Raw genomic sequence first — 72,089 nt, 5'->3', positions numbered from 1 at the left:
AAGACCTCCAATCCTACCTCAACGACTGCTGAAGGATCCTAAAATCCTATATAATTAACACCTAAACAACTAATTAACCTAAACCTAATTTCAATCAGCCGACACCCACCCCTCAGCTCCCACCCCCCCTCGTTTTTCTCATCAGCAGCTCAAGGAAACCTTCGGCTGCACCATTCTTTGCAAAGGAATAATCCTCTCGGGTCTCCCTCCGCTTGTTTTGGTCGTCGATCAACATCAGGCATGCCTTGTAACATCATTTGTGCATCATCACGTTAATATCACTGTTATAGATGTATTCTTGCATGCCAAACTTTCGATCCAGCCTTGTGCTTGTGTAATATTTCGGGTTGCATGTGTTCTTGCTTTTCCATTTATGCTACTACGTTTTGTTTATTCTGTGGTGCAAGGGCTGCGAGTTCTAGTCGCTAAGGGGCTGAGAAAGGTGACGAGATGGTGTTTTGGGGATAGGATTGGCGATTGTTTGCTGTGGGTTGAAGGACGAAGAGCGTGTGAGTCTAGGTGGCTTGTTTGGGATGTGTATATAGGTATTTTTAAATATAGCAAGTACATGATTTTAATGTAAGAAGATCGAAGTTGTTCATATAATTATGTCATTTCATTATATTACGTGCATGAAAACAGAAAATGATATTTTATCCCATGCATATTTTTACTCAGATTTTACTCGTTACCTGCGATATATGCATGCTGAGTCTTTAGGCTCACTAGACTTGATTGTTGTAGGTACTGATGAGGTCAGGGCCGAGGGCGGGGACCAGTGAGCCAGCTTGGGTCGGCAGTAGTGGCACCCGAGGACCTCAGTGCAGCAGTGTTTATTTTATTCCGCAAACAATATTTTTATCAGTCGTTGGATATTTTTAAATTGTGATTTTTGGCAACTTTATTTGCTTCCGCTGCGATATTTTAAATTTTGACTTTGTTTATCAGTTTAATTATGAACGAGACAATTTCAGTTATTTTTAAAAGAAAATTTTTAATTTTCCGTAAATTTTCAAGCAAGTATTTTCAGGCCTTCACAGTTGTTGCTTCACATCAATTTGTGTGCAGATTTAAGACGGTATCATAAGAATTTTTCCTCATCTGATTGAACATGAGTTAATCTTTGTAAGGCCCACGAATTATGGAATTGATAAACCAAGATTATCAATCTTCATTAACGGGAGACTCGGACGATATGAGAATGCATGACATGCAATGAAGGAAGAAAAGACATGAGAAAATAGGGTTGGCAAAACCGCACCCGCTCCCAGAACAGGAGTGCACCCGCGGTCATTAAAAATGGAATTTTGAAAGGTGAGGCCGAAGCATCACCGCACCCGCGGTGCCGACACCGCACCCGTGGTACAGAACAGAGCGCACCCGCGGTCGTGCATTTTAGGAAATGATAAGCATGCCGAAGCATGAGCGCACCTGCGGTGCATGATACGACCGCACCCGCGGTCATGCGTGTTGCATGAAAAATGATGCCACGTTTCCAGATTTGCATGCAGTATATATATAGATGATTGACACGTAAAATCCCTCAGAAATTCAGAAAGAGGCGAGGCTTTTGAGAGAAAAATCCTTATGCCTTTTAGAGTTACGATTGTGAGGAATCCGTTCGTCAGAATTCAAATCTGACTTTAGTTCTGAGTTCCTCTCGACACGAGCTACACAAGGACGTAAGTTTTGTTACGTTTTAAGATGTTTTGAAAATATGATGTTGCTAGAATCGCATACGAATCAGATATGGTGTTGCTACTACCGTAGATATTATAGAATTGAAGATAGATTAAAGAACAGACTGTTTCTGTAATTGTTATGATTTTCGAAAGATATTGACTGAGATTTTGATATCAGAATTGTATATTATTGATTTTGAATATACCGATATTGAGATTATGAGTGCTGGTATTATAATTGGGATGTTCAGATTGACGGGGTTATTCAGATTGTATTGTTATGCCGTCAAAACATTAGTATTGATTTAGATTGATCAGATATGATATTGATTGATATTCATTGTTATATTGTTGACTTGGATCAGATTGTATACCGAGTTGAGTATTGATCAGAACAGATTCTGAACTGAGATATATACTGATATTGTATTTATGTGATTTGTCATTATTAGATTGATATGGACAGATTCGACTTCGAGACATCGTCTTCGTTAGACAGGGACGACAAAGGTATAATTCATGTTATATTTGGGAAGACATAACTCAAATCAGATCTCATTTGAGTTTCCCAAGAAAATCACATACTTGATTATTGTTTATCTTTTGATATGATTATGATTTGTTTATAGACTTATATTCAAATCTTTTGAAATGAACATGCTTTGTTTATAGATTTTATTCATTGCATTTGAGATAGGAAAATTTGACAGATAGTCAGACTTCTAGACGTTCGGTGTATGGTTACATAGGAGCAGACACCCTCCTATTGTAGATTATTCGATACAGATATGCCCGAAGTCTAGGAATAAGACGTACGTCACCCCGATTGGGAGGGTAGGTGACAGACAGTGACGTCTTATTCATCCTGGGATCCCTAGAGTTATAGTTGAGTCGAGTCTAGACATGGTTTGACTAGAACTGCATGCGTTTATGGATGTGGTTTCATAGACTATGAAACCCGTTGTTATTGCTTTCAGTCATGATAGCATGTTTTTATGATTTGATTTTAGTTGCATGTTTATCAGATTCGAGTTGCATGCTTATTTGATTTGATTTCATAGATTATGAAACCTATTGCTTTTAGTTTTATTCATGATAGAATAATTCATGATTTACTTTGTGTATATGCATGTTTACCATGTTTTATACTGGGATTTATTCTCACCGGAGTTATCCGGCTGTTGTCTTGTTTTGTATGTGTGCATGACAACAGGTGGGGCTGGATCGGGGTCAAGAGGATAGAAAAATTTTTAGACCCTGTTTATCAGAACTGATAATTAAATCCCAACAGAAGATTAAGAAACAGATCAGCGTCCGGGTCCCCACAATCTTTCTTTCAATTTCAATCACGGAGGCCTCATTACATATGGTTTCAATGACCATTTGTATCTTCATCTGTCATAGACTCTTGGTTTTTCTAGTGTTTCAAATTCCTTCACACCATTTGGATCCTCATCCATTAGATCCTCCTGGCATCAGAAACCAAATTATATCAAATGTGCCAATTGCTACGTACATCCTTGTACACACGATGGATACGTGCTGTAGACTAATTGGTTACCCACTAGGCACAACTTCACAAGAAGTTTCCACAAGGAAAATTTTCTAAACAAAATCTGAAGAATTTTAAAGCATCAGCCAACAACAGCTACCAAGATAATTTGTTCATCGTCCAGCACATCTGAGGATGCTGGACTATACTTTCTTCTACTGCTATATTTACTCCAACAAAATATGGGCAAATCTTGAAGATGCTGGACAATACTTTCACTCTGACATAACCTACAAAAAATCTTGCAGGTATAGTTTCTTAGCTTTATGATGATTTCGGATATACTGAACGGATCTTGGATAGTGGTGCTGATGTACACATCATAGTGCTTCTAATTGCTTGCAAGATTCAAAGCCATGCTATTCTTCAATTGGATATGTCCGTCTTCCTAATGGTAATTCTACCAAAACTACATCCCTTCATGTACAATACATAATGTGACAATGAAAAATATTGATTCGTTGGATATTATATCAGTAATTGGACCAAAATAGCTGAAGAAAGTTAGTGTACCAAAACTAACTTTGAAGACTTAATGGATCAAAATTCCAAATTGGACAAGATAGTGGACCAAACAAAAAATATTTTCTCTACCTAAAATAGCCATATTGGTCATTGGGTCATTACCTCTAGAAAAAAAAAAACTATTGGTTGTCGTTGGGTGTATAAGATCAAACATAATTTAGATGATAGTATTGATCGATTCAACCGGTTAGTTGTCAAGGGTTATACACAAACCTACACTACAAGAAAATAGGCATTCAACGACACATCAAAGACAACGTTTTTTTTTATTAAAACCGTTGTGTTTTTTATTTTAACCACGGTTTCATCAAAACTGTTGTCGTAGCCTAAAAAAACCCACTCATAAACAACAACAACAGTTATCTTAAACTTTTGCAATATTTAGCGACGATTTTGCGTAAACCGTCTCTAAATATAGCGGCGATTTTATCAAAACCATCACATTTTTAATTAGCGACGGTTTAGTAAAAAATCATCGCTAAATATAGTGATGATTTTATTAAGCATTAGCGACGGTTTAGTAATAACTGTCGCTAATAGTGACGGTTTTTTTGTCTATAAATGTAGCAGCCCGAATCCTATTTATTTAAATAAACATGATTAAGTATCTTTAATTAAGTAAATCATGTGCATTTTGGCTTTAGAGCCGAGGTGTAGCCGAGGTGTCGATTGGGTTTAGTATTTGGTTGACACGCCTGCCGGGCAGGTGTCAAGTGCATGGTAATTGTTGGACACGTTCATGCATGTAAGGTGAGGTGTCTTTGTGCATGCTGCCTAGCGACAGATGTCCGGGTGCATGGGATTTGGTTGACACGTTCATGCAGGTAAGTTTCGAGCTGAGGTCTATAAATAGGCCTTGGGATTTCTCATTGTGGAGGGGGTACTGTGTGTTTAAATGCAAGTTTTAGCTCTCTAGAGCCGCCCAGAAAGGGAAGAGCAGCCCGAGAAGGGAAGATCAGCCCGGGAAGGGAAGATCAGCCCGGGAAGGGAAGAGCAGCCCAGAAAGGGAAGAGCAGCCCGGGAATGGAAGATCAGCCCGGGAAGGGAAGAGCAGCCCGGGAAGGGTAGATCAGCCAGAAAGGGAAGAGCAGCCCGGGAAGGGAAGAGCAACCCGGGAAGGACAGAGCAACCCGGACAAGAGCAGCCGGGCATAGCCGACGGTCCGAGAAGGGCAGACAGGGAGCTCAATATCGTCTTCAGAGGGCTGATGACGGACTAGACCCGATTGATAGGATTTCCTGTGGACTAGGATTGCTTTACTAGAGGTACGGAAGTACTATCCGAGATATCCTGGTCGAGTATACATTCTTATATGTGTTGCATGATTATTTGCTGCATTGATATATGTCATATGATGCATGTTATTATGTCACGCTTATTGCTGCATGTTGCATTTCATCTTGAGCCGTATCTCTTTCGAGATAGCCTTTATTGTTGAGCTGTATCTCTTTCGAGATAAGCTATATCTTGTGGGGCCGCTCAGCCCTGTCTTGTGGACGCATGGACACCGAGAGTACACAGTGGCCGACGGGTCCGGAGAGCTTCGGTGATCCGGGACATTTTAGGTCCACGTCTGATCTTGTAGTGGATGCAGTGACCTAGAGGAGTACCGCGCGGCACTATCCACTTGGCGCCTCTAGACTGAGCATATTGAGATCTTTTGTGACTCCTGTTTCTTGACTACCCTGGTATCATATCGTAGCATGTGCATTTCATATAGGCTTGTATACTCATGCTTTTGTACTGGGCGTTCTTATCGCTCACGTCCTTGGTTTTGTTTATCTTGGACACCCCATTCCCACGGGGCAGGCCTCAGGTTGGATGGCTCAGGAGGAGGATGAGGAGGACGTTGAGTAGCCGGTTGTTTTAGTTCTTCAGTACTGCTTTGTTTCAAGACAGTTGTACCATTTATTGTTGTTTGAATTATTCTGGACTTCGATTGGGTTGTATATCTATCGTTTGTTGACCTTTTCCGCCATTATCTCTGATTGTAATTAATTAAGTTAATTGCATGCTTAAATCTTGATTAGTAGGTGATTCTGGAACGGGTCACTACATTTAGTGACCCAGAGGAGTACCGCGCGGCACTATCCACTTGGCGCCTCTAGACTGAGCATATTGAGATCTTTTGTGACTCCTGTTTCTTGACTACCCTGGTATCATATCGTAGCATGTGCATTTCATATAGGCTTGTATACTCATGCTTTTGTACTGGGCGTTCTTATCGCTCACGTCCTTGGTTTTGTTTATCTTGGACACCCCATTCCCACGGGGCAGGCCTCAGGTTGGATGGCTCAGGAGGAGGATGAGGAGGACGTTGAGTAGCCGGTTGTTTTAGTTCTTCAGTACTGCTTTGTTTCAAGACAGTTGTACCATTTATTGTTGTTTGAATTATTCTGGACTTCGATTGAGTTGTATATCTATCGTTTGTTGACCTTTTCCGCCATTATCTCTGATTGTAATTAATTAAGTTAATTGCATGCTTAAATCTTGATTAGTAGGTGATTCTGGAACGGGTCACTACATTTATGGTATCAGAGCATGCATATGATTTTGGGATATAGATTCTGGTTTGGGATTTCCGTTGACCATTTTACCATTTTTCCCCATTCTATCTTGTAGCGATGGCTGACCACCTTGGTGATGAGAGTAGTCAGGGGAGTGTAGGTCGTTGGGGTGACCAGGGCGATCGTAGGCGTCATCGTGAACATCGTCATCGTCGTGATGGCCCTAGGCGTTTTGAGATGCACCGTTTCATTCAGATGGGGCCTAAGCCTTTAGTCGGTGGCGAGACTCCCGATGTTGCTGAGGATTGGTTAGAGCACATGGAGAGTTGTTTCGGTGCATTCCAGTGCACCAAAGAACAGCTGATGGAGACCCTTGGTTTTCTTCTCGAGGGCCGTGCGCGCAAGTGGTGGCGATCGACTTCTGCGCCGATAGTCCAGTCTCAGGGTAGGGTGACTTGGGCCGAATTCCGTGCAGCTTTCATGCAGCTATATTTTCCTCCAGCCCTTCGCCAGGCAAAGACGATTGAACTTCTGAATCTTAAGCAAGGGAGTATGTCTGTTGATGCATATCAGCAAAAGTTCTTCGAGTTGTTACCCTTTGCTCCTCATATTAGTGGCAGTTCTGAGGCCAAGTATGACCATTTCCTTCAGGGTCTTAACCAGGAGATCTTTGATCGAGTCACTGTCTGCGATAATCCTACTTCTTATGATGGGTTAGTGAACCGGTGTCGCCAGGCAGAGATCAGTCTCCAGCGTGGTAGGTCTATTCTTTCTTCTAGACCTCCGAATACTTTGAGCCCTCGATCTCAGTCTTTCAAGAAGTCAGGTTCTTCTTCTTCTGGATCTGGATCTCGGTCTAGCGGTGTTTTTCGCTTTGGTAAGAAGAAGGTTTCTTGTGTGCATTGTGGGAAGAACCATCCATCGGAACAGTGCCGATCAGCCGCGGGAGCTTGTTTTCAGTGCGGAGAGATGGGTCATCTTAAGAAGAATTGTCCTCAGTTGCGAGGTGGAGCAGGATCTGGTTCCGGATCTCAGACGACTGTTTAGCAGAGGACACAAGGTCAGGCAGTGGGCGGTTCAAATCTTCGACCTCATGCCCAAGGTCAGGTATTTGCGCTGAACCAGGATCAGGCTGCAGATGAGACAGGGAGAGTCATAGCAGGTACTTTTTGTTTATGCGGTATTCCTGCTTTTGTTCTTATTGATACCGGAGCATCACATTCATTCATTTCTGCACAATTTGTTAAGCGTCATAAGTTACCGTATGTTTCTCTAGACGTCATTCTTTCCGTTTTTACTCCGATGGGTCATTCGGTGTTAGCAAAACGTCTAGTGATGGGTTGTCCTTTAGATTTTGAGGGTAACGAGTTGACTGCGAATCTTATGATCCTAGAGATGGAAGATTTTGATTGTATTCTGGGTATAGACCTGTTGACTACCTACCGAGCTACTGTGGATTGTTACCAAAAGCTTGTTCAGTTTCGTACGACTGAGAACTCTAGTTGGTTTTTCTATGGTGAGGGAGCGTGACCTCCGATGCCAGTGGTATCTGCTCTGAAAGCCTGTCGTGCTTTAGAGTCGGGCGGGGAAGGATACCTCATCTATGCGATTGATTCATCCACAAATAGTGTTGGTACAGATGATATTCCAGTGGTTTGTGAGTTTCCTGATGTTTTCCCAGATGAGATTCCTGGTTTTCCTCCTATTAGAGAGGTGGAATTTGGCATCGAGTTAATGCCAGGGACTACACCGATTTCTCGTGCCCCCTATCGTCTGGCTCCGTCAGAGATGAGGGAATTGAAGCAGCAATTGCAGGATATTCTTGATAAAGGTTATATTCGCCCGAGTGTTTCACCTTGGGGAGCTCCAGTCTTGTTTGTCAAGAAAAAGGATGGATCGATGCGATTGTGTATTGATTATCGCCAGCTGAATCGTGTGACGATCAAAAACAAGTATCCATTACCTCGTATTGATGACTTGTTCGATCAGCTTCAGGGTACCTCTGTTTACTCCAAGATTGACTTGCGATCGGGTTATCATCAGATGAGAGTCAGAGATGATGATATTTCCAAGACTGCATTTTGTACTCGATATGGGCATTACGAGTTTCTAGTTATGCCATTCGGATTGACAAATGCGCCAGCGGTGTTCATGGATCTGATGAACCGAGTCTTTCGGGATTTTCTAGATCAGTTTGTTGTGGTTTTCATCGACGATATCTTGATTCATTCTCACAGTGTGGAAGAGCATACCCAGCACTTGAGGATTGTGTTGCAGATTCTTCGCGAAAAGCAATTGTATGCTAAGCTGAGTAAGTGCGAGTTCTGGATTAATCGTGTAGTATTCCTTGGTCATGTGATTTCCAAGGAAGGAGTTTCTGTGGATCCTAGCAAGATTGAGGCAGTGCTGAATTGGTCACGTCCGACGACAGTGGCCGAGATCCGTAGTTTTCTAGGTCTGGCAGGGTATTATCGTCGCTTTATCGTGAATTTCTCTCAAGTAGCTAGACCATTGACGCAGCTTACTCGGAAGGATTTTCCATTTGAGTGGTCATCTGAGTGCGAAGATAGTTTCAGAGAGCTTCGTCGACTTTTGACTTCTGCACCTGTTTTGGCGTTACCGTCAGGATCTGATGGTTTCAGTGTTTACACCGATGCCTCCTTTCAAGGCTTAGTGTGTGTGTTGACGCAGAATGGTCATGTGATCGCTTATGCTTCTAGACAGTTAAAATCTCACGAGGAAAAGTATCCTATTCATGATCTAGAATTGACAGCTATTGTGTTTGCACTGAAGATCTGGCGGCATTATTTGTATGGTGTTCAGTTTGAAATTTTTACTGATCATAAGAGTCTGAAGTATCTGTTCACTCAGGCTGAGTTGAACATGAGACAACGTCGTTGGATGGATCTACTTAAGGATTATGACTGTGTGATCAAGTACCATCCAGGTTCTGCGAATCTCACAGCCGATGCTCTTAGTCGCAAGGTGAGAGCCTCTGCACTTCAAACCAGTGCTATGTCTAGTGCTGTCCAGGATTGTTGTTCGTTGGGGTTTAAATTCAAACATCGGAAAGGTATGGAGAGCATTCGTGTTGCTACTATTTTATCTGAGCCAACTTTGTTCACTCGGATTCGAGATGCTTAGATGTCTGATCTCAAGACTCAGAGATTAGCTCGGTTAGTTGGTGGAGATAGCAATTTCCATTATCAGTCTAATGGTCTTCTGTGTTTGTCTAATCGGGTTGTAGTACCAGAGGATGATACTTTGAGGGAAGAGATCTTGTCTCAGGCTCATCGAAGCAAATTGATTGCTCATCGAAGCAAATTGATTGTTCATCCGGTAATTGTTGGACATGTTCATGCATGTAAGGTGAGGTGTCTTTGTGCATGCTGCCTAGCGACAGATGTCCGGGTGCATGGGATTTGGTTGACACGTTCATGCAGGTAAGTTTCGAGCTGAGGTCTATAAATAGGCCTTGGGATTTCTCATTGTGGAGGGGGTACTGTGTGTTTAAATGCAAGTTTTAGCTCTCTAGAGCCGCCCAGAAAGGGAAGAGCAGCCCGGGAAGGGAAGATCAGCCCGGGAAGGGAAGAGCAGCCCAGAAAGGGAAGAGCAGCCCGGGAAGGGAAGATCAGCCCAGGAAGGGAAGTGCAGCCCAGAAAGGGAAGATCAGCCCGGGAAGGGAAGAGCAGCCCGGGAAGGGAAGAGCAGCTCGGGAAGGGAAGATCAGCCCGGGAAGGGAAGAGCAGCCCGGGAAGGGTAGATCAGCCCGGGAAGGGTAGAGCAGCCAGAAAGGGAAGAGCAGCCCGGGAAGGGAAGAGCAACCCGGGAAGGACAGAGCAGCCCGGACAAGAGCAGCCGGGCATAGCCGACGGTCCGAGAAGGGCAGACAGGGAGCTCAGTATCGTCTTCAGAGGGCTGACGACGGACTAGACCCGATTGATAGGATTTCCTGTGGACTAGGATTGCTTTACTAGAGGTACGAAAGTACTATCCGAGATATCCTGGTCGAGTATACATTCTTATATGTGTTGCATGATTATTTGCTGCATTGATATATGTCATATGATGCATGTTATTATGTCACGCTTATTGCTGCATGTTGCATTTCATCTTGAGCCGTATCTCTTTCGAGATAGCCTTTATTGTTGAGCTGTATCTCTTTCGAGATAAGCTATATCTTGTGGGGCCGCTCAGCCCTGTCTTGTGGACGCATGGACACCGAGAGTACACAGTGGCCGACGGGTCCGGAGGGCTTCGGTGATCCGGGACATTTTAGGTCCACGTCTGATCTTGTAGTGGATGCAGTGACCCAGAGGAGTACCGCGCGGCACTATCCACTTGGCGCCTCTAGACTGAGCATATTGAGATCTTTTGTGACTCCTGTTTCTTGACTACCCTGGTATCATATCGTAGCATGTGCATTTCATATAGGCTTGTATACTCATGCTTTTGTACTGGGCGTTCTTATCGCTCACGTCCTTGGTTTTGTTTATCTTGGACACCCCATTCCCACGGGGCAGGCCTCAGGTTGGATGGCTCAGGAGGAGGATGAGGAGGACGTTGAGTAGCCGGTTGTTTTAGTTCTTCAGTACTGCTTTGTTTCAAGACAGTTGTACCATTTATTGTTGTTTGAATTATTCTGGACTTCGATTGGGTTGTATATCTATCGTTTGTTGACCTTTTCCGCCATTATCTCTGATTGTAATTAATTAAGTTAATTGAATGCTTAAATCTTGATTAGTTGGTGATTCTGGAACGGGTCACTACAATAAATATCTACGTCCTCATTCCATTTCCTTCACACGAAAAATTTCTCTCTTACACGATTTTAATTTCGAAATAAGATAAATTTTTCGCTTCAATTCTTGGTAAATTTCTAAGTGTTAGTTAAGATCATGAATATTATTAGCTTAGTAAGATTGTAAGTTTTTTTTTGTAGATTTATTAAATGATAAAAGTAATTTTTTTTACGTAAAAAAAAATAGCGACGAATTTAGTCAAAACCCATCGCTATAGTAAAAAATCGTCGCTACTTAGCGACGGCTTAGTCAAAAACCGTCGCAATATTTAGCTACGACAACGGTTTTATCCGTTGTTGTTTAGCGTTTTTCTTGTAGTGCTGGAAATATTTTCTCTCATGGCCATGGTAGTTGCTGTTCTGAGTTTATTAACCCTTTTAGTTGCCAAAAATTGGACTTTACATCAAATGGACATTACAAATGCATTCTTACAGGGTGATTATGATGAAGAATTTGATTTGACTATCCCTCAAGGTTTTGATCACATGAAAAGAAATCGTGTATGAAAGTTACTGAAATCTTTTATGGCTTGAAGCAAGCCTCATTACGTCGGAGGAATTCTAAACTCCGTCAAATTGTTTCGCAAGCTAGATTTATGCAATCTTACTATGATATCTATATTTTCTTCAAGAAATAGGACCATGGAATCACTATTTTCCTAGTGTAAGTCAATGAATTTGTGATATCAGGAAATGGTCCTTCATCTATTATAGCTTTAAAGAAGCATCTTCATGCTAATCTTAACATCAAAGATCTGCTCCCCTTGAAATGTTTTTGTTGGATCTCGGTTTTTCGTGCCCAAAACGCAGCGGAAGTTTTAAAATTTTTATTTTGTTTTGACAATTAAAATAATTGTTTGAGCACTTGTATGGTTTTAATAATTAAACATACATAGAATGTTTAAAACTTTTACCTTTGTTGAATGATTCACAAGGCTCCAACTATTCCGTGATTAGCGGAGATAGCTCTTGATGTATTTCCTACGAACTTTCTTCAAGAACTCCTTCCTCCAATCTTCGAATCAGGTCCACGACTAGAAAATTTGTTCCTCTTCCAAATAGCACTACAATATCTGGAAGAAGTTTCAAAGTTGGAGATTCAAAATCGAGAGGCGGCTCAACCCTTTTTTCAAGAGAGGATGGTCGAAATATTTGAGAAAGAGAGGAGAGGAATTTTCGAAAATTTGGTGTCAAGTGGAGACTTGGGTTATTGCTTGCTTGGTCTCTTTTATAAACAAGTCATGACCTAATATTCATAATTAACATTAATGGGCTTGATTAATTAATTGAGCTAGTCCAACTAGTTTAATTATTTAATCAGTTTATTAAGAACTTTAATTATTTAGTATGTTGGACTTGTAATCTTACAAATCCATTAAACACACTTCTTACTATATTTAATTTAATATTTAATAAACAACTTTTGAGTTTAATAAGTTAAATGATCAAATTTTATAAATTCAACTCCTTGAATTTATTCTCTCCAAATTTTGTAAATTCATAAATTTAATTTGTTGAATTTACTATCTCATAAATTCAACTCTTTGAATTTAATATATCATAATATAAATTCAACTTCTTGAATTTATTATCTCAACGGGAACAAATGATCTAGTGCTTTGTGTGACCATCAATGGTTCAGGATACAGCTAGCCGTATATTCATAATTCGTTGTAATTCAGGACATAATCCTTTATTCGGGCTTATCCTAATTTTCCCCGTCCTATATATCAACAATTGATCATGAGAATATCAAAAATCATATTTCTGATTAAACCCATCGAATCATGGTAAGAGCGTCTAATAGCATCGCCCCATGATTCCCTAGGTGTCACTGATAGTGCCTGCAAGAACCAGTCGGTTATGATTAACGTACAATACGGTCTTTTCATCTCATATATCCCGATTGAATCTGCAAACATTGGTTCATCGAGAGTTGCATAAGAATTTGATAACTATATGACACATATAAATAGTGGCATCGCATGTACTATTGGAGAACTCCTTATCAACGTACATCTCATACTCTGGCCAGATATTCCATTCATCAGATCACATAGGATATCCTTACCCGTAGGTGTGCGATGAATTCCTTACTACAATGCACTGACTCTTACATGTGTCGTAATTGTACCCAATCTCGCCACTTGATGACTCTCCTGGAGCCGGTAAACGAATCAAAGCACAAACCTAGCATATAAAGCATCAATGTTGTCCCGGGTCATAAGAACTAATGGTGTACAATCATAACCACGAACTTATCCTATCGATGAATGATAACCACTTGGAAAGTCCGAGGGAGGGTTATTCGGTATAATCATCATATGACTATCCATTTCCATGTTTGGACATCTCTATGCCCTTACCAAGAAACGCGGTACACAACATCACATATTCTAGTTTCGAGCTCAAACAACCTTTATCCATGTTTTAGGTGACTGAATCGACTCGGAAAGAATTTATATCATACAGTGTTTACAAATGAGTTTCAACGTCGAATTATGATTAATTTGTATTAAAATATAATCAAGGTCTTTATCTATATTGTTCACATGAATATACAGATAAAGAAATAACAAACCATTAAATAATGAATTATATTAAAATAAATATTGTTTATTACAATTGAGTCAATAATTCCCTAGCCAATAGTTGACTTACAAGACATTTACTCTAACAATCTCCCACTTGCCTAAGAGCCAACTACCCATAAACTTTAATCACATTGCTTCGCGATGCTTATCAAAAAATGGTCCTGGCAAGGGCTTTGTAAGTGGATCAGAAACATTATCTGTAGGGGGGACTCTTTCGACTGATATATCTCATCTTCCCACAATTTCTCGGATGATGTGGAATTTCCTCAGTACATGTTTAGAAATGATGAGACCTCTGTTCCTTTGCTTGCGCAACGGCACAAATGTTGTCGCAGTACACCGGGACTAGATCAACTCCATTAGGAATTATGCCCAACTCTTGGACAAAATTCATCATCCAAACTGCCTCTTTGGCTGCAGCAGATGCAACAATGTATTCAGCTTCAGTGGTGGAATCCACAACGGTCTCTTGGTTGGAAGTTTTCCAAGAGTCAGCCGCACCATTTAGCATGAATACAAAACCGGAGGTCGATTTCGAATCATCTACATCACATTAGAAGCTAGAATCAATGTAGCATTCCAATTTAAATTCCCCACCCTCATAAAACATGAAAAAGTTCTTTGTCCTTCTCAAGTACTTAAGAATATCTTTCGCGGCCTTCCAATGCATTGGACCATGGTTCGCCTGATATCTGCTTGTGACACTCAGAGCGTAAGCAACATCCGGACGTGTCAATATCATACCATACATGATACTACCAATGGCTGACACATATGTAATACGTGTCATCATCTCTATCTCTTCATTAGTTTGGGACACATAGCTCTAGATAGAATAACACCATGACACATTTGTAAGTATCCTCTCTTGGACTCTTCCATAGAGAATCACTTCAGAATGGTATCGATATAATAAGTTGCTTGAGTGAGTCCCAGTATCCTTTTTGATCTATCTCTATAGATTTGTGTTCCCAATATATATGATGCTTGTACTTCAACTACTGGTTGTTGGGGATTGGGTTCAATTTCTATAGTTGAGGGAGTATTTTGAATTTCTTCAAGTTTTATCATCTTGCTTTTTCTATCTAATAGAAATTCCTTTTCCAAAAATGTGGCATTTCTTGAAACAACACTTTTGCTTCATTGGGATGATAGAAATAATATTCTACCAAATTCTTTGGATATCCTACAAAGTAGCACAAAGTGGATCTACTATACAATTTGTATCTTACTGTCTGCTTCACGTAAGCAGGACATCCCCATATTCTCAAATAATATTATTTGGGAGTTTTTCCCATCCATATCTCATATGGTATTTTATCAACTACTTTAGTATGGACATTATTCAACAACTTTGAAGCAGTTTCAAGCGCAAACCCCAAAAATCTGTAGGCAATTCAGTGACCATGTCCATCAAGGTTCGATTTCGACGTTCAGAAACACCGTTCAATTATGGTGTTGCTGGTGGAGTCCTGTGAGGCCCGGGGCCGAAGAGGGCGAGGGGTGATCGCCGGTGCCATGAGGTTGCACGGACAATGAGCGGCTCCTGGAAGGCTTCTAGGTGGAGGGAACATGAATGAACCGATCCCACACCAGAATGAGAGGGATTCCGATACTGTTCAATGTAATGCACTGTACAGTTGAAGAAGGCTTAAAAGATGTTAGGATCGGTTATTGACTAAGGAGTGTTTAGAAGAGGGGTTGAATAAACACTTCTAGGAATTTTAAATGTTTTTCGAAAAAGGTAGTTCAGTTTTGTTACAAACTGAACTAAGTATCCCGTCGGTCAATATCAATCAGTTAAACTGAATAAGCAGTTGCGGAAAATAAACTGATTGAAAGATAGAATATCTAACTGGAAATAAAGAGCTGAAGTAAAGATAACACAATATGTTTCTGGATGTTCGGAGAATTGAATAACTCCTACGTCACCCCTTCTATCACAAGGATAGGATATTCACTAAAAGACTTTGATCGAGTACAACGCTTGTACAGACCCACTTCAGTTAGGACTTATCTATTGCCTGAACTGAAACTCTTAGTATAATACAATGATCTCTGTAAGTAACTGAACTTAGCACTTATCGAATTGTCTATATTTCAGAGTGCTAGTTTGCTCAATGTGTAGCCTTGATTGCTACGAGTAGATCTGATAAGTGTGAGCTGAGATTTTGACGGAGTAATGGCAAGTTTGAGATTGGTCAATCGCGTCACTTGTCAACTGCTCTTTAGTCATATTTATAGACTTATCTTTCAACGGTAATTTTGAATTCTCGTATCCGTTGATTGCCACCTTATCATTTCTTGGACAATGTTCTCGATTGCCGCTTCATCATTTATTGTACGACGGCGTATTAATCTCAATAGCCGAAATACGTTGTTCTATGCAGTGCGGCTTTCCATATTCAGTTGCTGTCTGATATGTCTTTTTGTCTGTTGAATGATCTTTCCCGAGGTATCTTCAGTTGAGAAGCTTTAATGTTTTCGGCTGAATGTTTTAACTGATCTGTTCCCAACTGATTGATTTCAGTTGAATGTCCAGCTGCCGAATTTGCTTTCATGTATTTAGTTGATTTGATCGTTTGATTTGTGTTTTGTCAAACTCCAGAATTTAGTTTCCAACAATTTCCCCCTTTATGGTGTTTGACAAAACCAAGAGATTTAACTCAGCTCTTTGTTGATAATAGATTACGCAACTGAATCATAGAATATCTGGGTTTCTTGTAGATAATATAGAAGTCTGAGGAAATGATATCAGTTGATAATAATAGCTTGATTAATTCTTCATCTAATTCTTTAGCATAACTTAATCATAAAATAACTTGTCAAATGATATCAGTTTCTTCAACTGCTTTCCCCCTTTTTGTCAAACATATCCATCTTGTCAGATAGCTTGCGAACGTGAGAAGAAAGAACCGTGACAGAGGATGACATATTTTCAATAGCAGTAGTCATTGTGACTTGCAGTAGTTCAATTTTCCGAGACACAAGCGATTCCACATTGTCGACACGTTGTGTAATTAATTCTTGAGTGGCAGTCAGACTGTACATGATACCTCTATTTTTCTGAATATCACCAACTGCAAAAGAGAGAGCGGAAACAGCAGATTGAATATCTTTCAGTCTTTTCAAGGATTCCTGATTATCATCCAACTTCAGACTGTGCGAAAGTTGCGTATTTTGAATTTTGGAGATGGCAGTAATTATTTGACTCATACTGTAATGCATATGTTGGACTTCTTCAAAAATGAGATCAAAATCTGCTGAAGATGGAGGATTGGATTGTTGAGAAGTGCTTGGTTTACTTGTATCAAGTTCAGATACGATCAAGGCTTGATCAATCAAAATTGTTTCAGTAACATTTCGAACTGAAATATCAGCAGCAGGGATTTCTGCTTGATCCCGAGGTGGTGAGGAAGGTTTTTGGTCAGTTGATGGTGACACAATCTGAACTGATGTCTCTAGGGAATGATCGATTGAGTCATCTGGCATATCAGTTGGTATGACCTGATCAGCAGATTGATCTGGTAGAACAATTTCTACTGAAGGAATAGTGACCTCTGGATTGGTTTGATCAACAGAGTAATCAACTTTGTTATTCACTGGTCCACTAAGGTGGGATTCCTCTACCACGGCTTGAATTACTTCATCAATATAAGCGAAAGACATCTCTGCTTCAGTATATAGTTGTTGTTCAACAGGTGGTGAAGAAAGCTTATCAGAAATTGGTTCTTCAGTTGGAACAATAATTAAAGCTGATGATGGTTCTGTTGTGTTAGAGGGTGCTTCTTCAACTAGTTCCACATCATCATCTGAATCTTCTTGGTAGACTACTAGTTCTTGATCCAATTCCCAAAATTTAATTCGAGAAAGTAGTCCTATAAGGTCAGTGTCAAGCTGAGTAATTACAGCTTGATCAGCATATGCAGTAGGACCAGTTGGCAAGTAGTTGTTTTTAAGCTTAGCTACAAATTGAGCCAACTTCTTTGCTCTCATCTAATCAAAGAAATAACTTTTCCTCTCTAAGGCTTGAGCAATAGAAGCAGCTTTGACAGTTCGAAGAACAAAGGCCTCCAGCTTGATGAATTTTCTGAGCTCGGTCTTTTCCTTCAGTTGCTTGGCAAAAACCTCAGTACGATAGGCTACCCAAGCATCATAGGACTTAGTTTTTGCAGCAGCAAAACTGTTCACTTTTCCCCATACCAGATCAATATGAGTTTGAATCGGGTTGGAGGGTCTGGGTTCTACAATCAATTTCCCTTTCCCTTTATCAGTACTCATGATATGAGGTATTTCCAGTCCGGTTCGAGTTGATTCAATCTGTTCTACAAACTTTATTCCTTTGGGTCTGGCAGGTGCTACACCAATTGGTCGAGGTATTTGAGTAACAGGAGCTTGGGTCCTAACTGATTTCTTTATGGTACTTACTGAATTAGCTTGTGGAATAATCTGTAGAGGAACTGCTTCTATAGGTTGCTGATCATTAAAGGAAATCATTTTGTCAGTAGGAATGGATACCTTAGAAGTAGTTTTAACCCTTTGAGTTCTTGGCTTCTTCGCAATTTGAGGTGATGAAGTCTTATCTGACTCTGATGTACTCAAAATCAACTTCTTTTTGGCAACCTTCAGTTGAGCCAACGTTTTGGTTTTCTTGACTGATTTGGGAGCAGCTAACTGAGTCCCAATTTCCTGTTTGATTCGCACAAACTGAGTAGGAGATATGTCCATTTTGGATTTGATTGGCATCGTGTTCTTTCCATTGAACACCTTAAATTTCGACGTCTTCTCAGATTCCTCAGCCACTAAACCTTTTGCTTTCAGCAGATAACTGATTTGAACAGCAAAACCCTTGGATTGTTTAGGAGACAGAAACATATTCTTCAAAACATTAAATATGAGATGCTTCCAGTTAAATTTGTGATTAGCCATTATTACAGTAATGGTCTGAAATTTCTCCAAAGTTAGGGCAGCAAATGATCCAGCTTTTGCCAAAAGCCCTTTAGCAATTACATCGGCCAGCAATTGAACTTCATGCTTGAGTTCTTTTTTAGGATCAGAAACTTTAATCTTCTGTCCATTCGCAGAGAGAAGGGTTTGCATTTCCTCAATATCAGATGCTTTGACATCCGAAAGTTGTGCCATTCCTTCAGAAGGTAAGAGAAATAAATCACCAAGAGAATCTTCAGAGATGATTAGTAACTGACCATTGATAGTAGAATTGATATTTCCCTCAGAATCAATCACGCCAGAAGAGTAGAAATCCTGAAGTTCTTTGGGATAGATATCCTGAGAGGATTGTCCCAAAAATGTTCTTAGACCAGCAGCTTCAAGTTTCTGAAATACTTTCTGAACTTCAGCATCGCCGAAAGATAAGATAGATCCAAAATTGATGGCCATAGCATTTAGCATGAAAGCGGGAATTTGAGTCGCCATTGAATGCTGAAAAATTTCTTGAAAGAAAATTCGAATGATGAGGTAGTTCTTGCTCTAAAGATGATTTGAAGTAGTCGAAAAGTAAAACTGAAATGAGGCGGGTAATTGTACTAATGTTTGTGACTGTTTGAATTTTTCGACACGTGTTAGTCCAATAAAATTTTGAGTAAAAATATGTGTACGTGTGCTATAATCGTGTTTGTAAAATAATGAGCGGTTAAAATTGATTCCACGTCATAAATTAAAATTCATCATTAGTTTAGCAGTCAGTCACCTCATTTGTTTTGAAATATAATTGGTTAATTAGTTAACTTATATGAGAAGATTAGTGGAAAATTCGACTGGTAGATCAGTTGATAAGACTGGGTTCTTTCAGTCGAGAGTTCACTAACAACTGTCTTCTCAGTTAACTTCTTGAACCATTATTCCCCCTTAATAAATGCATTAACGCAAAATGACGGCTATAGTCGGTAATGATTAAAGTGAGTATGGTGCTCGGCATAGCAATCGTCACAGAGTGAAGTGTCCTTTCATTTCCCTCTTGGCCTATAAATAAGAGTGAAAGGGTTAGCCAAAATTATCTCAGCAAGTAAGTTTCAGAGATAAGGAAAATGGCAGAAGCTGGAAGCTCAAGCGACGCTCTGTTTACACTGCAGGCCAGGAAGCAGTCCATAGAAGATGAAGTCTTCTATGCTAGCCTTCCTTACTGGGAGGAGATGCAGGAACTGGAGTTCCTGTATTACTCTGGGCGTGTCTCTTCTTTCAGGTGAAAGGCCCAACTTCAAGAGGTGCGAGAGCTCCTAGAGGTTCCTGCGGGGGTGAACCTTTTTAAAGAGTGTTATCTCTACAAGCTCTTTCTTCTGAAGGAGCTAGAGATCCTCCGCCGCATCGCTGCCTCCCACAATTTCTGCAAAACCTCTTCCTCAGCACTAGCTGCATGGATGAGTTTGTGGATAATTGCTGTGGAGAATGAATATGAAATTGTAACCGGCTCCTCTTCTTAATAAAATATTTATTATGTTTTATCGTCTTTGTTCTTTTATTTCTGCCTGCAATGATCTGGAAGAGATATAATCACAAACACTTGCTGACATTAGTTAAGAACTCATAAGAGTAAGCAACTTATTTATATATTCAGTAAAACAGCAATAAAGGTTAACAACAAATTACGATCAATGATTATGTAATCCTGTTATATGATCTATTGACATGCTAACAGTCATCAGTTTTGATAAGTAAATAAATGAACTAATAAAATTCAAACTATTATTAACTGATATCTTAAATGTCCTCGGTAAATGTGAGAGTCGATTTAATTGACTTGTGATTCTTCAACTTCTTCAACACCGTTTTCTTATAAATGAGATGATAGTGGTGATAATGTGATCAGTTCAAAATTATTTCAACATGTCTGATTCAAATGCATGCAGTAGCACGCATGTTCATATGACTGATCAGTCAGCCCATCGTTTAGCTGAAATTAAAAGAAAGATGGAAAAATATGTTTTTCAGAAGGTATTGACAATCTGGGAAAAGATTGATGAGCTGAAGATGGTGAGTGACAGTGGTGTCATTCCTACTCGTGCTCAGGAGAGAAGAGCACTGAAATACCTTGCTCGTTTTGAGGTTAGCCACGTTAATGATTTGGTTGAAGACAAATGTCTTTTAGAGGCAATGCTATGGAAGGAGTGGCATGTTGTTGATAAGATTTCAAAGTCAAGGGCATTTGCTGGAGTTCGAATTTATGAGTTGAATGACTGGGTTAGGGCATGGCTAGATACAGTTGGATCTATGATTTCTTCTGTAAATTGGGAACGTTGGTATTCTTAATGAAATATTATTATTAATTTGTTGTATTCTTATTTTCTGCACTTAATTCTGTTAGTGAAGTTATATCAATTAAACCAAGAATATTTCGGAAATAAGAAAACTTAGCCTCTGGTAACGGTTTTGTGAAGATGTCTGCTGCTTGTTGTTCCATTGAGACGTATTCTAATCTGATGTTCTTCTTTAGTGCATGATCTCTGATGAAATGATGTCTGACATCTATATGCTTAGTCCTGGAGTGAAGAACTGGATTGTATGCAATAGCTATTGTACTAGTGTTGTCACAGAATATTGGTGATTCCTTTGCATCAACACCATAATCTTTCAGTTGTTGCTGAATCCAGAGCAGTTGGGCACAGCAGCTTCCAGCAGCAAGATATTCTGCTTCAGTTGTGGAAGTTGCTATGGATGTTTGCTTCTTACTGAACCAAGAGATCAGTCTGTCTCCAAGACACTGACATGATCCACTTGTACTTTTACGATCAAGTTTGCATCCTGCATAATCTGCATCTGAATAGCCAACTAAATTGAAAGATGAGTCTTTAGAGTACCATAAACCAACATTTTCCGTGCCTTTAAGATATCTCAAGATACGTTTGGCCGCAGAAAAATGTGATTGCTTAGGGTTAGCTTGAAATCTTGCACATATACATACAGCAAAGCAACATAATATCAGGGCGACTAGCAGTTAGGTACAATAAAGAACCTATTAAACCTCTGTATAGTGTCATCTCAACTGATATTCCCCCTTGATCAGTGTCTAATTTAACTGATGAACTCATTGGAGTGCTTGTTGCTGAACAAGATTCCATGCCAAATTTTCTTAGCAATTCCTTGGTATGTTTGGTTTGACTAATAAATGTTCCTGAATCCAGTTGCTTCACTTGTAAACCAAGAAAGAATGTCAGCTCACCCATCATGCTCATCTCGAATTTATCCTGCATCAGCTTGGAAAATTTCTTGCATAATTTGGGGTTAGTTGACCCAAAAATAATATCATCAACGTAAATTTGAACAAGTAAGATATGATCATTTTTCGAGAATTTAAACAAAGTCTTATCAACTGATCCTACAGAAAAATCATGATCAGTTAGGAATTTTGAGAGGGTTTCATACCAAGCCCGTGGAGCTTATTTGAGACCATATAATGCCTTGTTTAAATGATAAACGTGATCAGGAAGATTATGATTGACAAAACCTGGAGGTTGTTCAACGTAGACTTCTTTTTGCAATTGGCCATTTAGGAATGCACTTTTCACATCCATTTGATAGACTTTAAAGTTTTTGAAGGATGCATAGGCAAGAAATATTCTGATTGCCTCCAGTCTTGCAACTGGTGCATATGTTTCATCATAATCGATTCCTTCTTCTTGTCTATACCCTTGTGCCACTAACCTTGCTTTGTTGCGCACAACTGAACCATCTTCGTTTAGTTTGTTTCTGTACACCCATTTTGTACCTATAACAGTTTTAGAAACTGGTCTTGGAACTAAGTTCCAGACATTGTTATGAACAAACTGATTTAGCTCTTCTTGCATTGCATTAATCCAATTAGGATCAGTAAGAGCTTCGGCAGTTTTTGTTGGTTCGATTTGAGATACAAAAGCTGAATGAATAAATAAATTGAGCATCTGATTTCTTGTTCTTACTGGATCAGATGGGTTACCTATTACCAGTTCTGGAGGATGTGATTTCTTCCATCTAAATTCAGCATTGGGTGCTTCACAGCCAGCAAATTCTTCATTAGGTAACTGAATGTTCTCAGTTTCAGTTGGAGCTGATTCAGTTGATAATTGATTTTCATTAATTTGCTCCACTAACTGATTGTCAAGATTTGCTTTCAATTCAGCTGGTTGATCCAATCTCTCAGGTTCAGGTGTATGAAAGATATTCTGATTATTACGACTTTCGTCTGAGTCATCATCTTCCAGACTAATATCTGTAAATCGATCAGCTAGCTCAACTTGATCAGTTGGCTTATCGATTAGTACAGTTTCATCAAAATCAACATGTGCAGATTCTTCAACATTCAAGGTTTTCTTATTAAATACTCTGTAAGCTATGCTAACTGATGAATATCCAAGGAATATTCCTTCTGCTGATTTGACATCGAATGCTTTTAGATAATTTTTACCATTGTTAAGAATAAAACATCTACACCCAAATATTTTGAAGTAAGTGATTATGCTTTTTCTTCCATGCCAGATCTCATATGGTGTTTTCTTGTGATTTTTATTAATCATTGATCTGTTCTGAGTGTAGCATGCAGTGTTTACTGCTTCTGCCCAAAATCTTTGAGAAATACCTGAATCTGCAAGCATCGTTCTAGCAGCTTCCTTAAGAGTCCGATTCCTTCTCTCAGCTACACCGTTTTGCTGAGGTGTTCTTGCTGCTGAGAACTCATGCTTGATTCCAGTATTTTCTAAAAAGTTTGAAAGTGTTTGATTGATGAATTCAGTTCCTCGATCAGATCTGATTCGATCAATCCCAACTGATTTTTCATTTAAAAGTCTTTTGAAGAGTTTAATCAGTTGTGCAGCAGTATGGTCTTTGGATTTGAGAAATATAACCCAAGTAAATCTTGAAAAGTCATCTACGACCACTAAGGTGTATTTCATTCCCCCTAAGCTCATGACTGGTATTGGACCACAGAGATCCATGGGCAATAATTCTAAGCATCGGGATGAAGATCTACAGCCTTTGTTTTTGAAAGAGGATCGAACTTGTTTTCCATACTGACATGCTGAACAAAGTTTTTCTTTTGAAAAATTTATTTTGGGCAAACCAGTTACAAGTTCATGCTTACTCAGATAGGCAATAGATTTAAAATTTAAATGATTTAACCGTTTATGTCACAACCAGTTTTGAGATGATTTAGACGCAATAAAGCATACTGGTGTATAAGGTTGATCATTCCAGCTGACTTTGTAAGTGTTTCCACACCTTTTGCCAGTTAGAATAATCTCTTCAGTTGAGTTTTTGACTGAACAAGAGTGTTTGTCAAACTGAACTGAGAATCCATTATCGCATAACTGACTAATGCTTATCAGATTATACTTAAGATTCTCGACTAATAGAATATCATTAATGGTGAAGTTACCATGGATAAGCTTACCCTTACCCACAGTTTTACCTTTGGAATTATCCCCAAAACTGATGTTTGGACCATTGTATTTGACCAGTTGAGACAATAAGTTTGAATCTCCTGTCATGTGTCGTGAACATCCACTGTCCAGATACCATATTGATCTAATGCTTGTACTTATTGCCTGCAATTAAATACAAAATAAGATTCTGGTACCCTTTTCTATTTGGGTCCAAAGTTGATTAGTCCTTTAGGAATCCAGACTTGAATCAGTCTAACTGACCGTCCTGTTGTTGTATTCCATATGGTCCTTCCCTGTTTGTGTGTGCTTGGTGTATGGTGTGTAGATGATACAACATGTGTTTTGACCTTTTTCAACTGATGATTCAGCCGATATCTTTTCTGAATTGGCTTACTGTTGTAGTAGTTTGAGTAGCCATATGAATATTTTCTGCTGAGAGTTTTTGGTTGCTGATTCCATGAGTCAGTCTTACCCTTTGGATTATATCCAATTCCACATCTCATGCCTTTATTCATATTCTGAGATGGCTGTTCAATCAGTTTGCTCGACTCTTCTTGATTTTGTACCATAACTGATTTTACAAAGTGAATGTATTTCCCTTTGTTCATATTCAGTTTTGGTTGAGTATCTTGGGAAGACAAATCATCTTTACTACAGAATCCTAAACCAGTTTTATCATCAACTGATTTCTGAGAATTCTGTATATTAGTTAAAGCTTTAGATGATTTGTTCCAAACTTGAATGAGCTCATTGAGCTTTGTATTTTCAAGCGACAATTTTTAAATCATTGATTGATTCCTGCTTCTTTCATCAGTGAGTTCAGCAATCTCCCTTCTCAGACTCAACATTTCAACTGATTCATCAGTTTTTGTTTTATTGTCTTTGGGATCATCTTGCTTTGCTCTGAGTTTTTCAAATGATAAAGCAAGCTTTTGATACTCATTGACCATGTCATGAAGAGTTGAGATGAGTTCTTCTCGTGTAAAATTAATAGAGCTAAAATCAAATACCTGCTCGCAGCTTGATTGATCTTCTATGTTATCTGCCATTAGACATGTTACTTCTTCCTCATCCTCACTTGAACTGCAGGAGCTTTCTGGATCTGACTCTTCGCTGTCAGTTTCTGCCCATTTGGCTTTGCTGTCTTCAGCTAGGAGTACTTCATGTTTCTTCTTGTAAGGCTTCTTTTCGTCCTTAGATCTTCTTTTGTGCTCATACATTTTCTTCTTTCTTTCAGTTGAGGTTTGATTATCCTTTTTAGGCTTTGGACAGTTGGCAATAAAGTGACCGGATTTGCCACAGTTGAAACATACATTAGACTCTTCTCTGAAGTTGTTTCTTTGATAATTTTTCTGAAAATTTCCTTGATTTTTCCTCATGAATCTTCCAAATTTCTTAATGAATAGAGACATGGCATCATTGCTCAGCTGATCAGCAGTTTTCTCAACTGAACCAGTTGATTCATTTCTAACAGCAGTCAAGGCAGTAGTTGCTGCTGGAGTAGATGGTTCTCCTTCTCGAGTTTGAAGTTCAAACTCATATGCTTTTAGATCTGCAAATAAATCGTGAAGTTCAACTTTGTTAAGATCTTTGGATTCCCTCATTGCCATAGTTTTGACATCCCATTCTTTGGGAAGTCCTCTGATTACTATCAATACTACTTCTTTATTTGTATACACTTTTCCAAGTGCATTTAGTTCGTTGATGATACAGCTTGTTCTTTCATCATACTCATCCATTGTTTCTCCCATCTTCATTCTGATGTTGTCGAATTTCTGCATAGCAACTGAAAGTTTGTTTTCTTTTGTTTGATCATTTCCTTCGCAAAGTTGAATTAACTTCTCCCAAATTTCTTTGGCGGTTTTGCACATTTTGATCTTACTGAACGTTACTTTGTCCAGTGTCTTATACAATATATCTTTTGCAACGTTGTCTAGATTTGCCTTTCTCTTGTCCTCTGTAGTCCACTCATCTCGAGGCTTTTCAATTCGGTGAGGTGCCCCTTCAGTGATAGCAACAGCTGTGTTTGCTTTCAAAATTTTCATGGGTCCGTCAGTTATGACGTACCACATGTCATCGTCTTGTGCAGCTAGATGAGCCTGCATTCTGATTTTCCAATCATCAAAATCTTCCCTGGAGAACATTGGAATCTTATTGAATGAAGACATAGTGATTAGATTGAGGATAGATAATCTTTGACAGGATATGCCTTGCTCTGATACCACTTGTTAGGATCGGTTATTGACTAAAGAGTGTTTAGAAGGGGGGGGGGGTTGAATAAACACTTCTAGGAATTTTAAATGTTTTTCGAAAAAGGTAGTTCAGTTTTGTTACAAACTGAACTAAGTATCCCGTCGGTCAATATCAATCAGTTAAACTGAATAAGCAGTTGCGGAAAATAAACTGATTGAAAGATATAATATCTAACTGGAAATAAAGAGCTGAATTAAAGATAACACAATATGTTTCTGGATGTTCGGAGAATTGAATAACTCCTACGTCACCCCTTCTATCACAAGGATAGGATATTCACTAAAAGACTTTGATCGAGTACAACGCTTGTACAGACCCACTTCAGTTAGGACTTATCTATTGCCTGAACTGAAACTCTTAGTATAATACAATGATCTCTGTAAGTAACTGAACTTAGCACTTATCGAATTGTCAATATTTCAGAGTGCTAGTTTGCTCAATGTGTAGCCTTGATTGCTACGAGTAGATCTGATAAGTGTGAGCTGAGATTTTGACGGAGTAATGGCAAGTTTGAGATTGGTCAATCGCGTCACTTGTCAACTGCTCTTTAGTCATATTTATAGACTTATCTTTCAACGGTAATTTTGAATTCTCGTATCCGTTGATTGCCACCTTATCATTTCTTGGACAATGTTCTCGATTGCCGCTTCATCATTTATTGTACGACGGCGTATTAATCTCAATAGCCGAAATACGTTGTTCTATGCAGTGCGGCTTTCCATATTCAGTTGCTGTCTGATATGTCTTTTTGTCTGTTGAATGATCTTTCCCGAGGTATCTTCAGTTGAGAAGCTTTAATGTTTTCGGCTGAATGTTTTAACTGATCTGTTCTCAACTGATTGATTTCAGTTGAATGTCCAGCTGCCGAATTTGCTTTCATGTATTTAGTTGATTTGATCGTTTGATTTGTGTTTTGTCAAACTCCAGAATTTAGTTTCCAACAAAAGATTTGATATGTACTACTCATACCACGAAGGTGCATCTTCTTTTCGGTAGCTCATCACATAAGAACTCCAAAGTTAAGCGTGCTTGACTTGGGGCAATTTTGGGATGGGTGACCTCCTGGGAAGTTTCCCAGGGTGCGTGTGAGTGAGGACATAAGCACGCTGGAAAGACTCGTCTTGGTACAGTGAGGATAGTCGTCGAATCTAGGACGTTACAGTTGGTATCAGAGCCGACATCTCTTAGTACGATGTGGTTCGGGGATGAACCAAGCGGAAGCTGGTGGGCATGTGAGGCCCGGGGCCGAAGAGGGCGAGGGGTGATCGCCGGTTCCATGAGGTTGCACGGACAATGAGCGGCTCCTGGCAGGCTTCTAGGTGGAGGGAACATGAATGAACCGATCCCATACCAGAATGAGAGGGATTCCGAGACTGTTCAATGTAATGGACTGTACAGTTGAAGAGGGCTTAAAAGATTTGATATGTACTACTCATACCACGAAGGTGCATCTTCTTTTCGGTAGCTCATCACATAAGAACTCTAAAGTTAAACGTGCTTGACTTGGGGCAATTTTGGGATGGGTGACATCCTGGGAAGTTTCCCAGGGTGCGTGTGAGTGAGGACATAAGCACGCTGGAAAGACTCGTCTTGGTACAGTGAGGACAGTCGTCGAATATGGGGTGTTACAAGTCTACTGTGAGAGAAACTCATTCTCTTTTAGATAACACAAAAATTCAGCATTCAAGTATTCTCCACCTTGATCAGATTGTAGTGCCTTAATACTTCTTTCTACCTGGTTTTCTACTTCAGATATGAATTCTTTGAACTTTTCAAATGCTTCAGATTTGTGTTTCATCAAATAAACGTACTCATACCTCGAATGTTCATCAGTAAAGGTAAGAAGTAAAAATGCCCAAATTTTGTACTATACCCTTAGCGGGCCACAAACGTCAGTGTGGATAAAATCCAGTAGACCATGCGCACGTTCTACGTTTCCATTGTAGATAGATAATTTATGTCTGACAAGTCAAACATGCCTTCTCCCACTAGCTTGTGCATCCTTCTTTGAGAAATATGACCTAGTATAGCATGCCATATTTGTGCGTGATTTGGATCTTCTATTTTTCTTTTGTTTGTTGTTGTTTTCATATGCGCTTGGATATTGTTTAATGGAATATCTTTTAATTTTAATTCATAGAGATTGTTTGTTAATTCGTCGGTTCCAATCAAACATTCATTCTTGTATAAATTGCAAACACCTTTAGCAAAAACACAAGAATAACCATCCCTATCAAGCATAGAAATAGAAATAATGTTTTTAACTAATTCAAGAACATATAAAACATCTCTAAAAATAACTTAAAATCATTGTCCAAAATTAATGTAACGTCTCCAATGGCAGTGGCAGTGGCAGCAACCCTTGCTCCATTTCCTAGTCTTAGAAATGTCTCACTATCTCTAAGCCTCTTGCTTCTTCCCATCACCTGCAAATCATTGCATAGATGAGAACCACATCTGATATCCAATACGCAAGAAGAAGAATTAATAGAAACATTAACTTCAATATAAAATATACCATGGCCAGAACGCATCTGGGCAAGATACTCTGTGCAATTACGCCTCCAATTTCTAGGCTTATTGCAGTGGAAACAGACTTGTTCTGACTTGTCAGACTTTGTGGGCTCCAAAGTTGGTTTCTTGTATGGCTTCTTGTTGGGCTTTTTCTTTTTCAGAGGGGCAGAACGCTTCTTGCATTTATTTGGGGCTCCCTTTTTTGTACCGGACGAAGAACCCACTTAAAAAACATGTTTTTCCTTTTTAATTGTGGCCTCATAATTAGTAAGCATATTGACCAATTCTTCAAGGGTGGCCTCAAGCTTGTTTATATTAAAATTAATTATAAATCCATAGAACGAGGCAGGCAAAGACAACAAGAGAATATCATTCGAGAGCTCACTAGGAATAACCACGTTGAGTCCCACTTCTCGATGAGCCCAATCATCCTAACACCACGCTCATGGACCGAAGCCCAGTCTCACAAGCGTGTAGTCATGAGTTCTTTCACAGTATCATGTCTCTCTGAACGAGTTTGTAAAGCATACATTTCTTTCAGATGAAGGTGAATGTTAACAGCATTCACCGCTTCCTCGAACCTCCTCTGAAGTTCATTCGACATAGAAGCCAACATGTAGCTCTTAGCTTTAAGATCATGGTCTCACCATTTCTCAAGCTTAGCTAACTCAGAGTGACTGACATTAGTAGCTGCTTCCTTCGGTGTGTTCTTATTAAGCACATACACAATCTTTTCTGAGTTTAGAACAATTTTTAAATTTCGAAACCAGTCATTATAGTTAGGGACAGTCAATTTGTTTTGATCGAGAATGATTGAAAACAGGTTACGAGCAGTTATCATAAATATAATAAAAATGACAAACAGATAATGGTTACTGATAATTTTAAAATAATTCTAAGATATAAAATATGGATTTTTATTTTATAAATTTCCCTCCCACTATTTTGATATTTCCACCACCCTCTGATAAAAAAGAGAAATCGTATTTCCTTAGTGGGCACGTAAAGTCCAATTAGCCAATTATAATCCCGAATAATATCAGTCAATTATAATTTCTAAAAGATAGAATCCAATTGCATCCCTTTGCAACCTCCGCGTGTTTCGCCTCACGTTAATAAAGACACAATAATATGAGACCGTTTATTTTCACGTGTCAAACCGAACCATCAATATTGAATTGTAGTAGACGGTCGCCATGTGTTTTTCCAATAAATGAGCCGAAGACATGAGAGTTCCACTCAATTCACATCATATGTCCGGTGGAAGTCACAGCTTTCCGGCGTCCAGGCCTCCCCAATAATATGAGCCAGACACTATCCGCGTCAACATACAACCACAGTTGATGGAAGGCAAGAATAAATTAAACTATTTAATTTTTACTTTTGTGGTTTGAGATAAATTTTGAATTTTATTCAAAATGAGGGATTTTGATTTTAAAATTGTCTCATCATTTTAATTTAAAATCGCGTGTCACGAGTTTGTATGTTTGCCGGATTCATGCAACTATATTATTTAATAATATACATATATGCATACTACAATATCGCATATATATCATGATATGACATTCACCAATAAATAAGGATGATCGATCGCCAATACTATTAGATCTATGTGAGCCATACATGGATCCAGACCCAAAAACTTAGGTGAATGCAGAGATGCAAATGCAACTTATTATAAAGGCGTCAACCCCTTTTTCAAGAGAGGATGGCCGAAATATTTGAGAGAGAGAGGAGAGGAATTTTCGAAAATTTGGTGTCAAGTGGACACTACGGTTATTGCTTGCTTACTCCATTTTATAAACAAGCCATGACCTGATATTCATAATTAACAGTAATGTGGTGGATTAATTAATTGGGCTAGTCCAGCTAGTTTAATTAATTAACCAAAGTTCATTAAGAACTTTAATTATTTAGTATGTTGGGCTTGTACTTCTACAAGCCCATTAAACACACTTCCCACTATATTTAATTTAAAATTTAATAAACTCAACTTTTTAGTTTAATAAATTAAATCCTCAAATTTTATAAATTTAACCCCTTGAATTTATTCTCTCCAAATTTTTTAAATTCATAAATTCAATTTCTTGAATTTACTATCTCATAAATTCAAATCCTTCAATATTTTTTCTCAAAATTTAATTATCATAAATCCAGCTCCTTGAATTTACTATATCATAATATAAATTCAAGAACTTCTTGAATTTATTCTCTCAACGGGAACAAATGATCTAGTGCTTCAGTGAGCCTCAATGGTTCAGGGATACAGCTAGCCGTGGGTTCACAATTCTTTGTGATTAAGGACATAATTCTTTATTCGGGCTTACCCTAATTTGCCTCATTCTACGTATCAACAATTGATCATGAGAATGTAAGAAATCATATTTCTAATTAAACACATCGAATCATGGTAAGAGCGTCTAGTAGCATCGCCCCAATGATTCCCTAGGTATCACTGATACTTCCAGCAAGAACCAGTTGGTTATGATTAACGTACAGTACAGTCTCTTCATAGGGTTGCATAAGAATTCGATAACTATGTGACACATATAAATAGTAGCATCGCATGTACTATTGGAGAATTCCTTCTCCAACGTACATCTCATACACTGGCCAGAGATTTCATGCACTATTATTTCATCAGATCACATAGGATATCCACACCCGTAGATGAGCGGTGAATTCCACACTACAATGCACTGGCTCCTACATGTGTCGCAACTGTACCCAATCTCGCTACCTGATGACTCTCCTGGAGCCGGTAAATGAGTCAAAGCACAGCCCTAGCATATAAAGCCTCAGTGTTGTCCCGGATCGTAAGGACTAATGGTGTACAATCATAACCATGGACTTACCCTCTCGATGAATGATAATCACTTGGAAAGTCCGAGAGAGGGTTGTTCGGTATAATCATCATATGACTACCCATCTGCATGTTTAGAAATCTCTATTACCTTACCAAGAAACGCGGTACACAACATTACAGATGCTAGTCTAGAGTCAAGCGACATTTATCCATGTTTTAGGCGGCTAAATCAACTAGGAACAAATTTAGATCATACAGTGTTTACAAATGAGTTTCAACATCAAGTTACAATTCATAAGTATTAAAGTATAATCAAGGTCTTTATCTATGTTGTTCACATGAGTATACAGATAAAGAAATAACAAACCATGAAATAATGAATTATATTAAAATAAAGATTGTTTATTACAACTGAGTCAACAGATTCTCTAGCCAACAGTTGGTTTACAGTGCATCTATTCTAACATTTTCTAGGGAATGGATTTTCTTAAATCAAAGAAAATATACACTTGAACTTTATATGATGCAAAAATGGATGGTTGTAAACGATTTGAAACTCCTACGGAACAACAATTATGTCTCACTGACATCGAGTTTGTTGTTTTAGACAAATATGCATTACCAGATCCTTCTAAGTATCAAGGAGTCACGGGACACCTCATTGACGTTGCTACATTTTGTCCTGACATTTCCTATGCAGTTCAAAATCTCAACATGTTTATGGATTCACCTAAATTTTCTCACATTAATGCGCAATGCAAATTAGTGGTTATTGGAAACAATCCCACGACTTTGGCATTCTTCTATCATCCCAAAATGATCTTCAACATCATGCCTATTGTGATTATTTTTGGGCTTATGTCCCATGATCAGAAAATCATTTATAAGATATATAGTTAAAATTGGGCTTTTCATCAATTTTTTGGAAGATCAGGACACAAAATATAGTGTCTAGGTCCTCTGTTGAGGCATCATAACAATCGATTTTCTCTGTTTCTTGTGAAGTTATATGGCAGCGTGGACTTGTTAGAGACAAGGTTTTGCATTTTTACATTCCAACTAAAATATTTTGAGATATTCAATCGGCTCTTCATAATGGCGCCAACTAGATGTTTCATAAACGCACTAGACACGTATCCGGGAAAAAAATTCAACAAAAATGATAGATTTGACTTGGAGTTTGTTGGAACAAAGGAAGAACATAGAAAGATACAAATGGAATATGATGAAACATGGAACAGACACCTAAGAGTCCAAGTTGGATTAGGAGTCAAGTGTCCTAGTTAAGTTAGGAGTCAAGTGTGTTTCATTACAGATGGAATTCGTTTTATCTTGCTATATAAACACCAGATATTGTAGAGAGAGTGAGTGTGGAGCCAGACGAGGGTTTGGCAGTATGAAGAGTCCTAGTTGGATTAGGAGCCTAAGAGTCCAAGTTGTATAAGAAGTCAAGTGTCCAAGTTGGATTAGAAGTCAGTTATGTTTCATTTTTTTCTTAATTCTTACTACATAAATGCTTGATAGTGTAGAAAGAGTGAGTGTGTTGCGAGACAAGAGAGAGTTTAAAACGAGAACTTGGGAGTGCAAAGAGATACAATGAGAGACGAGAGCGAGATCTTTTTCAATTGTAAATGAGTTTTTTTTCTTTGATTAATAAAAGTTTTTCCTTCATGTCTAGAACTTCTTTATATTTGTTCAATTCAATTGCATCCAAGTTCTTTCATATATTTCAATATGAAGTTTCATAACAACTCGGTATCAGATAACAAAGTTACGTTGAGAAATTCGGCAAAGAATGGCTTCTGTGAAATTTGATATTGAAAAGTTTATGGGAAAAGAATGATTTTGGATTGTGGCAATTGAAGATGAGGGCTCTCCTCCTTGTTCGACATGGCCTGGAGATTTCGTTGGAGGGTAAGAAGAAAATTCCTCAAACATAGAATCAAGGTGATAACATTATCCCCGAACATAGAATGGTGATAAAATATTTTTCCTCAAGAAAATATTTGTGCAATTTAACATTATCTGATCTGAATGATAATATTTTGATGAGATAATTTATTAAAACCCTAATAAACCAAAATAATAATTAAAAACAAGGGTAGTTCAATAAACTACGGTAATGTCTAGAAAATTCGAACTATGTAATCTGACTGTATGCAATCTATGAATTTGCTAAAACATGTGTTTAATTATTTTAATGCATTAAATGAATGATTATTGCATGGAAATGTGTTTTATTTCATAGTTTGTTGAGGTTACATGTATTAAGGCCTTTTAATAGTATTTCGCGCTCGAACTAGGAATGGAGACCGGGGACAATTAAGGAAAAATAATTTTATTAAATAATTATTTTTAATTATTTAATATATGATGTAAATATGTGTGATTTTTCGAAATGGGTCTTGGTAAAGTATTTTTACTTGTTAGGTCATAGTTTAAATCAGTACGCAAAATTTAGCTAGTCAGTGGACTTTTTGAGAATTCAGGCATTATTTTCAAAAACATACCTAAACGAAATATTTACGGGAATGATTTTGAGCCTGATGGGACTACTTTATTGCTTAATGGGTTTAAAATCCTTTCTAATCTAATTATTTTTAATTAAGGGCCCATTAGCACTTAATATTATAATTAAACCCGACACTCAAACCTTAAACCTACCTCTACACCTTTCGGCCGCCCCTCTGCCCACTCAACAAGAGCATCTTGATTTCAGCAGTTTTTTTCCTTAGGTTTTCTCAAAGTTCTTCAAAGGGTTTCTTCTCCGTCTCTCCGGTGCACGTTCTACGCGACTATCTTTAAGTTTTCGAGGGTAAATACGCAAAGGCACGCCATAAATCTCATTCTCATCATCATTCACATCGTTATAAGTTGATTTGTATGTTTTTGCATGAGGAATTCATAGATCTATCGTGCGCATCGGTTTTATATAGTTTTGACATGAAATATGCATACACTCTTACTTGTAACTCACATTTTCCATGGTTCTTGTGCAAGGGGATGCTAGAGATAGGTTCTAAAGGGCTTTCCACGTCGAGATCTAGGAGGACAAAGGTCAAAAACACGTCGAGTCATGGCTAGGTGAGAGGGCCGATCGGATCTTTGTGGTCTAGGGTCCAAAGAGTTGATCGGGTGAAGGGAAGAGAAGCGCACGACCATGAAGGGCTGAACCAAGTCATTGTGCGGACCTTGGTGTGTCCAAGCCATGGCCTAGGGAGGTCCATGGATGGCTGGTTGCGAACCGAGGGTAGATCGGGGAAGCTCGTCTCGATTATGGGATTCGCGTGGGTGTTGGTGAAGGACCATGCACGTCCACGTGCATGGGAGGAGCATTAGGCATGGGTTGGTCGGTCCAGGAGAGGGTCCACGGCTTGGTCTTGGTCTTGGTCCTAGGGTAGTCTGGTTCGGGACTGGTCTGGTCAAGTTTGTGCTAGGGTCGATTATTTGAAGGATAGGTGCACTAGTTTTTGGTGGGTGCAAGTGCAGATTTTTTCCAGCAGCTTTATATTCATTTTCAAGGGTCTTAGGTCGTCTGAAACAAGGGTTTTAAGGGCTGGTTATGTAGGTGAGTCATGGTTTAAGTTGGGAAAATTTTGATCGAGTTTCGGGTTGATTCGTGTTAAAACCGGGACCCCAGTCCAAATTTAAAACGAATTGTATAATCTATTGAATGGGCTTGCGTTTACATATAGGAAACGATTACAAATATGATTTGAGGTGTTCTAAGGAGTTTGGTGGGCTTCGGGTTGAATTTGGAGGTCCAGGCGTAAAATGGTCAATTAGGGTTTCTAGGGGCAAAATAGTCATTTCGCACTCGGGTCGTGTTAGCAATTCTAACAGCGCCCTGATCACCAAGATTGCATGTTTAAAATGTATACGTTAATATGAACATGAAGTTTTATGAAAATACAAAAAATACATTGCACGTTTGTTTTTAAGAAAATGTACATATATACATGATTTTGATAAGTGATGAATACAATGACATGTTTTTGAAGGAGGGGAGTTGATTGTTACTAATACGAACACGAAAACGAACATATAAGGCCAAGTATCAATGCATAGGTAATACTATCGCTGATGTCCCCGCCGCAGGTACCACGGTTATACGTAGATGGATCCATCGACTTGAGCTGATACGAAAGTCACAACTAATTATTTGAATTCAATAAAAGAAATTGAACATGTATATGTTGATATGATGAGATAGGTTATGGATACTTTATGCTTTGACATGTTATGTTTAAGTTCATGCTTTTACGATCATGAAATGTATTTTAATTACAGTACTTTTCATTGTTGGATGTTACATATATGTGCTTGTTATTTTGATTCAAGCGTGTTTAGTCTTTAGACTCACTAGGTGTGAATGATGTAGGTGAGCATGATGATGTAGACACTGGAGATGCCGAAAACTGAGTAGACAGAGCTGGATGTGCGCACATTAACCCGAGGGCCATACTTTTTCCGCGCATTATATGTTTATGAGTCAATAGTGAAACATTGTTCATTTTATACATTTGCATTTATTGATATGTTGATGTGTTGGCAGAATTTGGAAGGCTACATTTGAATTCTTTTAAAACAATAGTCTAGGGGTTTGATGACGTTATATTATTTTAACTGCAGAATTTTTTATCCGGTAGTTGAATACCTTTTTAAAATGCGTGATTGACAGTTTTTATTGTATTCATATATTTGAACATATTTTTGACAATAGTTTACAAAAAAAATTCTGGTAGTGTTTTAGCACTACACGTTAAAGTTGGTACCAGAGCAAGGGTCCTATCAAGGGTTGTGTTGTGCCACCGCAAGCTTCAAAAGCTCAGTCGTCGAGCCTCAAGTCTGTAAGTTTTCATGTTTAACTATTTTAAATAGTTTAATGCTATCACCTGCATCTTTACATTATATATGTTTTACAGTATACGTTTACATGTTTAAATGCTTTAATGATTAAATGTTTTGAAACTAGATTAAATTGCATGATGAGTTACGTTTAGAATTTGGACTGTATTCAGATATCATACCTCCTAGACGAGCCCCTAGCACAGACATGCATGATGATATCTTGGAGGCGATAGATCCTTTCCACCACCACCACCACCAGCAGGAGACGCAGCTACCCGAGTTTTTGAGGGTATTTCTAGATTGATGGAGCAGGTGCAGCAGGCTCTGAGAGCCAGACATATATCTATGAGCAGTTTAGACGGCTCAACCCAAAGGAGTTCGTGGGTAATACTGACCCTTTTGTTGCGGAGGGTTGGATACTGTAATGCCCCGAAAATTTAAAGTTCCACGCGAACCACATGCATTTGAATTATTAAATTCTCCTGTATTTTAATTAAATGTTTTAATTGCATAAATTAATTATGTTGTGCATATTTGCATGTTTAAAATATATTTTTCTACATGGTTGCATTAAAATGTAATTTTAAAGGTGATTAGAGTTGCGATCGAGGAACGGAGACCGAAGGCTGAAAAAAAAATGTAAAATGTTTTATTAAATAATTATTTTTAATTATTTAAATTATGGTCGATGCTTTTTAGTATTTTTGAAAATAAGGGTTTTGAGGTGATTTTATACGCCGGGGCGTAAATTTTATCGGTGTTTGTTTTTCAACTAAAATACGAACTTTTTCGTAACCCGGCTAATAAATTCACATGTTTAATTAATCAAAACTTTGGTTAAATTTTATTAAATCCTAATTAAAACTAGTGGGCTTAATTTAGTGGCTTAATATGCCTAAGCCTAATTAGTAATTTAATTAGCTATTTAAAGTTTTTTAATCACCAAAACCCTCACTTTTGCATCTCAAAACTCACGGCCACTCAATTTATTTTCTGAAACACTCTCCCCCAACCCCACAAACCCACGGCACACACCAAAACAAGCGAAAGGGAAGTTTTGAAATTGAAGGAAAATTCACCCAAGGTTTCTTGTCGCCGTTCTTCATCGTCAATGGATATTCGAGCGTAAATTACGCAAAGGCACACCCTAATCTCCCTTGCTCATCCACCATATCATAATATATTTTAATTATTGCATGCACAAAGAACATGATTGAATTTTCTTAGAATTTTCGGTTACAGCATGCACACATGAGAAAACTTGAGTTTTGATGCAAATTTCATGACTGTTTTTATGTAAGGGGCTGCCATGATCATAGATGATGATCTAGGGAAGTTTGCGAGCGAATTTAAGATGACCTAGGACCACCCAAACACTGCAACTCGAATCTGAACAAGCAAGAACCGATTTCTGTTGTCATATGGCTTGGGGGATCGGGTTTCTTGATCTAGGCGGAGGGCTGGCTTGGGCTTGCGTTCAAGGCTGGCTAGGGGCTTGGTTGAGTCTAGGGTAGAATCCTAGCCATGCTAGGACTCGATATTGAAAGCTGGGACGAGTCCTGAATCAAGAGGACTCCCACCCGAGAGCCATGGTAGGATCGCATGCAGGGTCTGGCCTTGTGCAGGCTTGGGCGCGCGGTCCAGGAGGGGCTGGGTTGGGTCAGGTCTAGTTCTTAGGGTCCTTAGGTGATGCATGACTCGCTGGTTCACGGCTAGAGGTGATGGCTAGGTCCACACGATCACACAACTTGGAGTCCATGCATCCAACAACTCTCGGCCGGGGTAGGCGTGGGTTTGGGCACCTTGTTTTTGGGATTTGGGCGGTTGAATTGTCAAACTTAGAGTCCAGTAGGCCAATTTAACATGTTGGGTACCTTTTGGCTCGACATGGCTCGGGGGTAACTCGCAAAAAATTAAGAGATGGCTCGGGGTCGAAGTTTAGGTGTCAAATAGGGTTTTTAAAAGGAGAAAAATTGGAAAACGGCTCACGGGGGTCGAGTCATGGTCCATAAGGGCTAAAATAATATAAAAAGACTAAATTTAGAATTTAGGAATTTTATATTAAGGTTTGGTATTTTTCGAGACTAAAACACCGTCAAAACAATTATCTAAAGATAAATAAAAAAGTCTAAGTTTTAAGCCAAATAAAATTATGAAAAATTTCACGTAAGCTTAAATAATTATTTGGGACATGTTAGAGTCATGAAATCAAGAAAAAGTCGAAAACGTAAAAAGTCGAGTCCAGGGGTAAAACGGTCTTTTTACACCGGGAAATTAGCAAAGGTCATAGCAGTGCCCGAAATGCTGCTTTTATGATATTATGATTATTTTTAAATGTTTATGAAATGTTCATGATTCAATGATGATTTTTAAATGTCTATTTGATATTTATGATTGAGGGAAGACATTTAAAATACATGTCGCATGCTTGGTTTCAAAATGAAAATGTAAATACTATTCACGATTTTTATAAAGTGATGTGAATGAAAAATGTTGAAGGAAGTGAAGTGATTGTGACTAATTCGTTAATAATGGCGACGTCGTGAGGGTTATGGTCCCAGTGGGAGCCCGACGATCGTGTTTCCATTATTGCGAATATGAGTTTATGAAGTCTGAGGTAAGAACGGGAATTTCGTGAGGGGAGAAGGCCCCAGAGGGAGCCCATTTATGGGAAAAGGCCCCAGTGGGAGCCCCGACGATCGTATTCCTATTCGATCATGTTAGGCCAAGGCTCAGTTGACCGGTGAGAGTGTCGCTGATGTCCCCGCCGCCCAGTACTGTGGTTTTATGTAGATGGATCCATCGTCATGTCATGTCATGTTGAGGAAAGTCACAATTAACGATCTGAATTCAACTGAAGATAAAGGAAAATGTTTATGATCATGTTAAATGTTCATGTCATGTTAAGGAAAAGTTAAGGATTTATTTATGCATGTCATGAAAAAAGTTTTATGCATCATGGAAATGTTTACGAAAATGTTTATGTTTATGCATCTTCATGAAAACGATATTTTAAGTATAAATATTTTTCACCGTTATATGTTGACTGTATTACGTATTACTCGTTATAAAGATTATGGTGTGTTGAGTCTTTAGACTCACTAGGTGTGATGGATGCAGGGGGTATTGAGGGAGGACTTGATGGGTGATTTGACTGGACTGAAGGTGCACACAACCCGAGGACCAGCGCTTCTATTATTCCGCAGTTACGACTTTTGACTCATGATTTATGTTAAAGATTTTAAGACTATTTATTTATGCTTTTGAGAGATTTTTGAGAGGTTTAGTATGGGCTATACTTTTCAAACTTATTGTTTTTTAGGTTTGATAAAATAGTTGACGATTTTATTTTATTACTATTTCACTTGATTTTTAAAATGCTAGATGGTTGGTTTTTATTTTAAAGGGGTAAAATATGTTATAAAAATATTTTCATGGGTTATTGATGTTGACCGAAAAAAAAAATTCTAGTACTTTTAAAGCAATAAAAAAGGTAGACGTTTCAGATACGGTCACTGGAGCTACAGTTTCAGTACTTAGAGATGAGAGATTGCAACAGGGTCAGATGTGCTACATACGTTCTGAAGGATGATGCATCCCTATGGTGGGAGGGAGCAGCTCACAGGGTGGATTTGGCTACCCTTTTATGGAATTAGTTCAAGGACATTTTCTTCAACAAGTATTTTCCAGCGGGTGTTAGGGGACGCCTGACACGAAAGTTTATGAGTCTCCGACAGAGAGATTTATCTGTGGCTGAGTTTATGAAGAGATTTGATAGGGGCTGTCACTTTGTGCCCCTAATAGCGAGGGATGCATCAGAGAAGTTGAGGTATTTTATGGATGGCCACAGACCCACTATTTGTCGGGACGTTATGTTGATGAGTCTAGCTGCATATGATGCAACCACTGCCTGTTCTTTTGAGGCAGAACATGCCCTAAGAGATATCGATGAAGATATGCAGCGGAAGAGGAATTTTTCCCATCTGAGCTCACAGCCACTAAAGAAACAATTCATCGGGCCACCTAGGAATCAGGGGCAGTAGAAGCCCCAAGGATAGTTCAAGAAGCTCGAACAGTAGAGGTCATCACAGGCTCCAGGTGCCCCTAAGCCGGAGGAGAGACAGCTTTGCAAGAATTGCAACCGGTTCCACTACGGTAAGTGTATGTGGGGGACATTCAAGTGTTTCATTTGCAAGGAAAAAGGCCACAAAGCAGCTGATTGCCCTAAGAACAAAGGCCCCACTACCGGCAGGGCCTAAGTGATGTATGCTGAGGAGGCGAGGCTGAGCCAGACTCGACACTGATCACTGGTAATCTTTTTGTTTAAGATTTTTATTTATTGCCTCGATTGCATGGAGTATTATGTCGATTGTTGGGATTAGTTTTAGGATTGAGAACATAGAATAAAATAGGTTGCATGTTCTAAATAGGTGGACTTAACGTTGAATTGACTTAATAAGTGTTTTAAAGACCAAAATGCAATAACAAAAAGTATAGGGACCTAATTGTAAAAATCAAAAGTTGAGGAATTATTTTCGTTTTTTTCGAAAATTTTGGGATCAATTAATAAATTTGAAATTTTAGAGCCTAAATTGAGTAAATTCGAATTGGTATGAGGACTAGAATGCAATTTTTGAAAAATGAAGGACTAAATTAAGGAAAGTTCGAAATTTTAGGGGTGAATTACTAGGACTAAATTTGTGATTATTTGAGAATTTTGGAGTAATCAATGATAGGAAATTAATCATTGATAGGAAATTTCTTAAGTTTCAACACGATCAAATTTGATAGTATGTTTTGTTGCAGGAAAAATATTAATTTCAAGTGTAACCAGTATGCATTGCTAGATTCCGGAGCTACACATTCATTTATATTCAAGTCATTTATGAAGAGACTAGGAATCATACCAGAGGCTATGGATTTTGGATTCAAGGTTTGATTCCGTCCGGAGATCAGATGTTTATCTCGCAAATAATGAAGAGTTTGGAGCTTTGGTTACAGAAAAATGCGGTGCAGGCAGATTTGATTGTGCTACCGTTGCCTGAGTTTGACATTATTCTGGGTATGGAGTGGCTTTCTTCGAACAGAGCTGCTATATATTTTCGACAGAGGTCAGTATCTGTCCGACCGCACAGCGGGAAGCCATTTATTTTTTAGGCAGACAGACACCAGCAGATGCCGCACATCATTTCTTACATCTATGCGAGGAAGCTTATGAGGAGAGGCTGCCAAGCATTTCTGGAGAGTATTGTGACAGTGACCAAGCCAGTCACTTTGAGGCTTTAGGATATCGAGGTGGTCAGGGATTTTTCCATTGTTTTCTCGGACGATGTTTCAGGTATCCACTAGACAGGGAAATTGACCATGCTATCGAGCTCATGCCAGGTACAATGCCGATTTCTAAGGCACGCTATCATCTAGCACCTGCAAAGATGAAGGAGATGAAAGCTCAGATACAGGACTTGCAGGACAAAAGTTTCATTCGCCCGAGTTTTTCACCAAGGGGCGCACCGGTACTGTTTGTGAGCCCCTGGTACTTGAGGTGGCCGATGGTGCCCTGGCCCCCTATACTGTCCTTGGGGCTTCTACTGCCCCTGTTGCCTCTGCGGCCCTGTATACTGCTTCTTCTGTGGCTGAGAACTGGACTGGGTCTGATGTCGCTTCCTCTGCATCTCGAAGTCTATGTCCCTCAGGGCCTGCTCTATCTGAAAAGCACACCCAGTCGCCTCATCGTAACTATCTTGTCTCATAATCATCACATCCCAATGCAAAGTTGGCCTCAGCCCATCCATTAAATGCCTCATCATCTGGGCGGAATTTCTAGCAATAATGGGCATGAAATGCCAGCCCCTGTCAAACTTCCGAATAAACTCTGCCATAGATGAGTCCCCCTGGTGGAGACTCGTAAACTCCCTCGTCAAGTGGCACCTAATATCAGCTAGGAAATACTTGCCGTAAAATATATCTTTGAACCTGTCCCACTTGAGAATAGCCAAGTCCACTGCATGAACGGCTGCCTCCCACCACAGGAATGCATCATCCCTCAACATATATATGGTGCACCTCACCCGGTCACCATCTCTCATATGCAGATACTCATAGCATATCTCCAGCAATCGAATCCATCGCGCGTCTGAGAGGCAGAATAACTGGATATAGACCAAATTCTAAACATAACCCATCATGCAATTTAATCTAGTTTTTGAAATAGTAAATCTTTAAATCGAGAAAGCATCTAAAAATTACTAAGAATCATAAATCATGTAATCATGCAGATGATAGCTGTAAAAACATTTAAACATTTGAAACATAAAAGCTTACATGCTTGAGGTTCGAAGACTGAACTGCAGAAACGGGCGGTAGCACAACCATATACAGGACCCTTGCTCTGATACCAACTATGATGTCTACTAATTTAAAATACTACTAGAAATTTTTTTTTGAAAGCTAATACTCAAAAATCCCATTTAAATGCATACATGCAGGGCTGCCGAAAAATATGAATTTTCAAAATAATCGTAACCAATCGCCCGATAAAATACTACGGTTTAAAAAATATCTGACAAGTAAAATATTGTAGTTTAAAAATTGCCGACACGGCCATAATATGCGTACGCAAAAGTAATTCAAGTAAACATCCTGATAATCATCATCATAACAAAATCAACGCATCAAAATGTTCATGTCCATTCAAACTCATAAAAACGTGATGTGCGGAAAAGTGTGGTCTTCGGGTCGTGTGCACACATCCAGCCCTGCCTACTCTGAATTTGGCACCTCATGTCCCCTCATCGACATCATCACCTGCATCATTAACACCTAGTTAGTCTAAAAACTCAGCATACCTATACCATGATATCAAATACATAGACATATCATGCAGCAGTGAAAAATACCGTATTTTACATACATTTCATGATCATGGAAGAACGTATGCATAATCGTAACATGTCAAAACATGATAATCATCATAGCACATATCATGATATCAACATATACGTGTTCATTTTTTTAATTTGAATTCCGTTCATCAGCTGTGATTTTCGTATCATCATGTCAGTTGATGGATCCATCTACGTGTAACCGAGGTACCTGGCGGCGAGGACATCAGCAACAGCATTACCCGTCCATTGATCCCTGGCCTTACATGTCATCATATTAGTCACAACCAACTCTCATCCCTAAAAAACGTGTCATTATATTCATCACTTAATAAAAGCATGCATATACGTAATTTTTACTTAAAACCAAGCATGCACCATTTTTTTCATAATTACATAAAAAAAAACATATACATGCTGCATAAACATTTAAAAACATGATAAATTTGTGATAAGGTCGCTACAGAACTAAAACTGGACTCGGGTGCAAAATGACCATTTTGCCCCTGGAAACCCAAAATAACTATTTAACCCCTGAACCTCAAAAAGCCCATTTCAAAACTTAACTTTAAAACTTGGACCGGAGTCTCGGTTTTAACCCGAATCGACCCGAAACTTAACTGAATTTTCCCAAACTTTTACCATACCTAAAACACGCTCTAACAGCCCCTAACTCATCAAAACCAGACCTGCCCCCTACACCTTCGAACAGCCCCTGAAATGATGCTGGAGTTTTCGGCTCTAACACATCCTCGAACTCTAGTCGCACCAACTCGAGTTTTACCAACCCTAGACTTAACCCTCGAGGACTAGCCTTGGACCAGCCTTCCTCACTACCCATAGCACCCTACTGGACCTACTCACTCACGGCCACAGCCCCATGCAAGCCCCACGATGCACACACTCGTTATTTCCCCGAAACCGCATCACCCGAGCCCCACCCCCTGACGCGCAATCGGCCAGCTACATGGATGGTTCCAGCGATGGTTGAGCCTCCTTGGGCTGTGTCTCAGACTCACCAGGGTCTGGTCCATGCCTCAGCTTCACCCCTTACCTGATACACAAGCAAAACGAGCCAAACCCCTCAACGCAACCCCTCGGCCCTTGGCTTGACTTGCCTACCTTCAACTCCAGCCTAATTTCCCTTAAACCTTGACATGTTTCAGCCTCCTTACCACACCAACCGGCAGTCCCTTGTACCAATACATGAAAAACATGAGTATGTAAAATGTAGATGCGATTTTCATGACAAAACTTGAACAAAAACATAACCACGTGTTAGATCAGAGGATGGACATGCATTTACATATATTTCAGAAATATTATAGCATGAATGAGGAGAAAAACGAAAGAACAAGAGTGCCTTGAAGTGTAGGGGCTCAAAAACTCGAAGAAACGCGCGTCGGGGAAGCACTGGAGGAGCGGGGAAGAAGCTTGCTTGAAAAAATAATGGAGGAAACCGATGGGGCTGCTGCTGAGTTACGTGAGGGATGCTGCTGAATGGAGGGGAGGGGCAGCCAAGGGTTTAGGTAGGGTTGGTGTGGGGACCCGGACGCTAATCATCTTCTTAATCTTCTGTTGGGATTTAATGATCAATTCTGATAAACAAGGTCTAAAAATTTTTCTTTTAAAATATAAGTGGGGAAGGTAATGGCATCTAAATAATATACATATCTGTATAAAAATACAATAATGTACAACAGTCTTTCAATTAATCTAAGGTTCAACTACTAAAGTTCTAGTAACAAAACCTATCTATATCCAAGTCCGGAATCACCACGTTAAACTCATCTTCTCTCCTAATCTTCTGACCCCGATCTTGTCCCACCTGTTGTCATGCACACATACAAAACAAGACAACAGCCGGATAACTCCGGTGAGAATAAATCCCAGTATAAAACATGGTAAACATGCATATACCTAAAGTAAATCACGAAATATTCTATCATGAATAAACTTAAAAACAATAGATTTCATAATCTATGAAATCAAATTAAATAAGCATGTAACTCTAGTCAGATACACATGCATATAAACAATCCAAATAATGAAACATGCTATCATAAATGAAAGCAATAACAATGGGCTCCATAATCTATGAATCCCATTCATCTACGCATGCAGTTCTAATCAAATCATGTCATGACTCGATTCCATGCTAACTCTAGGGATCCTGGTGTGAATAAGACGTCAATGGCTGTCACCTACCCTCCTACTCGGGGTGACTGTACGTCTTATTCCTAGACTTCGGTCTGAGCTGTATCGACGGCTGCAATAGAGTCAGAGCTGCTCCTAAGCTGAGATACACCGAACATCTAGAGGTATGACTGTCTGTCAAGACTCTCCTATATGAAATGCAATGCATATAAATCTATAAACAGAGCAGTAGCATATCAGCATATAAACAAAGCATATTCATATCAGAATATAACAATAATCTAGTATGTGATTTTAATGGGAAACTCAAATAGGATCTTATTTGAGTTGTGTCTTCCCGCATATCACATGAATTATACCTTTGTCGTCCCGGTCTGACGAAGACGATGACCTGTATTCAAATCTGTCCATCTCAAATATGAAATGACAATATCGAATACGCTGTATCAGTGAATAACTCAATATACAATCTGTTCTGATCAATACTCAATTCAGTATACAATCTGATCAATGTCTGAACAAGATACAATTCAATTCATGTCATCGATATCACAATATAATTGAAATCATATCTGAATCTGATCAATCTAAATCAACTGATATTTCGACGGCATAACAATACAATCTGAATAATGCCGTCAGTTCTGAACATCACAAATATAATACTGGAACTCATAATCTGTGTCAATATAATTCATACTCTGAATACTAATACAATTCTGATATAGAATCTCAGTTAATATCTTTCACAAATCATAACAATTACAGAAATGGTCTGTTCTTTAATCTGACTTCAATTCTATAATGTCTACGGTAGCAGAAACACCATATATGATTCCTATTCAATTCTGACAATGTCATAATTTCAAATCATGTCTAAACGTAAAAAAACTTACGTCCAGTTATAGCCTGCGTCGATAGGAACTCAGTACTGAAGTCGGATTCAAATTCTGATAGTCGGATCACACGAAATCACCAATCTATTATACGAGGAAACTTGAGGGATTTTCAGAGAATTAGCTTGCTTCTTTGTTGGAATTCTCGGAGGAAGAAACAAAATATCACAATTTATATATCTTGCATGCAATGGATACGTGGCTTCTCCAGAATTTGCCAAAAACCCACTCGCGCATATGCGCGCTTCATCTCGCGCATATGCGCCAAAGATTCTGGAGGTGTCGCGCATATGCGCGAGGGCTTCTGGACCCCTCGCGCATATGCGCGTGTTTCTTCGCGCATGTGCGCCGGTCATTTCTTTTGAGATGTTCGGCCGAACATCTCGAGATGTTCGGTTGAACATCTTGGCTTATACTGTAACGATGTCCGACTTCTTCATTCAAGTTCGTATAACCTCAATCATTTCAATTAATCAACGTATGATTACAGTACTTAAGTCTCGGGCATTACATTTCTTCCCCTCTTAGATCTAAGTTCGTCCTCGAACTCGCAAGCAATCAATTCAGATATATCCGAAGAAATGTATAACAGAGTTTAAATCAAACTCTCATCTCAATGAATCCATTCTGAAATCTCTTTCTTTTATCAACCTCTGATTTCAAATCTGGAATAAAATGGCGGTAATTTCATTACGAAAACCATAGAAATGCACTTCCATTTCTATTCAGACACATACACATCTGTAATAATCTTTTGATTTCTATCTTCATCTATTGGCAGTTTAGACATATCGGTACCAATTCTGTTCGTATTTTAGTATAAATTCTGTCACAACTGACTTAATCTGTCTATATCAAAACTGTCTGTTCCAATATCATACATTCTCAGTCACAAACATGACAACTGAAGTCACTACAGCGCATTTCTGACACTATCTGTGATTTCAACTTCGAACTATTCGGCATAACAATCAGTTAATAATAAAAATTAAAGAAGAAATACCTACCTGGTATTCGGCTCTGACTATCAATATCAATTCTGTTATACAATACTGAAACATTCTGATATCATAACACATTCAGTCTAATACAAAACACAAAATAACATATCTGTTTCTCTGACCGATACTCTGCTCTGATTATCGAAATATTGTTCTGACCACTCTGATCACGTTTCTGAACTGCTGAAATTCTCGAATTCATTTCTGATACAAGCTGAACTGTATATACTCTCAACGGTTCATAAAATCTGTATCAATACTGATTCAGAATAACAATAATCTATACTAATCTAGTAAATCTATATAGGATAGTAAGTTCTAACAATACTATCAATTCTGACAAATCAATCAGATCTTCGTGCCATTCTGATCAACTGCTATATATCATCTGCAAATATAATATGCTCCCCAAACAATACAATCTGTATCATATACGGATTCAAAACAACAATAATATCAAATCAGATACAAAATATCAGTAACCTATACAGATCTAGTGAGTTCAGTGAACTCATAAAACAATGATTTCTGGTAAATATCTTCCCAGATATCACATGAATTATACTTTTGTCGTCCCGGTCTGACGAAGACGATGACCTGTATTCAAATCTGTCCATCTCGAATCTGAAATGACAATATCGAATACGTTGTATCAGTGAATAACTCAATATACAATCTGTTCTGATCAATACTCAATTCAGTATACAATCTGATCAATGTCTGAACAAGATACAATTCAATTCATGTCATCGATATCACAATATAATTGAAATTATATCTGAATCTGATCAATCTAAATCAACTGATGTTTCGACGGCATAACAATACAATCTGAATAACCCCGTCAGTTCTGAACATCCCAAATATAATACTGGAACTCATAATCTGTGTCAATATAATTCATACTCTGAATAATAATACAATTCTGATATAGAATCTCAGTTAATATCTTTCACAAATCAGAACAATTACAGAAATGGTCTGTTCTTTAATCTGACTTCAATTCTATAATGTCTACGGTAGCAGAAACACCATATATGATTCCTATTCAATTCTGACAATGTCATAATTTCAAATCATGTCTAAACGTAACAAAACTTACGTTCAGTTATAGCCTGCGAGACTGTTGTACATTATTGTATTTTTATACAGATATGTATATTATTTAGATGCCATTACCTTCCGCACTTATATTTTAAAAGAAAAATTTTTAGACCCTGTTTATCAGAATTGATCATTAAATCCCAACAGAAGATTAAGAAGATGATTATCGTCCGGGTCCCCATACAGGTGGTATTAGAGCTGCTCCTAAGCTGAGATACACCGAACATCTAGAGGTATGACTGTCTGTCAAGACTCTCCTATATGAAATGCAATGCATATAAATCTATAAACAGAGCAGTAGCATATCAGCATATAAACAAAGCATATTCATATCAGAATATAATAATAATCTAGTATGTGATTTTATTGGGAAACTCAAATAGGATCTTATTTGAGTTGTGTCTTCCCGAATATCACATGAATTATACCTTTGTCGTCCCGGTCTGACGAAGACGATGACCTGTATTCAAATCTGTCCATCTCGAATCTGAAATGACAATATCGAATACGCTGTATCAGTGAATAACTCAATATACAATCTGTTCTGATCAATACTCAATTCAGTATACAATCTGATCAATGTCTGAACAAGATACAATTCAATTCATGTCATCGATATCACAATATAATTGAAATCATATCTGAATCTGATCAATCTAAATCAACTGATGTTTCGACGGCATAACAATACAATCTGAATAACCCCGTCAGTTCTGAACATCACAAATATAATAGTGAAACTCATAATCTGTGTCAATATAATTCATACTCTGAATACTAATACAATTCTGATATAGAATCTCAGTTAATATCTTTCATAAATCATAACAATTACAGAAATGGTATGTTCTTTAATCTGACTTCAATTCTATAATGTCTACGGTAGCAGAAACACCATATATGATTCCTATTCAATTCTGACTATGTCATAATTTCAAATCATGTCTAAACGTAACAAAACTTACGTCCAGTTATAGCCTGCATCGATAGGAACTCAGTACTGAAGTCGGATTCAAATTCTGATAGTCGGATCACACGAAATCACCAATCTATTATACGAGGAAACTTGAGGGATTTTCAGAGAATTAGCTTGCTTCTTTGTTGGAATTCTCGGAGGAAGAAACAAAATATCACAATTTATATATCTTGCATGCAATGGATACGTGGCTTCTCCAGAATTTGCCAAAAACCCACTCGCGCATATGCGCGCTTCATCTCGCGCATATGCGCCAAAGATTCTGGAGGTGTCGCGCTTATGCGCGCCTTTTCTCGCGCATATGCGCGAGGGCTTCTAGACCCCTCGCACATATGCGCGTGTTTCTTCGCGCGTGTGCGCCGGTCATTTCTTTTGAGATGTTCGGCCGAACATCTCGAGATGTTCGGTTGAACATCTTGGCTTATACTGTAACGATGCCCGACTTCTTCATTCAAGTTCGTATAACCTCAATCATGTCAATTAATCAACGTATGATTACAGTACTTAAGTCTCGGGCATTACAGTTGGGGTCTGTTTAATGTGGTTATTTAAATAATTAAAAAATGCACGAATGAGCTAAATCTACATTTTAAAATGATTAAAAGAAATTTTGAGCCCATTAAGCATCAAAACAAACCCAACAAGCCTGGAAATGTTCCAAAAAAATATTTCATTTTGATACGTTTTAGAAAATATTATCCGAGCCCTCAAAAAGTCCTCTGAATCGTTAAAATTTGTGTCCTAATTAAAAATATAACCTGGCGGGTAAAAATACTCAACCAGTATCCATTTTCAAAAATCATACTTAAAAAACCTTCTATAAAATAATTAAAAATAATTATTCAATAAAACATATTTTTACTGAATATCCCCGGTATCATATCCTCGCTCGAACGCGATATGCAACTTAAATCCTAATGCATGAAATTTTAAAATACTCATGAATTAAATCATAACCATGCAATAATTATGCACCAAATGCATAAAATTATTAAACACATAATTTAAATAAAAAATCTAGATTGCATGTATTTAGGTTACGTAAATTTAAATTTCCTAGACCTTATAATTAAATAATTTTATTTCGAGTGGATGTATTTAAATTTCTTACGTTCGGATTTATTGATTAAAATGCTTAACGTCTTTGTTTCACTCGAAAAATTAAATTTGACTTATAAATAATAAAATTCGTAAATCCTTTAAAATACGTAATTGCTCAACTAAAATATCGTCTTAAAATACATATTTGAGTTTAAATAACATATGTTTAAGAAAATGTGAATAATATTTTGTATCCTATCCAAAACAGTCTATATATGATCGATCGATGATGAAATTAATAGTATTTTATACCAATTTTTAATCATTAAATGATCTTTATTTTAAAATTTCCTATTCTGATCTGATTAGAAGACTGGATAGAAAAAAAAAACAAATTTCAAGAATAATTCAGGCAGCCGACACAGTCCAGAGTATAATCCATCCCACACGCACCCGAAGTGAATCCCATGAGTCGGACGTTTCAGGGCCATGTTTTAATTGGGGCCCAAAATTTATATATACTAGTACAACGACGCACGCGTTGCGTGCTTGTACGATATGATTTTATAATTTATTTGATTTATATTTAAATGAGGATCAAAATATATTTATAAGAAATAATGAGTGACTACATTATAATTTTGATATATGAACTAAAAAATAAATTAAAAAAGAATAAAAAAGACCCAAGCAAAAATTGAACATATAACCTCATGATTAAGAAACATAGGCTTTATCCACTAAACTACATGTGACTTGCTTTTATTTTTTAACACTTTATTAATATATATAATTAGTAATGTAGAGAGTGGAGGTGAAGGGTATTTTAGGTATTTTAAAAAACAGACCAAGGAAGTTACTCTAACCTACTCAGCCTTAATAAATAGTAAGATATATATATATATATATATATATATATATATATATATATATATATGTAGCGCATCAAATAAAGACCCCAAAACAATGATTATTTTTCCATTTTTTCTTTCTTCAATGTCCTATTCATGAAACAGTTAAAATTAGATCGGTTCTGTTATCGATCGAACCGAATAAAGAATTTTTTTAGGCAGAAAATCGCCCCAAACCTTCTATGTTTTTTGAGGTTTGACATTACAAAAAATGGTATAAAATTTACCAATCCCCAAGAAAATGGAAGTAAAAAAAAAAAGAATCTGGAAACTCAAGACATACAAATTTTCTTTTATGAGCACCCGGAGATTTCTCATTATCACTCATGGCGGTAATTGCTAGAGAAAGGGGAAGGATTCTAGAGATTTTGATTCAAAGATCGGAGAAGAATAGAGAGAGAACTGGAGAAGAACAAATAAAACGAAATTGGAAAAGCCGAAGTCCAACTATGTACAATGGTCCATTCCGATATTAAAAAAAAAATTTATTTTAATTTAAAAAAGACAATCCAAATTTCTAAATTAACTTGGTTGCATCAATTATTTGGGTTTTAACTGAATTTTAACTCACCCTAGGTTTAGTGGTTCTTTGTGCAGTCAATTGGGGAAATTTAGGGAAGAGGAAGTACAATGCGACTTATTTAAAAAAAATAAGATCCATAAGTCAATCTATCTATTAACTATATAAAAGAGCCGATCTTTTTAGAATTGTTATTTGTCTTTTATTTGTTCATTAATTTATAGATTTTAATTAATTATTAATATTAATCTATTACTTATGTAAAATAGTCAATTTTTTTAGAATTGTGATTTTTCTTTTATGTCCTTCATTAGTTTATAGATTTTAATTACTTATTAATAATAATAATTATTATTATTATTACTATTATTATTATTATTAACTATCTATCACCTATATTAAAAGAGTCAATCTTTTTAGAATTGTGATTTGTCTTTTAAATCCTTCATTAATTTATAGATTTTAATTAATTATTAATATTAATCTATTACCTATATAAAAAGCCAATTTTTTTAGAATTGTTATTTATCTTTTAAGTCCTTCATTAATTTATATATTTTAATTAATTATTAATATTAATCTATTATTATTATTACCTATATAATCTATTACATATATAAAAGAACCAATCTTTTCAGAATCTTTTTAAAATTTTGATTTGTGTTTTAAATCTTTCATTAATTTATATATTTTATTTAATTATTAATATCAATCTATTATTATTATTATTATTATTATTATTATTATTATTATTATCTATATAAAAGAGCCAATACTTCATTAATTTATAGATGATTTGTCTTTTAAGTTCTTCATTAATTTATAGATTAAATTTAATTATCTATTATCTATTTATATTATTATTATTATATTATATTATACCTATTATAAAAGAGCCTATCTTTTTAGAAGTTTGATTTATCTTTTAAATACTTCATTAATTAATAGATTTTAATTAATTATTAATATTAATTAAAATATATATAATCTATTTATTTCTATTACCTATATATTAATGAACTTTAATTATCTGTTACCTATATAAAAGAGCCAAATATTATTAATATTATTATTATTATTAGCTATATAAAAGAGAAAATGTTTTTAGAATTGTGAATTGTCTTTTATGTCTTTCATTAACTTATAGATTTTAATTAATTATTAATATTAATCTATTATTATCTATATATCTATTACCAATTGTGATTTGTCATTTAAATCCTTCATTAATTTATAGATTTTAATTAATTATTAATATTAATCTATTACCTATATAAAAAGACAATATTTTTAGAATTGTTATTTTTCTTTTAATTCCTTCATTAATTATATATTTTGATTAATTATTAATATTAATTTAGGCAAAAAATTGTGTGAGACGGTCTCACGGGTATTATTTGTGAGACGGATCTCTTATTTGGGTCACTCATTAAAAAATATCACTTTTTATGCTAAGAGTATTACTTTTTATTTAGGCAAAAAATAATAATATTATTATTATTATTAGCTATATAAAAGAGAAAATGTTTTTAGAATTGTGAATTGTCTTTTATGTCTTTCATTAATTTATAGATTTTAATTAATTATTAATATTAATCTATTATTATCTATATATCTATTATCTATCTATTACTAATTGTGATTTGTCATTTAAATCCTTCATTAATTTATAGATTTTAATTAATTATTAATATTAATCTATTACCTATATAAAAAGACAATTTTTTTAGAATTGTTATTTTTCTTTTAATTCCTTCATTAATTATATATTTTGATTAATTGTTAATATTAATTTAAGCAAAAAATTGTGTGAGACGGTCTCACGGGTATTATTTGTGAGACGGAGCTCTTATTTGGGTCACCAATTAAAAAATATCACTTTTTATGCTAAGAGTATTACTTTTTATTGTGAATGTGGGTAGAACTGACCCGTCTCACAGATTATGATCCATGAGACGGTCTCACATGAGACTCACTCATTAATCTATTATTATTGTTACCTATATAATCTATTACCTATATAAAAGAGCCAATCTTTTCAGAATCTTTTCAAAATTATTTCAAAATTATGATTTGTCTTTTAAATCTTTCATTAATTTATAGATTTTAATTAATTATTATATCAATCTATTATTATTATTATTATTATTATTATTATTATTATTATCTATTACCTATATAAAAGAGCCAGTACTTCATTAATTTATAGATGATTTGTCTTTTAAGTTCTTCATTAATTTATAAATTCTAATTTAATGATCTATTATCTATTTATATTATTATTATTATTATTATTATTATATTATATTATACCTATTATAAAAGAGCCTATCTTTTTAGAAGTGTGATTTATATTTTAAATACTTCATTAATTAATAGATTTTAATTAATTATTAATATTAATTAAAATATATATAATCTATTTATTTCTATTACCTATATATTAATGAACTTTAATTATCTATTACCTATATAAAAGAGCCAAATATTATTAATATTATTATTATTATCAGCTATATAAAAGAGACAATGTTTTTAGAATTGTGAATTGTCTTTTATGTCTTTCATTAATTTATAGATTTTAATTAATTATTAATATTAATCTATTATTATCTATATATCTATTATCTATATATTATTATTATTATTATTATCTATATAAAATAGTCAATCTTTTTAGAATTGTGATTTGTCTTTTAATTCCTTCATTAATTTAAATTGTGATTTGTCTTTTATGAATTGTTGTTTTGAAACAAAACATTTTGATGTTGTATATTCTATGGCTTTGTGATTGCTGTATATTCCTTTATGGCTTTGTGATGGCCTGAGATAATTTATCCGGAATTAAATCTGTTCACGTTTATAACATTACATGTAGAGCAATTATTATTACATCAAAGCAAGCTTTAAAAAATTTGAAAATAAATCAATAAAAAGCATGTTGCTGCAACTGTTTCAATTAAGTTACCAAAATTACCAATGGATTTGATTGCACCATTGTGTGAAGCTAAATATCGAGATCGTCCTAAGGTATTGCAACTGTAATTAACTTTACATGCTTAAAAACATTTAATTATTTGTATACTTTCTCACAATTAATTTTCAAGTACCAGATAACAATGCCGGTCCAAGATGAAAATGAAATAGCTAAGGTGACGTTGTTCGAAGAGGTTGCTGAGACATTTATTAGTTGCTCCATCAAAAAATAATTGACATGCATACTAAGGTGAATTAAAATATTTATTTGAATCATATTATAATAATCTAATACATATTGCCAATAACTACAAATTTTATATAGCAAAAAAAAAGAAATTTGGAGCATATAACAATACTTGATCAACGAAGAAAATAAGATCACAATTTTCTTTTCAAATTAGACAAGTCTGTCTCGATTAAAAATGGAATAACATCAATAATTGTGGATGGATTGAAGAAACGATAACTCAAGAGAAATATTGATAAGAAAACAAAGAACTGAAACATCAATGAAATATTAAGAAAAGAACGAATGCAAAGGAAATGGAAAAACAAGTACAACATGAAAATAAGAAGACAGGAAATATTAAATAAATGACAAAACCACATAAAAAGAAACAAAATCGTTTTAGAATTGTGATTTGTCTTTTAAGTCCTTCATTAATTTAAATTGTGATTTGTCTTTTATGAATTGTTGTTTTGAACCAAAACATTTTGATGTTGTATATTCTATGGCTTTGTGATTGCTGTATATTCCTTTATGGCTTTGTGATGGCATGAAATAATTTATCCGGAATTAAATCTGTTCACGCTTATAACATTACATGTAGAGCAATTATTATTACATCAAAGCAAGCTTTAAAAAATTGAAAATAAATCAATAAAAAGCATGTTGCTGCAACTGTTTCAATTATGTTACCAAAATTACCAATGGATTTGATTGCACCAATTGTGTGAAGCTGAATATCGAGATCGTCCTAAGGTATTGCAAATGTAATTAACTTTACATGCTTAAAAACATTAATTATTTGTATACTTTCTCACAATTAATTTTCAAGTACCAGATAACAATGCTGGTCCAAGATGAAAATGAAATAGCTAAGGTGACGTTGTTCGAAGAGGTTGCTGAGACATTTATTAGTTGCTCCATCAAAAAATAATTGACATGCATACTAAGGTGAATTAAAATATTGATTTGAATCATATTATAATAATCTAATACATATTGCCAATAACTACAAATTTTATATAGCAAAAAAAAAGTAATTTGGAGCATATAACAATACTTGATCAACGAAGAAAATAAGATCACAATTTTCTTTTCAAATTAGACAAGTCTGTCTCGATTAAAAATGGAATAACATCAATAATTGTGGATGGATTGAAGAAACGATAACTCAAGAGAAATATTGATAAGAAAACAAAGAACTGAAACATCAATGAAATATTAAGAAAAGAACGAATGCAAAGGAAAGGGCAAAACAAGTACAACATGAAAATAAGAAGACACGAAATATTAAAGAAATGACAAAACCACATAAAAAGGAGCAAAATTCATCATTTTCCAAAGAGAAACCATAAAATTCAAGATAATGAAAAAATAGATGATTTCAGTAAAATGATGAGGATACTTAGACAAAACAGTCACACATAGTTGACCCAAAAATTGAAAATTAAACAAAAAAAAATTTATAATTTTTTTTATATTATGAATATTCAATAGAAAATGGTTCTTTCGATTTCACTCAATATAAGTGTTTTATATTCACTTATTCGTTACAACGTTTATTCACAACGTGCAACGCACGTGTTTGCTAGTTAACATAAATGTCCCTATGTTTTAAGTGTAAATACACCGTTAAGTTTGATTAAAACCCTTAACATTGCATTCATTCTCCTTTCAATTCAATCGAATCCAAACCTAAATCTCTCTTTCGACCCCTTCTCAAATTTCCCTTCCCTCGACATAGAAAATGTTTGACACAAACTCAATCGAAGAAATGGCTAACCAAAATATGGTAATGTTCAAGTTTATTTTGATTTATTGATTATGCGTCCGTGGTTTGTGTTCGTTTGTGTGTGGTTTGTGTTCTTGTTATAGAAGGTCGACAAAGTGTGGGTCGACCAAAAAACATCGGGTCGACCGAAGCCAACGTTTTTTGGTTGACCAAAGAACATTGGTTCGACCCACGCTTGGGCCGACTCTACTCAAGCTTCGGTCGACCTGTCGACCCAAGCGTGGGTCGACCCACCCAAATTCTCCATTTATTTTTCTAATGTATTTATTTGTATTTGTAACATATCTATTTTCCAAGCAAACTAAGCAGGGATGCAATTTTTCGCTACAAATTGACCATTGAATCTAGATATAAAGAGATTACTAAGAAGATTCATCACTACTTGAACAACGAAGAGAGAGCTATTTTTTAGCAATCCATTTTTGGTAATTTGATTAGGTATTATAGAGATTTTAACATTTCTAGTCAAATTATCTTGTATTTATTGAGTAATCAAATATTTGATTCTGGTAGTGATTAGTTGTGGATGGTCGTGCATAAGAGGCCAGTTAGATTTTCTTTGTTAGAGTATTATTTAATAACCGGTCTCGATTACGCTATAAAGCTCGAAGATCTACCGATAGATGTGTGTTTGGCACCAGACACTTTGCCGGTAAGTCTAAGATTGTTTTGAGTGATTTGGAGGCATTGATCAGTATCCAAGTGCAGAATAAGACTGGTATAGATGTGGAGAAGTTAAAGATGGCTAGTATTTACTTTTGTTGTGCCATCTTCGGTGAGGGGACTAGGAAAAAAGACGATGAAGATCGACCCTAAATACTTGAGGCTTGTAGATGATTTGAATAGGTTTAACACTTATCTCTAGGGTAGAATAGCCTATCGTGATGCGGTCCGATGTTTGAAGAAAGTCCTTTTAGGACGATATACTTATCTCACCGAGGCACATGGTCAGAATAAGTTGATGTCAGCTTCCTTGTCCGTGGTTTTGTGCTGTCTCTATAGGTATATTATTTTTTGAATGTTAAAGTAGATTTGTTATCTTTATTTCTACTTAATAAAGTTTTTTTGTAATTTATGTTACAGATCATCGCTTATGATATTATCCGAGCATGTCACAAAAGTTTGCAAAGAGAAGAGATCTGGACGGTTTGATGTTTCCCAGGATGTTTCAGTGGGTGACTAATACGTGGCCCTCAAACCGTGTCCTATCTGTTGTTGATGAGTGTAGCCTTTGGTGACTGTGCTATAGATGTAAGTAATATGAATTTATTTGATATAATAACTTTGGACATAAATTTTTAATCAATCTGATACGTTATTAATTAAATGTAGAATTGTCTTGGATGTTTGACTCATACTCCTGAGGAGCTCGTTTCACCGTTTTATACGACCGGTGTTTTCTTGATTCTGCGCCCGATGTGATCATCACTCAAGTACTCGAGCTCTGGAGGAAGGGTAAAACAGTCATATGTAGAGAGAACCCTCTGGAGTTTCCCTCAATCCATCACACCCCTTTATCTCCGGGTGGTTCCAGCGCCCCTTCTACACATTCATCTCCGGATGGTTCCAGTACCCGTTCTTCTGATGCCACTAGATCCAGCTCCAAAACTAGTTCTCCCATATGTACAGGTCCTAGGGTCCACTTTGGACTCAATCCTTCCCCTTAGCCCATCACCCCTGGAGCATCGTTTTGAGGCGGTTGACTGCATTGGAGGATTCTGTTACGTCTATCCGCTTGATATTAGAGCAGGATTTATTGAGATCAGAGCGTTTATCAAGGATATGAAAGCGGGTTTCAATGATATGAGATCGAGTTTGGCCGAACAAATTAGAGCGGGTTTTGCTGAGATCAGGTCTCGCACACCAGGTGTTGCTGAGATCAGGTCTCCGACGCCAGTGTATGAGGAGAGAGATTATATCATAACCTATAGCAGAGGGCGGAAGAGGAAATCATCCGAGGCAGATTTTGGTGAGTTAATTTTATTAATTATATTTACGTTTACGTAAGAGATTGATTTATTAAAATTGTCATTCTAATTTTAATTTGTTCGATGTATGCTGTTAAGTGTGGATGATAATATAGCTAAGGAAATTGGGAGTAGTAGCCAAGCACACTCACAACCGATATTTGAGCCTAGCCTTCCAACCATAACAGAGGAATCCTCCGAAGGTGAGTTAATGCACTTTTTTATTATATATTTATGTATAATATATTAAACAATAAACTTTTGTTTTTAGATATTCAAGTGACTCTCGATGCAGGTTATGTCAAGTGGCGAGGCGACCACATCGAGAGTTTAGTACACCAAATCTTATCTATTCATATTTTCATTAAAAGTTGTTATAATTTATCAATTTACGCAGGGAACCGTCAGTTTGGGGCAATTATAGATGACGGTGTGAGGTCATTTATGAAGAGCGTGACTTTGAAGATAAACAAATCGCTGGCACGAGTTAGGGCATCGATGATCGTCCAATGCCCGAGTAGGATTAAAGGATTTTTTTGACAAATATGAGAAGTCGTTCTACGGGTCCATTGCGATCGCAAACTAGCCTGTCACTATCTCTGTAAGCATTCACAACTCGTGTATATTTGTAGAGCACTTATTTTTAAACTTTGAAAACCTATTATTCTGTCGAATTAAGCACATGGGCGAAGCTCTCCGGGGATTGCTTGAGATGCAGATCCGACATCCTGAAGTGATGTCACCAGATGTGTCGTTGATGGATAGGCAGTTCTACAATTCGATGTAAGTAGTGGCCGAAGATACATGTTGATCTAGGTCGATCGTGGTGATTTGTGGGTCGACCATGTTGATTTGGGTCGACACTAGTGATTTAGGGTCGATCCATGTTGATATTTGGCTCGACCTTGTTGATCTCTGTGTCGACCCATGTTGATTTAGGGTTGACCAAAGTTGCTTTTGGGTTGCCCTATTTCTAGATAATTACACAAAGTATGAATCAATTAATCATATGTTTTATAATATCACATTCTATAATGTCACGTGTTTTACTACATGACTCATAATGTTACATGTTTTTCATATGAATCACAAAATTTCACAGTATGTTCTATAATGTCATGTTTTAACATCCTATGATACATGTTTGTTTTGACATATGAATCACAATTCAACTTTAACATATGAATCACAATTTCACAACTATGTTATATTTTTTAAGAATTTCACAATTATGTTACGTTTTTTAACATATGAATCATACACTACAAGAAAATATGCCCCTTCAACAATAAATCAAAGACAAAGATTTTTTATTAAAACCGTGATGTTTTTTCTTTTAACAACGGTTTCAAAAATCATTGTCGTAGCCTAAAAAACACGCTCATAGACAACAATTTTTTTTAAAAAATGTTGTCTTTGATGTGTCTACAACAATGGATTTATAAACCGGTGTCTATTAGCGTGTTTTTTTGGACAAACGACAACAGTTTTAGAAAACAGTTGTGGATTAGCGTGTTTTTTGGACAAACAACAACGGTTATAAAACCATCGCTAAATATAGCGACGGTTTTATCAAAACGTCACATTTTTAAATTAGTAACGTTTTAACAAAAACCGTAGCTATATTATTAAAATCGTCGCAATTTTTAAATTAGCGACGGTTTTACATAGCGACGGCTTTAGCTTTTATAAAAATTGTCACTACTAGCGACAGTTTAACCAAAAATTGTCGCGAATTGTCTATAAATACCCGCGTTTTTTGTCCATTTTCTTCACATGATAAATTTTTTTCTCTTAGACGATTTTAATTTCGAAATAAGATAAGTTTTTTCGCTTCAATTCTTGGTAGATTTCTAATTGTTAGTTAAGATCATGAATATTATTAGTTTAGTCATATTGTAAGTTTTTTTGGTAGATTTATTGAATTATAAAAGTATATATTTTTTTACGTAAAAAAATAGCGACGGACTGGTCAAAAACCGTCGCTAATTTGCGACAAATTAGTCAAAAATGGTGCTAATTTTATCTTAAACCGTCGCTAATGAGAACGGAAACCATATCATAAAACTGTAGCTAATAAAAAAAACCGTCGCAATATGATAGCTACGACAACGATTTAAAATCGTTGGCCTATGTTTAGCGTTTTTCTTATAGTGACAATTTCACAACTATGTTACATTTTTTAAGAATTTCACAATTATGTTACATTTTTTAACATATGAATCACAATTTCACAACTATGTTACATTTATTAAGAATTTCACAGCTATGTTACATTTTTTAAAAATTTCAGAAATTTTTTTACATTTTTTTAACATATGAATCACAATTTCACAACCATGTTACATTTTTTAAGAATTTCACAATTATGTTACATTTTTAACATAAGAATCATAATTTCATTGACATATGAAGCACATATTTATATTGGGTCGACAAACTAGCAATTTTGGTCGATCCAAAGTTCTAGCCTTTTGCATCGACCCAAAAACAAAATTGATGTAGCCAACAAAGGGTCGACCAAGGTTCCCGTCTTTGGTTCGACCCAAAGTTGCTCCAGGTCGACCAAAATGCTCCGGGTCGACCCATGCTGTAACTTTGGGTCGACCCAAATGCTGAATCAGCTTCTATCTTTTGCTGAATTCACCAATCGAAGGAATTTTGTTTTGTTTTCTTCTGTCAAGTCTTTTCTCTAACAAAGGAGGCAAGACCACTGGAAAATTAATGTTGCGTGGCCATCACTTTCATCGGGAGTGGGATAAACAATCTCTGAGTAAGCCATGCACAATATCATCGTAAATTAGTGCTCTGAACCCAAACCATATAAATCAATCTTGGCTAACCAAGTGGCTTAAATGACATGAGCACATGAGAAATCAATATCAAAAACTCGGCATGTGCATCCTTTTTATTCCAGGTCCACTATGGCCGATTGTACATGGCTCATAACATCAAACTCAAGACGTCCTAATTCAAAAACTTACATTCACTGGGCTTCAGTGAACCTGCTACGAAGAATCCCCTCGATGGTAGGGTTCAGATTAGTGGTAGCTGCAATTGATGCGTGGCGATATATGGCAAACCAAGATGAGGCCAGTTTCTGCAAAGAATCTAAAAGTGAAATGATTGGAAGCATCATCTCTTCAACTAGTGTAGCATTGATCGACTCAACCCCATATGTCGTCATAATATTGTAACGGGTCTTTGGACAATATGCTCGAGTCCATCGATCAAGTGAATCTCTCTCGTCCAAAAATTGCACGGCCTCAGGATATCTCTTCCTAAAATCATTGTATGAAATATCAAACTCAACATGGTTATAAATTTTTGCAATGTGCAGAAACATTTTGGTTGCACCCTTCCTTTTGCACCTATTTTTCAAGTTTTGGGATAAATGCCATGTGCAATGGCCATGATGCATATTTCTATAGATGCTAGAAACAGAATTAATGATTCCTTGATATTTATCTGAAATTATCCCAGTTCATCCTCTTCTGGTACTATTTCTAACAACTTAATTAAAAACCAACTCCACAAAGAAGTATACTTAACATCTACTATTCCCCACGCCAAAGGATATTGATGATAATTTCCATCTTGTGCCGATGCCAAGAGTAAAACACCATCATACTTGCCCTTCAACTATGTACCATCAATTGATACAACTTTCCGCATACTTCGATATCCCCTGACGAATGCACCAAAGGCAAGAAACATATACTTGAATCGATTTTCCTCGTCAACACATACGTCTGTTATGCTTTCTCGATTCATCTTCTCAACCATGTGCAAATAACAAGGTAAAACAGTACAACTCTTCGTAGGATCACCTTTCAAAACATTGAATGCTAGTTCTTTTCCTCTCCAAGCCTTGCAATATGATATAACAGCATTCATACTATTGTGCATCATCGCCATCACCGCTTTTGGTACAATTGGCACTGGATGACCTTGGAAATTATCCACCAACATATCACGAACAACAGCCGAACTCGCTCCGTGGATTCTCTTGCGTCTCCCTGTCAAACCACATGTGTGTGTATTGCAATATACCTGAACAGAGAATGCATGTGAATTATTCTTAATCTTTGAGGTCCAGATTGTAACGTCTCTGCTCATTTTAAAATTATAATGAACATTTTTTTAAAAAAAAATGCAATGACCGAAACCATGCTTACATAATAAATAAAATTCGAAACATGCATTTTGTAAAATCATCCACTGCTGAATACAATAACTACAGTTAAATTAATGAAAAGAGCAACCAGCATAAACCATTACTGTTTTAAAAATATAAAACGTCCAGGATGTGAAAAATATGTCAAACCCTCAACAAAATACAATCATCAACCATTTAAAAAAACTGTTTAAATGTGTTTCCAAAAAATCATATTATTGCGTAAGTATACAAGGTCCTCGGGTTAATGTGCGCCACCAGCTCCGCCCGTTCAGCCATCATCACCTCCAGTCTCCTTATCAAAACGCTCACCTGCATCATACATACCTAATGAGTCTAAAAACTCAAACACGTGTAACGTTATAGCAAATACATATACATAACAGGAAACAGCGAAAAATACTGTAATAAAGATACATTTCATGATCTTATAAAATCATATGCATAATCATGGTCTATTAAAGCATAAACATTTCATGATCTTAAAAGCATAAACATAAATATATCGTATAAAAGCATAACATGTCAAAACACGTCTCATCATAATCATCATATACGTATACATTTTCTTTATTTGAACTTTGTTCATTAGTTGTGACTTTTGTATCAGCTCTATTCGATGGATCCATCTACGTATAACCACAGTACCGGGCGGCGGGGACATCAGCGATACTCTCACCCATCAACTGAGCTTTGGCCTAACATATCATCATATCATGTCAATAGAAATACGATCGTCAGGCTTCCTCTGGAGCATAAACGGGCTCCCTCTGGGGCCTTTTCCCTCAAGATATCCCCAATCATATCATCGTATCATCGTATTAGTCACAACCAACTCTCATCCTTCAAAAACATGTCATCATATTTACCACTTATAAAAATTATGCATATACGTAATTTTCTTTCAAACCAAGCATGAAACCTATTTTTCATAATTTCACAAAAAGTCATATACATGATCGTATAAACATTTAAAACATGTTAAATCGTGTTTAGGGTGCTTCCAGGACTTCTAACTCGACTCGGGTGCAAAAGGATCGTTTTGTCCTTGGAAACCCAAAATGACCATTTTGCCCATTGACCTCAAAATTTCGACCCGGAGCCAACAAAACTCTTTGAAACACCTCAAAACATATTTATAAGTGTTTCTTAGAGGTAAACTCGAGCCCAATTCAAAACTTACACGATTCATTTTAAAACTTGGACCGGGGTCTCGGTTTTAACACAAATCAACCCAAAACTTAACCAAATCTCTCCAAAGTTAAACCGACTTAAACCTACATGACCAGCCTCTAAACCACCCATTCCAGACCACTTATGGCCCACGAAACAAGCCCAAAGTTTGCTGGAAATATCCAGCGTATTCACACAAATTTTCACAGCTTGAGCCATCTTACAATAAAAATCATATCTCCCTCGTTTCTTAAGTAAAATTACGAATTTCCTATCAAAGATAACAAAGAGTGTTACAAATCATATGTTGAACACATTTCCAGATAACCAACCTATAAGACGCAAAATTTGAAATAACAGAGGGTGACATGTTTTGTGACACAGAAATTTCACAGCTTGTGCGGTATTACGATAAAAATCATATCTCTCTTGTTTCATATCAAAAAATTACGAATTTGCTATTAAATCGAGGATAACATAGAGTGCCACAAATCATATGTTGATCACATTTCCATAAAACAAGCCTATAATTCGCAGAATTCGAAATAACAGAAGGTGACGGGTTTTCTGACACAGAATTTTCACAACTTGTGCCGTTTTATGATAAAAATCATATATCCCCAAGAAGACCGATCGGCCCTCACCAAACGAGACTAACTCGTGACTCCAGCACGTTGACACCTTAACTCCAACGTATATAGCCCCCTAACACCTCAAACCGGCCGCCCCTTACACAAGAAGTCAAGAAAACATGAATTGCATCAAAGTATTATTTGTATTTCATGTCAAAACCAAAAACGATAACGATACCATATAATAGATCAAAATATTTGAAAGGATCGATGAAACGGGTGAAGAGTGTTTAGAAGGGGGGATTGAATAAACATTGCTCGATTAAAATTATTCTTCGACAAACTGATTTCAGTTGTATTACAAACTGAATCTAAAATATCCTTTCGGTCAACAACAATCAGTTAAACTAAACAAACAGTTGCGGAAAACTAACTAACTGAAAGATAGAGTATCTAACTGAAAATGATAACTGAAAGTAATAACACCACAATTTGTTTCTGGATGTTCGGAGACTTGAATAACTCCTACGTCACCCCTTCTATCACGCAGATAGGATATTCACTAAAATACTTTGATCAAATACAAAAAGGTGTACTGACCCAATTCAGTTTGGACTTATCACTTTGCCAATACTGAAACTCTTAGTATACAACGCTTTTACAGATTGTAATTGATCTTAGCACAACTTATAGAATTTATCAATCAATTACAAAGTGCTATATAAGCTCAAGAGCATAGTCTAGAATACTACTGATATAATTGATAAGCGTGAGCTTGATTTCTGAATGTAATTGGATATTTTTGCAACGTAACAGCAAGTAAGATAAGATAACTGAGAGTCGGGCTCTTCTTCAGCTGCTGTCTTCGACTATTTATAGGCTTCCCTCTCAACGGTAACATTAAAGATATTTGAATATTCTAACCGTTGATTGCCACGTCGATATATTCTGACAATCGTACACTGTTCATTCTGAAATGCGGCGAGCCACTACCAGTTGCAGATAGTTGTACTATTTGTCGGTTGTTGCTTTCAACTGATGACGTGTAAAGCTGAGAGATCAGCTGGTAAAGATCAGTTGTCGATGGAATAGACTTCAGTTGTAGCAATCAGTTGACTGGTGACGTGTTCAGTTACGTCGATCAGTTAGTCAAATTCAGTTGCTGGATTCATTTGGTAAATCTTTTGTCAAACGCCGGAATTTCGTTTCCAACAATTTCTTCTTTTATGGTGTTTGACAAAACTATGGTGAAAGATACTTGATTTAATTCAAAGTAGATAAAATAATTTAATCAACTGAATTCACATTTCTTCAAAATAAATACAATAGATACTGCTCATATTGTTTCTTCTGCTGTTCTAAGATCTCCTTGATCTCTGGTCCAAGTTTGGATTTCTAAAGGACTAATCAACTTTGGACCGAAATAGAAAAGGGTACCACAATCTTATCTTATGTTTGATTGCAGGTAATAGGTACAAGCATTGGATCTATATGGTATTTGGACAGTAGATTTTCACGCCACAAGACAGAAGATTCAAATTTATTAACTCAACTGATCAAGTACACTGGACCAAACATCAGCTTTGGAGATAATTCTAAAGGTAAAACTGTGGGTAAGGGTAAGCTTATTCATGGTAATTTCACCATTAATGATGTTTTATTAGTTGAGAATCTCAGGTATAATCTGATCAGTATCAGTCAGTTATGCGATAATGGATTCTCAGTTCAGTTTGACAAACATTCTTGTTCAATCAAAAAATCAACTGAAGAGATCATCCTAACTGGTAAAAGGTGTGGAAACACTTACACAGTCAGCTGGAATGATCAACCTTATGCACCAGTATGTTTTATTGCCTCAAAATCTTCTAAAAACTGGTTGTGGCATAAGAGATTGAACCACCTAAATTTCAAATCTATTGAATATTTGAGTAACCACGATCTTGTTACTGGATTGCCCAAAATGGATTTTATCAAAGACAAAATTTGCTCAGCATGTCAGTTTGGTAAACAAATCAAATCCTCTTTTAAGAACAAGGGTCATAAATCTTCTTCCCGATGCTTAGAACTGTTACATATGGATCTATTTGGTCTTATACCAGTCATGAGCTTAGGGGGAATGAAATACACCTTGGTGGTTGTAGACGATTTTTCAAGATTTACTTGGGTTATATTTCTCAAGTCCAAAGACCAAACTGCTGCTCAACTGATTAAGCTTTTCAAAAGATTATTAAATGAAAAATCAGTTGGAATTGATAGAATCAGGTCCCATCGAGGAACTGAATTTATCAATCAAATTCTTTCAAATTATTTAGAAAATACCGGAATCGAGCATGAGTTCTCAGCAGCCAGAACTCCTCAGCAGAATGGTGTAGCTGAAAGGAGAAATCGGACCCTCAAAGAGGCTGCTAGAACAATGCTTGCTGATTCCTCTATCTCTCAAAGGTTTTGGGCAGAGGCAGTGAACACTGCGTGTTACACTCAAAACAGATCAATGATTAATAAGAATCATATGAAAACACCTTATGAGATCTGGCATGGAAGAAAAAGTGTGGTTTCATACTTCAAAATATTCGGCTGCAGATGTTTTATACTTGTCAATGGTAAAACCCATTTAACAGCTTTTGACGCTAAATCTGTAGAAGGGATATTTCTTGGTTATTCTTCAGTGAGTAAAGCCTATAGAGTCTTCAACAAAAATACTTTGAATGTTGAAAAATCTATTCATGTTGTGTTTGATGAGTCTACACTAACTTCTAAGCCAACTGATACAGTTGAGCTAGCTGATAGATTTACAGATATAAGCTTGGACGATGAAGAAGAAGAAGATATCCACCTTAATCAAAACAACCTCCAATCACCTGAACCTGACATATTGGATCAATCAGCTGAATTGGAAGCAAATCTTGACAATCAGTTAGTGGAGCACACAAATGAGAATCAATTGCCAACTGAATTAGCTCCAACTGAAACTGAAGACATTCAGTCACCTACTGAGGGAATTGCTAATACAGAAGAAACAAATGTTGAACTTAGATGGAAGAAATCACATCCTCCAGAATTGGTGATAGGTAATCCATCTGATCCGATAAGAACAAGAAATCAAATGCTTAACTTATTTATCCATTCAGCTTTTGTATCTCAACTGGAGCCAAAGAAAACTGATGAAGCTCTTGCTGATCCGAACTGGATAAATGCAATGCAAGAAGAGCTAAATCAGTTTATCCATAACAATGTCTGGAACTTAGTTCCAAGACCACTTTCAAAAACTGTGACAGGTACAAAGTGGGTGTACAGGAACAAGCTAAACGAAGATGGATCAGTTGTGCGCAATAAATCAAGGTTGGTAGCATAAGGATATAGGCAGGAAGAAGGAATTGATTACGATGAGACATATGCACCAGTTGCAAGGCTAGAGGCAATCAGAATATTCCTTGCCTATGCCTCATTCAAAAACTTCAAAGTTTATCAAATGGACGTAAAGAGTGCATTTCTGAACGGCCAGTTGCAGGAAGAAGTCTACGTTGAACAACCTCCAGGTTTTGTCAATCATCACCTTCCTGATCATGTCTATCATTTGAACAAAGCCTTATACGGTCTTAAACAAGCTCCAAGAGCTTGGTACGAAACCCTTTCAAAATTTCTAACTGATCATGACTTTTCTGTTGGATCAGTTGATAAGACATTGTTCAAATTTTCCAAGAATGATCATATTCTACTTGTTCAAATTTATGTTGATGATATTATTTTTGGGTCAACTAACCCCAAATTATGCGAGAAATTTTCCAAGTTAATGCAGAAGAAATTCGAGATGAGTATGATGGGTGAACTGAAATTCTTCCTTGGTCTACAAGTGAAACAACTGGATTCAGGAACTTTTATCAGTCAAACCAAATACACTAAGGAATTGCTGAAGAAATTTGGCATGGAATCATGTTCAGCTGCAAGCACCCCTATGAGCTCATCAGCTAAATTAGACACTGATCAAGGGGGAATATCAGTTGAACGACGCTTTACAGAGGTTTAATAGGTTCATTATTGTACCTAACTGCTAGTCGTCCTGATATTGTGTTTGCTGTATGTATGTGTGCAAGATTTCAAGCTAATCCTAAACAATCACATTTCTCTGCTGCCAAACGTATCTTGAAATATCTTAAAGGCACGAAAAATGTTGGATTATGGTACTCTAAAGAATCATCTTTCAATTTAGTTGGCTATTCAGATGCAGACTATGCAGGATGTAAGCTTGATCGAAAAAGCACAAGTGGATCATGTCAGTTTCTAAGAGACAGACTGATTTCTTGGTTCAGTAAGAAGCAAACATCCATAGCAACTTCCACAACTGAAGCAGAATATCTTGCTGCTGGATGCTGCTGTGCCCAACTGCTCTGGATTCAGCAACAACTGAAAGATTATGGTGTTGATGCAAAGGAATCGCCAATATTCTGTGACAACACAAGCACCATTGCTATTACGTATAATCCAGTTCTTCAATCCAGGACTAAGCACATAGATGTCAGACATCACTTCATCAGAGATCATGCTTTAAAGAAGAACATCAGATTGGAATACGTATCAACTGAACAGCAAGCGGCTGACATCTTCACCAAACCTCTGGCTGAGACTAAGTTTTCTCATTTTCGCAATATACTTGGATTAATTGATTTGTCTTAATTAATTGTTATTGCTTATGATTCTTATGTCAGCTGTACTGTTGTTCTACTGATTATTTAAAATCATTGAGTGCAGAAACAAAGAAAAACGAAGCTTCATCAAAATAATCATTTTATTTATCCATATAAGTTGGAGAGGACTACATTTTCATAAGTTTCCTCTACACTAGCTATCCACATTTTCATCCAAACAGCTAAAGCTGAGGAAGAGGTCTTGCAGAAGCTGTGAGTAGAGGCGATGCTATTAAGAGTTTCCAGCTCCTTGCGAAGCATCAGCTGATAGAGATGGCCCTCCTTGAAGACATCCATCTCTGCAGAAATATTTAAGTGCTTTCGCACCTCTCTCAACTGGGCCTTCCGCCTGAAGGTGGTCACCCTCCCAGTGTTGTACAAGAGCTCCAGCTCCTGTAACTCTTCCCAGTAGGGAAGACTGGCATAGAACACTTCGTCTTCTATAGCAGATTTTCGGGATTCAAGAGAAAAGGGAGAGACGATTGAACTACTTGCTCCTTCCATTTTTTTTTTAATATTGTCTGCTGATACTTATGACTAACCCCTCAACTCTTATTTATAGGCCAAGTCGAGGAAAATGAAAGGACATTTCCTTAAGTGACGATTACTCTACCAAGCCTCAGGATTTTCTTAATTAATTTGGCTTATTTTATTGTTATTTTCTTTAATGCATCTATTTAGGGGGAATGGTGGTTTAAGAGGTTAACTGAGAAGACAGTTGTTAGTGAATTCTCAACTGAAAGGACTCAGTTTTACTAACTGATATTTTAACTAATCAAAATATCAGTTGAATATTCCACTAATCTTCTCATATAAGTTAACTAATTAAATCTATTTTATTCCAAATCAATGACGTGACTACCTGCTAACTCATGATGTATTTCAGTTTATAACGTGGACTCATTTTTAACCGCTCAAATTGTACACACGCTTATGGCACACGTATACACTCTACTTTTTTAAAAAAAATCTCGACGGACTGACACGTGTCTAGAATTTGAATAGTCACGTACATATGTACCATTACCCGCTTCATTTCAGTTTCACCTTACATTTATCCACAAACTTTTGAGAGCAAGAACTATTCTATTCTTCAATTTCGTTTCAGGAACTCATTCACTTATCAATGGCAACTCAAATTCCCGCTTTTATGCTGAACGCTATGGCCATCAATTTTGGATCCATCTTATCCTTCGGCGATACTGAAGTCAAGAAGGTGTTTCAGAAACTTGAAGCTGCTGGACTCAGAACATTTTTGGGACAATCCTCACAGGACATCTATCCCAAAGAACTTCAGGATTTCTACTCCACCGGCATGGTTGATTCTGAGGGTAACATTAATTCTACTGTCAATGGTCAATTGTTGATCATCTCTGAAGACTCTCTTGGGGAATTATTTTCGTTACCTTCTGATGGTTTGGCACAACTTTCGGATGTTAAAGCATCTGATATTGAAGAAATGCAAACCCTTCTCTCTGCTGATGGACGGAAGATTAAGGTTTCCGATCCTAAGAAGGAACTGAAGCATGAAATTCAGTTGCTTGCTGATGTAGTTGCTAAAGGGCTTTTGGCAAAAGCTGGATCATTTGCTGCCCTCACCTTGGAGAAGTTTCAAGCCATTTCTGTTATTATGGCTGATCGCAAGCTCAAGTGGAAGCGCCTTATCTTTAACACCCTGAAAAAATATGTTTCTGTCTTCAAAACAGTCCAAGGGTTTTGCTGTTCAAATCAGTTATCTGTTGAAAGTAAAAGGACTAGTGGCTGATGATTCTGAAAGGTCATCGAAATTTAAGGTGTTCAATGCAAAGAACACGATGCCAATCAAAAACAAAATGGACATAACTCCTGCTCAGTTAGTGCAAATCAAACAGGAGATTGGGACTCAGTTAGCAGCTCCTAAATCAGTTAAGAAGGCCAAAACGTTGGCTCAACTAAAGGTCGCCAAAAGAAAATTAGTGTTGAGTGCCTCTGAGTCAGAGAAGACTCCATCCCCACAGATTGCGAAGAAACCAAGAACTCAAAGGGTTAAAACAACTTCTGAGGTATCCATTCCTATTGATGCAATGATTTCTACAACTGATCAGCAGCCTATAGAAGCAGTTCCTCTGCAAGTCATCCCACAAGAAGTTTCAACTGGTACCAAAAAGGAATCAGTTAGGATCAAATCTCCTCTGATTCAAATCTCTCGTCCTACTGGTGTGGCACCTGCTAGACCTAAAGGCATAAAATTTGTAGATCAGGTGGAATCTACTCGAACAGGATTGGAATTCCTCACATCATGAGTACTGATAAAGGGAAAAGGATGTTGATTGAAGAGCCCAGATCCTCCAACCCAATTCAGACTCATATTGACCTTGTATGGGCAAAGGTTAACAGTTTTGCTGCTTCAAAAATTAAGTCCTATGATGCTTGGACAGCCTATCGCACTGAAGTCTTTGCCAAGCAATAGAAGAAGAAGTCCGAATTGAGCAAATTCATCAAACTGGAGGCCTTTGTGCTCAGGACAGTCAAAGCTGCCTCAATTGCTCAAGCTATGGAGAGGAAAAGTTATCTATTTGATCAGACAAGAGCGAAGAAGT

The sequence above is a fragment of the Primulina eburnea genome, chromosome 1 (assembly GCF_022965805.1).
Source record: "Primulina eburnea isolate SZY01 chromosome 1, ASM2296580v1, whole genome shotgun sequence".
Lineage (NCBI taxonomy): Eukaryota > Viridiplantae > Streptophyta > Magnoliopsida > Lamiales > Gesneriaceae > Primulina > Primulina eburnea.
This window is presented reverse-complemented; position numbering follows the sequence as displayed.